We start from the raw sequence: 72,089 nt of genomic DNA on the forward strand, positions 1-72,089 counted from the left end.
CATTCAGAGCACTGAGGCAGATTTCACCCCATAGTGCAGAAGTGGAAGCTAACGATTGGTTTGAGGATTCATAGCAAGTCCAAGGCTGGACATGGGGCTGTGGCCATTCATAGAAGGTGCCTGGCCATGGAGGCTCTCAAAAGCTATTTCATGAGCAAGATCTGAACTGTGAAAAAGTCCCAAAATACCTGAGGGATTTCCACAAGGCACAGCTGTAGTTTTACCCATTCATACCTGGTTGTTTCCTGGAACTGTCTGTTTTGTCTTTTCCATGATGGTTATAGAGCAAATGGAAGGAGATCAGGCTGTGTCCCGGCCAGCGGGACGAGCAACAGGAGCTCTAGACCCTATGAGGGAAGAATGGTATGGGAGAAGAGACACAAAGAATGACAGCAAGACAGTATTCTGATCAAGCTGCAAAATTTTATTGAGGGGACTGAGCATATATACTCTAGGGAGGAGGGGGTGGTGGGTAAGGATAGGTGGCGGTCTGGGATTGGCTGCTGCTGTTGCTAGGGCAGAAGGCAGATTTGAGGTAAGAACTTTTGGTGTGAACTGGTTCTGTAAAGGAGAGGGGAGGGTGACCTAAGCTGTTGTTGTATTGGCTCGGGTGGCCATGTTACCGGCATTGCTGACAGGTAGATTCTATGCATGCTGCCTTAATCGCCCACAACATCTCCTCCCTTTGTTTTTCAAAAGGATGGAGGAAGAATGCTCATCGAGCACTTTTTGGCATTAACCTGCTGGGGGAAGTAGAGGCCTCATTCCCCATGTTGTTTGTGGCTCTCTTTTTCTGGGGAGGGGAATTTGGGGTAGGATTCATGCAGAGCGAACCCCTATGCTAATGAGGCATGCTTCTCAAGGAGCTCGAAAATGGTCTTCAATTGTTTTGACCCTCCTTTGCAGTGCTTTGCCTCACACCCAGCGGTACCAATCAAAGCATAGTTTCGAGTTATATGCTGTTCCCGTAGGAAGGGGCTCTTCACCCGTGAGGGTGGGCAGCAGTTAGTTAGTCTAGAGATATACCTTGATCAGCAAGGTGAAGCCGGTGATAGTGCACTTGAATAGGCCTGCTAAGAGCGGAATCAATTTCGTCTTTTACTAGTTGTATAATTCTTTTTATGGCCCAAGGTGCAAAGGATATTACAATGAGTATGGTTATTAAGGGACCTAATATGGGGAGAATGTAAGGAAGGATTCCGTTGAATCCCCAGGAGGCACTTCCTTGGGCTTCTCGCTCACATTTGCGGTTTGCAATTCCTTCCCTAAGCTTGGACATGGAATCTTTGACTAAGCCAGAATGGTCAGCGTAAAAGCATCATTCCTCTCCTAGTGTGGCACAAAGCCCTCCTTGCTTAAGGAAAAGTAGATCTAAACCTCTCCTGTTCTGGAGAACAACTTCTGATAAGGATGTAAGGGATTTCTCGAGATGGGTGATGGAGTTTTCAATGCGTGCTAAATCTTCATCTATGGCAGCTCTCAAGTGGGAAAAGCCTTGTTTTTGGAGAACGACAGTGGTGGTTCCGGTACTTAGGCCAGCATTACCTAAAAGGGAGGCAATAGTGACAGCCATAACAAGTTCTCTTTTTTTCCTTGACATGGTTGGAGGTTGTGCATCCCAGTATTGATAAAGGTCTTCTCCTCTATGGAAGACAACACAGGGCAGCACAGCTACTAAGAGGCACACTTGGTTTGTTTCAGTGAGGACTTTTACCCATATGCAAGAAGTAAGTCCTGTGGAAGAGCATAGCCATTTTGCCCCTGTTGGGGGAATGTAGAATTTACCTGTTGATGGAGAGGATAACTGTGCACAGACTGTTAAAGGAGGAGGGAACACTACCAACACAATGTCCAGAGTGAATAACGGATTGCATGGTGAGGCCGATTTTTGTTGTATTCCAAGAGCATTGGGGAGGGTTATTCTCGTTTGAAGTATTGAATGAGGTATTAAGGGCCACAGTGTCATAAAAAAGGGGGGTTGGCAGAGAAACATAACCAAGAACTACGGATAAAGTTAGGCTGGGAGGAATTTAGGGAGAGAAAGGTGGCTTGGAGCACTGACCAAAGTGGGTTATAGATTGGTTTGAGTTTCATGGAAGGTTTTGAGGGTGACAATGTGGGGCTAGTAGCAGAGGAAAAATGAGCTGAAATGATTTGATTGATAGGTTTGTGAGGAGGGGTAGTCACGATTTGAGGGGATGGGGGTGGAGTTTGGTGAGGAGGGGGAGCGAGCACTACATTTGGCCCAATGGAGAGTGATGGCTGCTGTACCTTTTCCTTTTTTATCATGATAAAACTCCCTGGGTCAGTTCCTGATATATAGAGCCTGAAGCCCCAGGTATGACCGAGCAGCCAACCGGGGTCGTTAGGTTGCAGTACAGTGATGTTACTTGGTTGAGGCTGGGACTTTGTAGTTGTAGATATTTGTCTGGAGTGTTAGCTGCCCAGCCAAAGGCTAATGTTTCACACCCCCAATATGCACAGTAGTATTCTTTTGGGGAATTACAGTAGCTTTTTCCGGGATTTGAGGCTGGGCATATGTAAAAGCCGCCTACGTTACGTCCACGGCATATGTCAGTGTGGTTCTTTTTTCCCGGGAAATAAGTATGGGAAAAAACTGCTAGGACACAGGGGTGGGCAGTGAAGGAAGGGCTTCCTGCAGTAACACAGGAGCTTAAGACTTGTTCTTGTTGCCATAGTATTAGGGACCACTTCCAAGGCTGATGGGGGTTGGTTTCAAGGGAAGTGGTGCTTAGGTTATTGAGCACACTCTGTAGGAGAAAATGTAAGGTGACAGCCTTAAGCGGTAGTAGGTTTCATGAGGCCATGTTACCAGGGGCCATAGGTGTTTAAGGAAGGCAAGCTAGCAGAATGAAGCATCCTACAATGCACAGATACGTTACGGCAAGAAGGGTTTTTTCTAGCAGGTTCCAATCCTTTGGGGCAATGGTTGCTAATCCGGCTGCGAACAGTAATGCCAGAAAGCCAATTGGCAAGAGCCAATAGTTTATGTGGCAATAGATCATGTGGCTTTAGTGATGGGGCAAACCTGTAAGCTGAGCTTCTTTAAGTCGCAGGCCGTATGTAGATTCTTTGCGCGGGACTTGAAATCCAATGAGATTTTCCCGCACGGGTTACAGCAAGGCTGGTGGTTTTTCACTGGCGACGTGCTGGAAGAGAAAATGATTTCTTTTCTCAGGGAGGGGTTTGTTCCCTGGAAAGGTTGTTGTTAAAGGGGAGAGGGTTTTTTTCTGACAGTGGAGGATTAACATGTCTTATTAATCTTTCTGGAAGCCAGTGAGGGCCTTCTTTTTCTTGGTCGTATATGCAAGCAGAGCCTCACCCCCAGATGATAACGGGGTCGGGCCCATTCCATTTCGATGTTGAGGGGTTGCGCCACATAACGGTGGCTTGTTGCGTTTGTGTTTTGGGATGCCAGTGCCTATTGGCTGCAGAGTGCCCTTCTTGATCCAGAGTTAGGAAGTTGAGGACAAAGAGAGCATGATGTAAAAAATCTCAGGGGCGTTGTTTTGTGAGATCGAGAGTGCTATCAGCTAGACGGCACAGGGCATTTTTTAGGGTGCGATGTGCTCGTTCTACTATTCCATGGCCCTGGGGGTTGTATGGTATCCCTGTATTATGTATGATTTGTAATTTTTGACAGAAAGTTTGAAAATTTTTTCCCATGTATCCAGGCCCATTATCTGTTTTAATGAGCTTAGGCTGGCCTAGAATAGTGAAACAATGTAGTAAATGAGAAATAACATGTTTTGAAGCTTCTCCTGATTGTAGACTAGCTAGAATGAATCCACTGTATGTGTCAACACAAACATGAATATATTTGAGTTGCCCAAAATTGGCAAAGTGGGTAATATCCATCTGCCAGATTTCGTTTGGGATAAGTCCTCTTGGGTTGACTCCCAGGTGAGGGACTGGCAACTGGGTTACACAATTTTTGCAGGTTTTTACAATTTCCCTTGCTTGTTCTCTAGTAATATTGAATTTTAGTCAGAGAATGTTTGCATTTAGGTGATGTTGTGCATGGGCTTGGGAAGCTAAGGTAAAAGAGTTGCAAAGATTGGGACATATTAGCTGGGTGGCAGCGTCTGCTAATGCATTGCCTTCTGCAAGAGGGCCTGGTAGATTTTGGTGGGCATGGAGATGCCCTACAAAGAAGGGGTGTTGTCGTTTGAGAATTAGTTTTTGCAGCTGTGAGAATAAGGGGACTGCATTGGAGGAGGGCTTGATAAATGGAGTTGTTTCTAATAGTGGTATAGACTGGGCTATATATACACTACCAGTGTATAAATTAAAAGGTTGGTTTTGAATGTGGGAAAAACTTGCAGGACTGCATAGAGCTTGACAAGTTGGGCTGAAATATAGGGAGAACGCATGGAAAAGACTCGACCCTGTATGACGTATGCTGCAGTCCCATTAGCTGATCCATCAGTAAAGACTAAGGTGGCAGAGTCTATGGGTTTTGTTTTAGTGACTTTAGGGAAGGTGAATTGATGGATTTTGGCGAACTGAAGTAGTAGATCACCAGGGTAGTGGTTATCAATATTGCCTGGAAACGAAAAGCATGCGATAGCCCATTCGTCGTCGGTTTGGGAGAGCCAATGGATTTGATCCTGAGTGTATGGAACGATAAGGGAATCGGGGTCTTTTCCAAACAATTGGCGACTAGTTTGTCAGCCTTTTATTATGAGGGCAGCTATAAGAGAAATGTATGACGAGAGCACCTTTGATGGGGTAGCGGAGAGGTGAACCCAGAGCAATGGGTGACCTTGTCCATTTTGCTGTTTTATGTTTGATTGCCAGAAAACTCCTGTAGGTGTATGAACTGTAGCTAGAATTATAAAGATTAAGGGTTGGTGGTAATTTATTTGATAACAGGTTTGACTTTGGATAGCTTGATTTATTAAGATAAGCGCTTGCATTGCCTCTGGAGTTACGCTTCGGGGAGAGGAGGGTTTGCCTCACCTTTTAAGATATTATAGAGTGGCAGAAGGGTTTCAGTGGGTAGTTTTATGTAGGGGCGGAGCCATTGAATGTCTCCTAGAAGTTTTTGGAAATCATTTAGGGTTAATAGATGGGAGGTTCGCAGTTGAACGCGGGATGTTAAGACTTGTTGGTGCCAAAGCTCGAAACCCAAATAGGAAAAGGGGTTTGAGGTTTGCACCTTATCAGGGGCTATTTGAAGACCTCTTGCAGTTAAGATTTTTAGAAGGTCTTGAAAACAAAGGTGTAGGTTGGACAAGTTTAGACCTGCTAACAGGATATCATCCATATAATGAAGGATGTAGATTTGTGGCCATAGTTGCTGGATGGGGTTAATAGCGTCGGCAACAAATTTTTGACATAAGGTTGGTCTATTTGCCATACCTTGTGGTAAGACTTTCCATTGAAATCGGGGCATAGGGCCTTGAAAGTTAATTTGAGGAACACTAAAGGCAAAATGTTGCCTGTCTTTTGGGTGAAGCACTATGGAAAAAAAACAATCCTTTAGGTCTATAACTATTTTGTGAAAGCCAATAGGAATAGCGACTGGTGAAGGGAGACCGGGCTGCAGTGCCCCCATGGGCACCATTGCTTTGTTTACAGCTCGTAAGTCTTGTAATAGTCTCCACTTGCCTGTCTTCTTCCTTATGACAAAAATGGGAGTGTTCCAGGGGGACTGAGTGGGTTCAATATGTCTGGCGTTAAGTTGTTCCTGTACTAACTCTATAGCCGCTAGGGTTTTTCCTGAGTTAGGGGCCATTGATCAACCCATACTGGTTCCATGGATTTCCAGGAGATTTTTTCAGCATGGGATACAGGGATGTCAATGGCCATCAGGTTAAATTTTGGGAGAGCTCGAGTCCTGTTTTAGCTGTATTAGGTGTTATAGAGATGGGCTGTTTTATTCCTTGATTAGTTTTGCCTAGGCCTTTGCCAGGGAGAAAGTTCATTTTGAGCATTTGGGCAGTAACTACATCGCTGGGGCTGCACATAAAATTTTCATTTGAGTTAGAATATCTCTGCCCCAGAGGTTAACGGGGAGATGGGGAATAATATACGGTATAACTGTACCAGTGTTTCCTTCCTCATCTTCCCATTTTAGGGTTTGTGAACTTTGTAGAGGATTTGTGGCTTCACCTATTCCTTTTAAGTGGGTGGCAGCGGCTGTAAGGGGCCAGGATTTTGGCCAGTGGTTTGAGGATATAACTGTGGAATCGGCTCCCGTGTCTAAGATCCCTTCAAATAGCTTGCCATTAAGTTTTAGTTTTAATGTGGGTCGATTGTGGGATATTGGTTGTGCCCAAAAAATGTCGGAGGATCCATGGCCCTCTGTGGGGCACTGGAGTTTTTTGAAGTTTGGGTTGACATGTTGAATGGGGAGTATTATAAGTTGTGCTATTCGAGTGCCAGAGGGAATAGGGATAATATTGTTTGAGGTGGTTGCAATTACTTGTACTTCACCTCTAAAGTCATTATCTAGCACACCTGGGATAATTTGGACTCCATGCAGGGTGACACTAGCTCTTCCTAAAATGAGACCAAAGGTATTTGGGGGCAGAGGCCCATAGACTCCTGTAGGTATGAGGAGAGGGCTGGTTTCTGGGGTTAATATTGACTCAGAGGCGGTATAGAGGTCCATTCCTGTGCTCCCTGCTGTGTCTCTCCATAGGTTTGAGATGCGGCAGCATGGTTTATGGTTGGGAGTGCAGGGACTGCGACTGGGGAAGGTTGAACAAACCGTACTGCCCCTGGGTTTGTGGTTGGGGCCTGGGGCCGGCCCCATTGCAAGTTTCCCTGGGGCTTAGGCTTAAGGGGTTGGCCATTAATATCTGTGCAGGAGTGACACTCAGATGCCCAATGAAACCCTTTTTTGCAACGGGGGCAAATAGAGGGTGGCAATGAGGATTTCTTGGAGATGGATGAGGCGGAATTGACTCTTGGTACGGGACAATTTTTTGAAAAATGGCCAGGTTCTTTACAGTTATAGCATGTTGGAGGCTTAGTTTGTGCTGCAAAATTTTGGAGGGCGGCGCCAATGGCTATTCCCAGAGTTTGAGTGGGCCTGATGCCAGAACAAAGTTTTATGTAGTTATTAAGATTGGTATTGTGAAAAGGGCAGATTGCGGCTTGGCAGGCAGCGTTGGCATTTTCAAAAGCCAGATGTTTGATGAAATCACTATCACTTTCACTGGCCCCAAATAAATGCTCAGCCATATTTTGTAGGCAGCTGAGGAAATCGGTATATGGCCCATCGGGTCCTTGCCTTAATTTAGCGAGAGAGGCAGTGGCAGCACCCTTTTGTGGAAGTTTTTTCCATGCTCTAAGCGTGGCTGTTTGTATTTGTGCTATAAGGCTGGGGGGAAATTGAGCTTGTTTGTCATTTTGATGGTAGGGGCTTTGACCTAAAAATTTGTTTAATGTTCATTTTTTAGAGGCGGCTTTATGGGCATTACGGGTGGCATACTTTTTGCAGTGTTCTTCATAATCGGATTTCCACAACAGGAAATCGCCGCCAGACAAAGCAGCCCTGGCTAATTGAGACCAGTCATTGGGAGTGAGTTCCTTCTCACTGAGACTTTCTAATAAGGTGAGCGTAAAGGGGGCGGTGGTGCCATAATCATTCACTGCCTTTTTTAATTTTTCTAAATATTTTAAACTAAGTTTCTTATATTTAGCTGTTGTTGTAGTGCTAACTTCCTCTTGCTCTCTCCGTGTAGTACTAACTTCCTCTTGTTCTCCCTCATCAGAGCTGGGGGGGTCTTCCTCACTTTCGCTACTCGAAGCGCCATTTTGGGAGCTGGTGGCGCCATCTTGGGAGCTGGCGGCGCCATCTTGGGAGCCAGCGGTAAGGTTTTTGTTCTGACTACCCGTGACTGGGAAAGCATAGGTATGGTGAACACAATGCGGACGGGGTAAGTGAACATTTTCCAGGAGTGCTAGGGCAGCAATGGTCTGAGTTGCTGACTGGAGTTCGGCAAGTAAATTGGCAGCCAGCTGCCGCTCTTGATTAAAGGTTTCTTTAAAATTATCAGCGTGCAGCTGGAGATTTTTTGTCATCTCTTCTAAAGCATGGAATTGAGGCAGAGACGTGGCTGGATAAAAATGAGAATATGGATTGGGGAATTCAGGGTTATAAGGGGGTGGCCAAAATGGGGGAAGGGAATTGGTTTTGAACATGGAAGGGATTTTAGCCTTTGGTTTAGTTTCTGGATTTTCAAAAGGGGGAAAGATTTTAGCCTTTGGTTCGATTTTGGTTTGATCGGGCAATATACTAGCTTGACTGGTTGGGGTATTTGGCTTACTTTCATTGGGGTTTTTGTTAGGGGGGCTTTCAGGCATATTAATTATTACTGAGCTGCATGCTGAAGTGGGACAAGAGTGCTCTTTTAAAGCTTCCTCTCCCTTTTTGCAAAGTTCTTGAATGTCTGGAGTGGAAGAATGGACTTCTAGGGTTTCAGAAATGAGATTCCAATAAGAAGAGGCAGTAACTGGGACCTTTTCTGGTCCAAAAGTTTTGTAGTAGTCTTGTAGACAGTTTCTGACTCTTATCCAACACTTATGATCTATGGTACCTTCTCAAGGGAACCAGGGGCAAGTTTTTAACAAAAATTCAAAAAAGCATGTGAGATCTTTTTCTTAACTCTAGTTCCTCGTGCCTTGAGTGCCTCTTTCAATTGTTTCATATATAAACTATGTTGGGAAGCTCCTTGTCCCATGGTGGGGAAGGGGGGAGCCTACCTTTTTGCTTTTCATTTCTCTTTCTTTCTTCTTTTCGCCAACACTGGGTGATTGCTCAACACCTGTCTCACGAGCGAGTTCCCTCATGGTGATCCCGGGTGCGGTGGGTGAGAGCGCGCTCTTCTTTAGTGCGGCATTCTATCCCTCAGAGGTCTCAAGCCCCACGTTGGGCGCCAGGTGTCCCAGCCAGTGGGATGATCAACGGGAGCTCTAGATCCTATGAGGGAAGAATGGTATGGGACAAGAGACACAAAGAACGACAGCAAGACAGTATTCTGATCAAGCTGCAAAATTTTATTGAGGGGACTGAGCATATATATTCTAGGGAGGAGGGGGGTGGTGGGTAAGGATAGGTGGTGGTCTGGGATTGGCAGCTACTGTTGCTAGGGCAGAAGGCAGATTTGAGGTAAGAACTTTTGGTGCAAACTGGTTCTGTAAAGAAGGGAGAGGGTGACCTAAGCTATTGTTGTATGAGCCTGGGTGGCCATGTTACCGGCATTGCTGACAGGTAGAATCTATGCATGCTGCCTTAATCGCCCACAACAAGGCTACAACCTGTGATTCTCACAACAGTCTTCTGTGCATGACCTAATCCTATCTTTGTCCATTTTGGGGATCTCTGCCCTTTTTAGATTTGCAGTTTCCAACTTTTATGAAGAAATTTGGGGTTGAATACTTTCTGATATATAAACAACAGATTTCCTTTCTTCTGCTTTATTTTCAATCTTAATTTGTCTGCATGGGTGTGCATATGGATTTTACTTTAAAGTTATGTTATCCAAGTTGACTATACACAAAGGGATCTCCAGGGATCCACCACCCCAGGAAAAGGGGGAGACGGATACAGCCTAAGGCTGTCTCAGCTTCTGACCCACAGATTCAGTGTGCTGTGTCCCAGGAGCCTTCCAGACCAGGTGGTGCCATGCCATTGTTTGCATAAGATATACAAACTTCCCAATCTCCTTTTCTACTAACAGGGATTGACTGTTGAGGACTCAGAGGGGAGGGGAAATATTTCCATCCCAGGAAAAGGGAGGGGGCTCTGAGAGAAGGCTGGAGAACTGTCACTGAGAAAGTTTGATTCACAAGGCTCTTAGCCTCCAGGCAGGAAGCTCTATCACATTGATCCCATCTGTGTTGCAACAAAAACTCTCAGACCAGGCATTGAACTAAGAGCTGTCAAAGGGGACTGCCTACTGGCAGACAAAGAAGCACATGTCAGAAAACTAAACATAAGTAAGAGAGGCCTTTTCTGGCATCTGTAGCTCCCCTCCCAAGGCCCTAGGAAGCAGGTCTGCAACCAATTACTGGTTCATGAGCCCATTATTGACAATTAGCAGGGACAATTCCGACAATCCAGGTTGAGCCAAGAATCAAAGAGCAGTGGTAACACACAGGAAAAAACACATTTGAGACATACAACAGCAGGCTCAAAAAGATAGAAGAAAGAATAAATGATACCAAAGACTGAACAGCTAAAATTGAAGAAAGAAAAAACAGAGAGAGAAATGAATGGAAAAAAATTGAGTAGGGGCTCAGAGAGTGGAATGACAACATGAAACACAAAACATACATATCAATTAAGTTCCAGAGGAGAAGAGAAGGGAAAAGGGCAGAAAGTGTATCTGAGGAAATAAGAGCTGAATCTTTCCCAACTCTCATGAAAAAAAATGAACTTAAATGTCCAAGAAGTGCAGCATACCCCAATCAATATAAATCCAAATAGATCTACTAAGAATGTCAACTGTCAAAGAGAAAATTCTCAGAGCAACAAGGGAGAAGCAAACCATCATGTACAAGGGACATCTAGTGAGACTTAGCACAGATTTCTTTTCACAAACCATGGAGATGAGAACACAGCAGTATGATACAATTGAGATACTGAAAGAGAAAAACTGCCAGCCGAGAATTCTTTATGCAGCAAAAATTGCCCTTCAGGTATGAAGGTGAATATAATATATTCACAAACAAACAGAAGCTAAGAGAGTTTGCAAAAAAAGAACTTCCTTTTCCAAGAAATATTAAAGGAAGCCTTAGAACCTGAAATGTATATACAAGCGAGAGAGACCTGGAGGAGAGGATAGAAGAAAGAATAGAGAAAGGATAACCAAAAGAGTAAAATCACAAACAAAAATATGATACAGTATAAGAAAACCAAAGAATAAAATGGTGGAAGGAAATAAGGCACTTATAGTAATTTCATTGAATGTCAATGGATTAACTCCTCAATCAAAAGATACAGACTTACAGAAAGATTTTTAAAAAATTAACTATTCATATACTGCCTACAAGAAACTCACCTTAGACCCAGGAATACAAAAAAGGTCAAAAAGAGATACTCCACATGAATAGCAATCAGAAATGAGCTGGGGTAGTTATATTAATATTTGACAAAACAGACTTTAAATGAAAAAAAAGTTAAAAGAGGTACAGAAGGCCATTATATTTTAATAAAAGAGACAATCCACCAGGAAGATATAACAGTCATAAATATCTATGCACCCAACTAAGGTGTCCCAAAGTATATGAGACAAACTCTGCCAAAACTGAAGGGAGAAATCGACATTTCTACAGAACTCATTGGAGACTTCAACACCCCATTCACACCATTAGATAGAACAACTAGACAGAAGATCAACAAGGAAACAGAGACCTTGAGCAATATGATAAATGACTTAGACCTAACAGACATGTACAGAACACTGCATACAATCTTAGTGGATTATACATTTTTCTCAAGTGCCCATGGATCTTTCTCCAGGGTAGACCCCATGTTAGGGCACAAGGGAGCTCTCAATGAATATAAAAAGCATGAATTTAACAAAGCACCTTCTCAGATCATAGTGGAATGAAACTGGAAATTAATAGATGGGAAAAAAGTAAATTCACAAATGTGTGGAGGCTGAACAACACACTCTTAAATAATCAGTGGGCCAAAGAAGAAATTGCAAGTAAAATCAGCAAATATATTAACACAAATGAAAATGAGAACACAACTTATCAAAACTTATAGGATACAGAGAAGACAGTCTTGAGAGGGAAGTTTATAGTCCTAAATAACCATTTTTTAAAAAGAATGAATTAAAATCAAAGATTTAACTGAACAACTAGAGAAACAAGGAAAAGAACAGCAAGCCCATCCCAAAGCAAGCAGAATGAAAGAAATAATAAAGATTAGAGCAGAACTAAATGAAATTGAGAACAACAACAAGGAAAAAATAGAGAAATTCAGTAAAACCAAAAATTGTTTTTTAAGATGATTAATAAAATTCACAAACCTCTAGCTAGACCAACAAAGTGAAGAGATAAGATGCAAATAAATAAAAACAAAAATGAAAGCGGGGTAGTTATAGCTGCCCCACAAAAATAGAAAGGAACATCAGAGGATATTATGAGAAACCATATGTTGTGGGAAGCTGCCTCTGGCACAGGTGTTGTATTGGCCATCTTCTTGCTAAGCGCTATTTTTAGATACTAACCCGGTTAAGTTTCCTTTCCCCACCCTTGCTGAAGCAATTAAGTTTCTATTCTTACGCCACTCCCTGGGGCTCCAATTGGGCATTCCCTAAAGAGCACAAAAGTCTTTCCGTGGACATTGCCAAATAACCATCTGCACGTGTGTGTGGCACGAGAATCAAAATCTAGTTAACCAATCATTTACTGACACATCTGTTGTCAGTATGTACCACCTCATTCATCCCTGGCTATAAAAACCCCTGATTGACCCTCAATAAATGAGACTTGATCAGAATCCTGTCTTGCCTCCATTCTTTGTGTCTCTTGTCGCTTTTTCATTCCCACTCCCTCCCTCAGGTCTCGGTTCGACTGATCCACGGGTCGGGACAATATGTGAACAAACAAGACCACCTAGATGAAATGGACAAATTCCTAGAAATATACAAACAACCTACACTGACACTACAAGGAATACAAAAACTTAACATCATCAAAAATCTCCCAACAAAGGAAAGTCCAGGGCCAGATGGCTTCACAGGTGCCTTCTACCAAGCATTTCAAAAAGAATTAACACCAATACTGTTTAAAGTCTTCCAAAAAATTCTGAATGAAGGAAAATTACACAACACATTTTATGAGGACATAATCACCTTAATTCCAAATCTATATAAAGAGGGTACAAGAAAAGAAAATTAGAGACAAATCTCTCTAATGAACATAGATGCAAAATTCTCAACAAAATATTTAAAGATAGAATCCAACAGCATATCAAAAGACTTACACATCACGATGAAGTGGAGTTATTCCTGGCATGCAAGGCTGGTTCAACATGAGAAAATCTATCAGTATAATATACCACATTAACAAATGAAGGGGAAAGAAACACACGATCATCTCAATTGACACAGAAAAGGTATTTGACAAAATCCAGCATGCTTTCTTGATAAAAACACTTCAAAAGATAGGAATAGAAGGAAAGTTCCTCAATATGATAAAAGCATAAAACCCACAGCCAATATCACACTCAATGAGGAAGGGTTGAAAGCTTTCCCTCTAAGATCAGGAACAAGACAAGCATGCCCACTATCACCATTTTTATTCAGTATTGTACTAAAAGTTCTAGATAGGGCAATTAGACAAGAAAAAATAATAATAAAGTCATCCAAATAGGAAAAGAGGAAGTAAACCTCACTGTTTGCAGATGACATGATTCCATATTTAGAAATTTCTGATGTATCCATGTCAAAGCCTCTTGAGCTAATACATGAGTTCAGCAAATTGGCAGAATAGAAGATCAACATGCAAAAATCAGTAATGGTTTTCTGCACTACTACAGAACAATCTGAGGAAGAAATAAGGGGGGAAATTCCATTTACGATAGCAACAAAAAGACTCAAATACCTTGGAATTAATTTAACCAAAGAAGTACAGGACCTATATGCAGAAAACTACAAGACAATGCTGAAATAAATGAAAAAAGACCTAAACAAATGGAAAGACATTCTATGTTCATGAATTGGAAGAAAAAATATCCTGAAGTTATCAATCCTACCCAAACTGATTTATAGATTCAATGAAATACCAATCAAAATTTCAAAAGCCTACATTACAGAATTAGAAAAGGTAATTACCAAATTCATTTGAGAGAGAAAGTGCACCTGAATAGCCAAGAAACATTCTAAAAAAAGAAGAGGAATACGGGAGGAATTTCACTGCCTGACCTTGAAATATATTCCGAAACTACCATGGTCAAAACAGCATGGTACTGGCATAAAGATAGACATATCGCTCAGTGGAATAGAATTGAGAATCCAGAAATAAACCCTCACCTATACAGTCTATTTGTTTTTGACAAACCTACCAAGTCAATGTTAATGGGACAAAAGAGTCTTTTCAACAAACAGTGCTGGGAGAACTGGATATCTATAACCTAAGGAATGAAAGACCCATATCTCACTCCCTATACAAGAATCAGTTCAAAATGGATCAAAGACCTATATATAAAAGCCAGGACCATAAAACTATCGGAATAGAATGTAAAGAAACATCATAAAGACCTTGTGGTATGTGGTGGTTTCTTGGACCTTACACCCAAAGCACATGCAACAAAAGACAAAAATAGATAAATGGGACCTCCTCAAAATTAAACTCTTTTGCACCTCCAGGACTTTGTCAAAAGGGTGAGAAGACAACTGACTCAATGGGAGAAAATATTTGGAAATCACATGTCCGATAAGGGTTTAATATCCAGGATGTATAAAGAGATGTTACAACTCAATAATAAAGAGACAAACCACCCGATTAAAAAATGGGCAAAAGATTTCTATAGACATTTGTCCAAAGAAGAAATACAAATGGCAGAAGAAAAAAAGCACACTTGAAAAAGGCTCAGCATCACTAATGATAATGGAAATACAAATCAAAACTACAATGAGATATCACTTCAAGCCTAATAGAATGGACACTATTTAAAAGATGGAGAACTACAAGTGTTGGAGAGGCCACGGAGAGATAGGAGCACTTATTCACTGTTGGTGGGAATGCAGGATGGTACAGCCACTGTGGAGGACGGTTTGGCAGTTCCTAAAGAAGTTGAATATAGACTTGCCATGTGACCCTGAAATACTACTTCTGGGTATATACCCAGAAGAACTGAGAACAGTGACACAAAGAGGCATCTGCATACCAGTATTCATAGCAATATTATTCATGATTGCCGAAAGTTGGAAATGACCCAGGTGTCCATCAAAAGATGAATGGATAAACAAACTGTGGTACATTCACACAATGGAATATTATGAAGCTATAAGAAGAAATGAAGTCATAAAACATATGGCAACATGGATGAATCCTGAGGACATTAGTTGAGTGAAGCAAGCCAGAAACATATGTATACACAAATATATTGTGTAACATATTGCATGATTCAAAAAAAAATTTGTGTGTATCCAGGATACATTTAATTGAGAAATGCATACTTTTATTCAAGAGCTTTTTAAAAAATAATTGTTTATATTTTCAACTATTACATGTACCAAATAAAACTGAAAAAAAAGAATATATTGTGATATAAAAAGTCAGTAAGGGGTACACTTTTTCTCTCTCAACAAGTGTTTATCCCGTTCACTTATTACAACTTGAAAATTTCCTCATTATTTTAAAATCCTGCATTCTCACATACTTGATTCTATTTCTTTTCATTTTAATTAATATATCTACTTCTGTGCCAGTATTCTCTACTTAATTTCTGTACTATAATGATTCTTTTAAAATCTGTACAGCAAATCTCTTCATTACCTTTCTTTTTTATTATTTTCCTTGCTAGTTTCACAGTTTATACTTCCCAATGAACTAAAATGTCCTCCCACAACAGAGCAAATTGAGCACCTGGTATAGACATGTAAGTATTTTTTATTGTTATGAGGATCTTTTTATTCTTCCATCTAAGTAATGCAAATATATTTTATGATTTTTCTAGTTATTTTATGGTTTTTGCTATGGTTAAATGTGATGTGAGAATTTGAGTTAGGTTTTTAGTCGCTATTGTGGCTTTGATCTTTTGTTGCGTATGGAAAGAGATTATATATACATACACACATGCAATTTCAATATTCAATCTATGAAAAAAAAATTCAACATTTTTAGGTTTAGATTGGTTGAGTTTTAAAAGATTGATGAGACCTAAGTTTGATGAGACTTGCTGAAATACAAATCTAAATGTCCTCCTGATGTGACTACAAGTGCAAATTTTCCTACTGAGCAATTTGACTATACGTATATATAATACACATAACTTTTTAAAAAAGATTTATTTATGTATTTATTTCTCTCCCCTTCCCCCCCACCACTGTCTGTTCTCTGTGTCTATTTGCTGTGTCTTCTTTGTCCACTTCTGTTGTCAGTGTCACGGGAATCTGTGTTTCTTTCTGTTGTGTCATCTTGTTGTGTCAGCTCTCCATGTGTGCAGCACCATTCCTGGGCAGGCTGCAATTTCTTTCACACTGGGTAGCTCTCCTTACAGGGCACACTCCTTGCATGTGGGGCTTCCCTACACGGGGGACACCCCTGCATGGCAGGGCACTCCTTGCGTGCATCAGCACTGCACATGGGCCAGCTCCACACGGGTCAAGAAGGACCGGGTTTGAACCATGGACCTCCCGTGTGGTAGATGGATGCCCTAACCACTGGACCAAGTCTGCCACCCAATACACATAATTTTTGAGTGAGTAATTCGTATTCTAAGAATTTACTCTAAGAAGTTAAGGGGACAAATTTTCAAAAAATATGTATGAAGATAGTCATCATGTTAATGTTCCTAATAGTGAAAATTTGGAAACAATGTAGATTGTACATCAACAGGAGATTTGTTAAATAAATCAAGGTATACTCTTAGAATGGAACTCCATGCAGCTAGAAAAATAATGATGTATGTAAGACATGCACCTTTATTTACATCTTGATATGGAGAGTTGTCCTTAACAGATTGTTGAGTGAATAAAGCAGATTACTGAACAGCTATTATGGCATGATCCCACTTTTAAATTGCTTTATTATAGAGCCAATGCATGCACAAGTACATTCAGTATCTGAAAAGATATTAAATGCTGTTATCCTTACTAAGTATTGGGATTACAGGCCATTTATACTCGTTTTCACATACTCTCCTAATTTTTAAAAAATTGAATTACACTGCTTTGTTATCTTTTATTCTCTTTATATTTTTAATGTTACATTAAAAAAAAATGAGGTCCCTAGGAACCCCCCACCCCCCTCACCTCACTCCTCCCCCCATAACAACAACCTCCTCCATCATCATGAGACATTCATTGCATTTGGTGAATACATCTCTGAGCACCACTGCAACTCATGGTCAATGGTCCACACCATAGCCCGCACTCTCTCCCACATTCCACCCAGTGGGCCATGGGAAGACATACAATGTCCAATAACTGTCCCTGCAGCACCACCCAGGACAAATCCAACCCCTGAAAATGCCCCCACATCACATCTCTTCCTCCCACTCCCTAACCACAGCAGCCACCATGGCCATTTTCTGCACACCAATGCCACATTTTCTTCAATTACTGCTTTGTTTTCATTGTATGCATTCTGCTTATCAAGCGATAGTGATTTTCCATTTATGGTACTTTGAAGTTTACCTTCAAAAATAATTAAAGTGAAAAATGTGAGTCAACTTGAAGGAAAATATTATATAACCAGAGGAACCATGGTGTTTCCTCAGCCCCTGAAATTTTTATTTTAAAAATGGTCCTGAATCATTTTAAAAGCCCTTCCTGCCACACACTGAATTAAGCTCTGTCACTGTAAAATATAATGAAGAAGTATAAAGGATGATAATGTGTCCTAAAGCAAAGTGCAGGAAATGCCAATTTGGTTCAAAGAACATTTAGGTCTTAATGAATATTCCTAGAGAACAAGTTTTTCTGATATTTGTCTAACATAAACAGCTTTTGCTTAAAACTATTATGTGCTAGGCAATATGCCAAAGACTTTGGATGCATTATCTCAAGTGACCCTCATCAACTTATGCATTAGGCATTATAATGTCCCCATTTTATGGGGACTTAAAGAGGTTAAACAATTTGTCAAGGACCACCTAGCAAGTACGTGGCACAGCCAGCCTGAACACAGACATTTACTCCAAATGCCATCATACATGCTCTTTCTCTACATTTTTGCTTCCATTTTAACTTCATTTTCAGTCAATTATTTCTGCTCTGTTTATTTGAAAATGATGTTAATATCTAGCAACATGACATTTATAAAATACATAAATTTATAAATTATATGTGCAGTTTACTAAAAAGTCATATGAATTGGTTATTTGATACTTTAATTTGTTAACCAATTTCCAAAATTGAAATATTTGTAAAAATGTTATCAGAGTAGGCACAGCTGACCAAATGCGGGTTTGAAAAATATTAACAAAACCTAATATGTCCCAGATCCTTTTTTTTATTTTTAATTTTTCTCTGCTTTATACCTTCATTTTTTCTTTTTATAATAATAATTCATGCTTAATATAGAAAAAAACAAAATATAGATTGAAAGAGGAGCCAGTTAACCAAATTGAACTCAGTCTTCCCATGAAAACAAGCATTTCATGTATATTCTTTTCAGTTCTGTTATGTTTGTCATTATATTTAGTCAAACTGGTGCAACAGTATGTGTGCTCTTTTATTACCAATGAAAATTTACTCATTATATTTTCTGTTACTGTATACTTGGATACTTGGTTTGTTTCCTGCTTTTCTATCTTTGTTTTAATTTTTTGGCTGTGAATACAGCTAGCACAAGAAAAACTGTCTGCTGATTCGATGAACTAGAAATAAAAGAGAAAACAGGACAAAAACAGAAAAATGCATCAAAATTTTGAAAAAATAGAAAAAATGATTAAAGGTCCATATACAATTGTAAAATCAGTCAGGATTCAGACAAAATTACCAAGTCTGGAAATACTAGTGGCTGAGGATTATAACTTGCTGGCCAATTTGTCACTGAAGCCAAATTGAATTTGGTCACAGCATTTCTTTTTTTTTTAATAATAAATAGAGAACATTTATTTATGCAAAATAAATAGGTGGTTCCATTTCCAGGGAAGGCCCTCCAACTTCAAAAATCAGAACCACCCTCTGTCTGCAACATCAGGGGCCTGTCTTAGAGACTGAGGGCAAGTCTCCGTTATCCTACTTCTCATTTATTTCTCCAATATTGCCTTCAGCTCACAGCCAACACTGCTGATGTTGGTTTTTTAATGATAGTTTTCCTTTGCTTTTTTAAAGGATAGATCCATGTTCTAGGAAAGTTTGGCCTTCTTCATGACATAAACATTGAGTCCACTCTAACTTTTGGAGCCCTGGCAGAGCTAGAAATGCCCTCTATCATATCATGACTGGGAAGAGACCCTCTCCCTGCAGACCTGGCCTCAGAGGAAGTGGAGATGGGAGTCCCTCCCAGTTCCTGTAAAGGTGTGCGGCAAGGGTGCCCAGGAAGGCCTGGGAGAGAGGCCATCCAGCACCAGGCTAGAGCAGCACAGGAGCACAGAGGACGGGGATCCGTCTCCACTCATGCAGCGTTCCACAGGATTGAAGTCTTGAAGGAGAGAACACACTTACATGGATACTTTTAGATAGTAATATCAAGTGATATTTGTGGTTTCCAACTCAAAATATTTTTTATCTATTTCAAATGCATTTTTATGGAGACCCACTCTCTAGTGTGCACTGTCCTAGGCCCTGAAGAAAGCAAAGCTCTTCACCTCTTCTCAGCAGAATCTACTGCATCCCTCTTCACTGCTCTCCTACTCACCTGCCCATTCAATAGATCACGGCATAGATCCAGGTATATTTTACTACTTTGACTCATCTGTCTTAAGGAGACAAGTGCCTTATTTATTTTTGTTTCTTGACTATTACATTCTTTCCTTTTGATTTACACCCTCTGTATAGAGATCTTACATTTTTCACTTGTTTAAATATTAGTCCTAAGTTTTACACTTCCTCAGAGATTTCCCTTCCCATTTGCTGGGGATTAACCATGTCCTACTCAGAGAGCCCCATGTTCAGGTCCCAACCCCTGATCCTGTGGGTGTGAGTCCTTTTGTAAATAGCAGCTTTGAAGATGTGAAGAGGTGCCCAAACTGAATAAGGGTGGCCCTTAATTGAATGTGGCTGAAGTCCTTTAAGAATATTGGACACAGAGAGAAGCTGCAGACAGCAACCAGAAGTTGGGAGTCAACAGAACAAGAAAAAGAGGAGAAGATACAATGATGTGCACTGTCATGTGACGGAAAAGCCAAGGACCAAGGGTCACCAGCAGCCAGCCCCAGAGTGCCACAATCTTTGAGAAGAAAGTCCAGGCTTGCTGTGGCCTTGATTTTAGACTTCTCCTAGCCCCCAAACTGTGAGCCAATAATTGCCATTTTTAAGCTAGCCTGTTGGATGGTATTTGTTTTAGCAGTGTGAAAAAAAATAAAACAAAACAGATTTGCTATGGCTAGACATTTAAAATGGAGCTGGGAGACCATTTAGGAAGTTATCTTATGCAAGTCTTAGATATCATGAACTGCCAGAATATGCAAAATCAAAATCACTATTACTGAGGACATCTGGACACCATGACCCCACCACAAGGTCAAGAAAGCAGCAAACTACCTAACTTAAAGCACATCTGGAAAGCCCCAAAAAAGTCACCAGTCATCTTCACAAATTATATATTCTTTTTCTTGAAAGTAGAAATTGTAATCAATAAACTGGGATATTTAGCAGAGGACAATTTCAAGCTAAGTGTGGAAGGTGCAGCCTGGCTTCTCCTTGCAACTTTTAATAAAATGTGAGAGGAAAGGGGTAAGCTGAGTATTAAACTTTAAACACAAAGAAAGGAGAAAATTAAGGAATTTGAGAATTCTCAGTATATCCAGATAGCTTACTCTGAGAGTAGGCCTAGAAGCAGCTCTATTAGGGGACTGCCCTGAGCTTTTGGGGTGTGACTCCCCAGAGAGCAGGTTTCTATGTGAGGGCTGAACTCAACAACCCTTTGTAAAGAAGGTGTCACTGAACGTGGATCCAGTCAGCCATTTCAGGGGAAGTCAAGATTGGAAATGCAGTTAACAGGAAGGATCTGTGGGGAGTTCTGATGTCTATAATTAGGACCCCCTGGAACTGCAAGCAAAACCAATAGATTTTAACAAAATTTGTATGAATGGAAATAACTCCATAAAAGAAGAGAGAAGGGGTGAGTAGAAGAAAGAATGGCTTCACGGGCAGAACAATGGAGACTGAGGACTAAACTGAAGGGATCTCCTTGAGCCAAGAGAGTGGGCTCACCCCAGAGTGTGGACAGCACAGGCCCACCCCTGTGCTTGCAGGGACCAGGCCATCTGCCCTGGTGCTCAGAACAGGTGGCTTTGCACATGATGTTCAAGGAGAGGGCAGCTACCCAATGCTTGGAAATGGTGCAGCATACACCCCAGTGTATGGGGAGAGCATGGCTGTAGTGCAGGACTTGGAAAGGGTGGGGCTGCTTCTCCCACAGGCCTGGAGGACAAAACATCTCTCCACAGAGGAGTCCCAGATTTGAGATCGAATGGAGTTTGCCCTGCTAGGTTTGTGGCCTGGAACTCCTGTTTTCCTTCCAATCTCTCCCTTCTGGAATGGGAATATTTATCCTATCATTGTCTCTCCATTGTTTGTTGGAAGCAGATAACTTGAGGTAATGATCTTTGATTCTCTAGTACCCTTCACTGCCCTTATCCATTGGTATGCCTACTTAGCTTCTTGTGGTGAAAGAGTAGCTTTCCCATTACCTTCTGGAGAAGCAGGGACTGTGCTAAGTACTCAGCATTTTAGTACCTCTGGTACCCTAAAACCTTCCATTATTTGGCAAACATGACCCAGGGAAACACATTTACCATTGCAAATAGAGGTGCAGACTGAATGCTTGGGTAACTAGGAGAGGGCTGATTGGTTGGAAATTGCCAGCTCAGTGGTTTCTCTTGCTCACTCGTACCAGCATGATCATAACATGGTCAGGTCATTAATGGCACATCCAGAGAAGACTCCCCAAGAATGAGAAAGAGACTGAGCAAGGTTCCCTGATGCCCACAGGAACTCATTTGGTGAGTGAGTACTCTAGAGTTTGCAGAGTTGTGGAGAACTTGGGACAGGGTTGTATTGTTCCAGACAAGCAGTTTTTATTTTTTCTTCCTAGAAAGAAGATTCAATAAACTGAGGTGACCATTTCATTCTCACTCAGATTTCACTCACCCTTTCCATTGGCACACCCACAACTGCCAGAGCGTATAGAACCACACATCTCAGAACTGAAGAGGAGGCTTCAGAAGATCATGAAGCCTAATTCCATCTTTATGTCCATGATGGATCCAAGGTCCAGATAAGGAATTTACCTGCAAATCAGTGGCAAAGCTAGAACAGGAAACTGAGTGTACAAAATATTAAGGTATTATTTATTTCTTCTGTATAATATTCTATATGGACCTCAAGCTATTACTGTGGAAGGGTCTGGGATACATGAAGCAATATGTATGGAGGATACAAGCAGAGGTTTGGATGAAGCTTGAGTTGAATTCTTCTTTGTCCCCTGAGTGACCTCATTGCCTCATCTATAGATGAGCATTTTTAATAGAACCTGTCTCCAAGGGTTGCTGTGAGAATTTAGAGAAATGGTTCTGTACAGCACTTAGCACAAGGCTTTGCATGTGGTGAGGACTACATTAGGCACATTTGATGCCTATTTCCTGGTTTCCAAAAGACTGAACCCTCCATATCTACATTGTTAAGACAATATAGTTCATTTAAATTGACTGAAAGTTTGAAAAGGCAACTTCTTGTGTTCTCATTTTAAGAAGGATGTGGGTAAACTGGAGTTTGTACCCAGAAGTGGCAACCAGGCTGGTGAAAGATTCAAAACCCATGTCTAAGGAGCAGTTACAAGATCTGAAGGGCTTCAGTGCAAAGCAGGGAAGGCTCAGGGAGAACATGATAAATGTCTTCAGACAGTTCAAGGGTTGTCACACAGAAGAGAGATGAATTTCCAGTTTCTGTTTTGTGAACAGTGCTTCATATTTCTAGGTTAAAGTTATTCTGTCTGGTTCACACTGAGGAGGTCAATGCTGAGGAAACAAAAGATAAACAAACTCAGTCATATCACAGACTGATAGGTGAAATATGGATTAACTAATAATAGAGGGTCAAATTAATTTATGTTTGGTAAGGGTAGTGATTCAGTGAGATATGTTTTGCCAGAGATGCTTTTGGTAAGCGCAGCCTTACCTGGTCCAAGAGCGTGGGCAAGTGGGTTTGGGTAAAGTAGAGAGTAGAGAACAGCCATCATTTTTTTTCTCATTGGAGAGACAGGATCAGCAGGCATGTGGGCGGAGGGTCTTCAGAAAGTGACTCACCCTCCTAAAGCTCCCTCCCTCCTCCTCACCCCCATTGTCTACTCTCTGTGTCCATTCACTATGTGTTCCTCTGTATCTCCTTGCATTCTCATCAAGCAGCACCGGGAATCTGTGTCTCTTTTCACTGTGTCATCTTACTACATCTGCTCTCCATGTGTGTGGTGCCACTCCTTGGTGGACTGTACTTTTTTCACATGGGGTGGCTCTCCTTACAGGGCACACTCGTTGCACGTGGAGCACCTTTAAACAAAAAGTAAAGGTACATGGCTAATCTTTTTTTATAAATTCCTAGAAATATACTGTCATGGTTATGGATATTTCAAATTTTAATAGATATTGCCAAATTTCCTACTCCAAAAACTGTTGCAGCACTTTATCTTCTTACTAACAATGCATGAAGGACTCTTTTGACTATCAATGTTCTTTCCAATACAATACTGGTTATTATCAATTGTTGTAATCTTTGCAAATCATATGGGTAAATAATAGTATTTCCTAGTTGCTTTCATATATCCTTTAAAAATTACTTCTGAGAGCGATTATTTTTGTGTACACAGGGGCATCCCCGCATGACATGACACTCCTTGCACACAGTAGCATTGCAAAAATTGCGTTTCTTCTCCCCCAGACATTTCTACTTTTCCCAATTTCTTCTTTCTTCATTGTTTCTTTTTTCTGCTCTTCTCATGCAGAGGATCAGCTCCCTTAGTATTAAAAAAAACAATGAAAAGCACATACATGAGATAATTAGGTTTTAAAATACAGATGCAGTGGTAGTTTTTTGTTACATGGTATTTCCTCCATGAAAGTCTTTGATTTTTCTTCTGGGACATGATTAAGACTCTCAACTTGTGCATTAAGCACAGATTGTACTTTTCACCCACATACTTTTGGGCAACAGAAATAAGACTGCTTCTGGTAAAGGAATTGAGAGCAATTTAAGACAACACAAAAACCCAGTGTCTTTGTGACTCTTGTGTTTAGCCTACCACCCTTTTAAATCAATCAAATTGATTTAGTTCAAGTCTAGAGTCTCTTTTGGGGGGAGTTTGCCTCAATAAACCCAAAGAAGGTTTCATTTTTTGGAGGCAGAAGCCAGAGGACACCAGCAGTAAGTGTTCAGGAAGGACAGAATAATCAATTAGACCTAATATAGCTGAGAAGTTGAGAAACATGAATGTTGAGGATTGTTATTTGAATTCAGTGTTATGCAGGTGTTGCTATGACCAGAGCTCTCTCAGGGTTTGGAGCAGACAGAAGCCTGAAAGCAGTAGGCAGAGGAGAGAAGGAGCAGTGGGGAAGGGGGTGAAGACAGGATGAAGGTTTTTTTTTTTAATTTGGGAAGTTGTGCTGTCATTGTGGTTGTATGTAAGAGAGGAAGTTGCATGTAAGAAGCCACTTAGTAAGCATATTTTGATGCTGGCAAGAAAGTAAGTGGAGAAGAAATTGATGGTGATGAAAGAGAGAATGATTGCAGAAACAAACTCCCCAGCAGATGAACATAGGAGAAAACCACAACATCAATGGAAGGGGGTAGAATTTCAATGACTTCAAGCCACTTTTGGGTTCAACTATACAGTGGACACTTTCCTTGGGATAAGGGTCATTGATCATGTGTTCACAAATCAAACTTTCACATATCACTATGCTACTTCAGGCCATGTGTGTTCTCTCAGATTTGATAGAATTCATGATTCTTGTACCTACATGCTCTCATTTTTAAAATCTAAACTGGAGGCTAATTTACCATTCTGCTTATGATGTTATTTGGAACTGTAATATTTGTTAGTATTTCCATCAGAAATTTAATTCTTTATGAAATACTTATGCATTCATATTCTATTTTTGGTCACTGGGGATATATCATAAAGGAGAAGTAACCAAGAAACTAATTCAACAAATATATTCAATGTTTGAGAATACACTAGAAATAATGTGAACCACACAGTGCCTCAATGTATGTGCAGACTTTCTGAATGCAGTGCTTGTGAAGAATTAGCCAGATTTCTAAGGTGGTCTAATTGGTCTGATATTTCAAATATAACTGAGATCAAAGGTATTGCAACACACTTTCTTCTGAGCCTGCAAAAAGGCTCAGCCCACTGGATCTCCACACTCTGGACCACCCACATGCTGAGAAAACCTGGCATCATCTAAGAGCATGTAATTTAGAGACAGAGAGCCCTGGCAGGAAGCCCTGGGTTTGTCAACCTTAGCTGCCAGCTTCCTTATTGCAGATGATCCAGGATTGGAACTCCAAAGAAACACATGGATAGGAAATAGAGATCTGCTGTTCAGGATATGACACATGGAAATTTATCCCCAGGAGCAGATGCTCTGATGAGAGGCCTTTGAACTTTTTCAGATTTTTTAGATGGCTGTGTCACACAAGCATCACATTGTCCCACAACCACAAGCTCATATTTTATGTGGGCTTGTCTGCATTTCTATCATAGATGAAAGTCTTCTCCAAGTCACCCACTACCAGACTTCTCTGCTCCACTTACCTAGAAGTGGATCACAGACAAATGCTCTTGTTATAAAGTAGGCCAGGAAAATAGGGGTACAGCCCTCAGAACCTCTAGGTAAGGCATGGAGCAGCTATTGGCCAGAAAACAAGTGTCTACAACAGGAACTTTGGCAAGAGCTGTTTCATGGGAGAACTTGAGGCAGATGCCACATTGCAGAGGGTTGGGGAGAAAATGGGACTTAAAATGAAATATTGGATATAGGTAACTCTTCCAAGAAGTTTCCTTTACCTATGAAGAGGAGGCAAGACAGGATGATAGCTACAGGTGGTGAGAGACTAAGAAAACATATATTGAAAAAAAGATTTATGCATTTAATTATAGTTATGAGAAGGAGATGAAGGATTTGAAAATACAGGAGATAAAAGGAATATTAGTTGATTCCAGAGGTTCCTGGAGCTCTGGTAAGGGAAGAGGCCCAAAGTCTAGATGCGGGAGGTATCAGCCTTGGAGGAGAGGAATATCTCTTTCCAGGAAGGAATAAGGAGGCAAATAGAGATGCATTTAGTTGGTTTTGCAACCTGAATTCTGTGAAATTCCCATCTGATGACCTTTATTTTCTTTGTGCCTTATATCACAAGATCATCAGTTGAAAGTGAGGTGCAAGTAAAGAAGTAGAATGTGCAGGAGTAGCTCAGTAGGTTGAGCATCTGCTTCCCTGTACAAGATCATGGGTTCAGATCTCAGTACCTCCTAAAAAAAATGTGCAAAAATAGGGAAGATTTGACATGGTTTGGAGGTGGTGGTGGGTAGATTCTGAGACCACTGGCTGTGGAGGCAGATGGACCTAAGGATAAAAGCCCAACTTTTGCCCCATCTCCATCTCCTCACCTCCCAAACCAAGATCACCATTCTTCCTACCATACAGCATGGCATGATAGGCAGCTATAAGACTGTGCGATGACTAAGAAAACATAGGTGATTAATGGATATTCACTGAATCATTGCATTCCCTTGATCCTAAAGTGGTATGTATTGAGCAATTATAGAAGTTGAATTAAATAAAATGCAGCATAAGCACTATCGCATTGCATTTACATGTAGATAGAAATGCATATAGAATTTCAGAAACATTAAAGGTGGTGAAAGTTGGTATAGAATGGAGGAATTGGAATATGATGGTAGCCTCTCTGAAGAACAGAAAAAGGTCACTTAGGGATACTGGGACACTTAGAACATTGGAACGTAAAGGCAGAGAACCAGGCCTCTGGCGTGGAAGGGAGCTCTGCTCAAGGGGCTTCTGGTGGGAGTAGAAGGACCAGGCTGGAGTTCATTGTGGATCGTTTCACATCTTGGAAGGACATCAGTGCACAGCCAAGAACACTAGCCACTAATTTGCACTGCTTAATGCTGAATCAATACTTTTGAAAACCAAAAGTATTTATTTTGAGGATTAAATATTGATACAAATTTGGTACTTATAATTCTCTCAAGAAGCTTATATTAGATAATAAATTTTGTATGCCTGATTTGTTTTGAAAATTTGTAACACATTAAATGGCAGATAAATATAGTCAAGAAGAATAACAAACTTATTAACACCATAATATTAAAACTGTATGAAAGTGAATTTAACTTTTTTGCATTTGTCCTTAATTGCCTCCTTTCTAGGGTTTTGTAATCTTACCACAACCAAGAGGAAACTAGGTGATTTTGCAGTTTTTGGAGTCAAATAGCTGACTCCTGGACAAGGTTGTGTCCCTAAGATGATTAAAACTCCAAGGACAGATTATTATTTTCAATAACAAAAATGGTTTCTTGTGACATGTCATGGCACTCTTAAAACACTGCCTTTTATTGAAATTTTAATAATGAAAATGTGCCTTTTCACATATAATGTGTTCTTTAGGTTTTGATTGGCAGTCAGTTTATAAGTAAGTGTCTTGTCATAATGATATGCTGACTTAATTGCTTGGCCTTATAAACACATATGTATTTCCTGCCTGCATTTTATTAAACTTATTAGGGATTATTTTAATCAATAGAATTTAAATCTTCAAAAGGGTGGAGGGTTGCAACCAGATCCTTTCTAGGACATTGGCTCACTCGTTTATCTTTTTGTGTCTTGGGGTCCCTGTGTTCACTGGTTATTGGTATCACCACATTGAGCAGCTTCTGGGCTCTCCTCTCTGGTTAATAATTGAATCCATTAGGCTGGTCAGTCATTCCTACTTAGAACGCTTCTCATTCTGTTCTTTGCCTGTGATTTAATAAGCTGAAGTTTACTCTATGCCATCTATAGAGACTGAAAAAATTGTATGTATTGAACATGATTTTTTAAAGTAAGAAAAGCAGAGATTTTTACTTTTGATAAAATTCATGACTGTTTTACTTTTAATATTTGTGTGTGTGTGTTCCTCCAAAGAAATATTTGCCTTTCCCAGGTTGTGAAGATTTTTCTCCTGTGTTATCATCTAGGCAGTTTATTTGAAACCATCTCTGTACCTTAAATAAAAACTATGACAATTTTGCTGGTTAAAAGCTTTTACAGTTAGGACTATACACCACCTTGGGTATAATTTTTATGTATGTTGTGTGGTAGGAGTTGATATCCATTAACTGTATTTTTTTAGACAGATACCCTGTTGACCCTGCAGTATGTGTGTAAAGGTTTTCTCATCCTCTCTGGGAAGGGTGGGTAGGGAAGAATTGTTATGCTAAACAAATTATTTCACCTGGGGGTTCTCCAGACTCAGGTCAATCCCATATGACAGCACAATTAGGACAGCCTTGCTGCTTCCCTTGACAGGTTGAGTTTCTCACATTTCAGCCACCTCCTCTTCTGTCCATCTGCACTCAAAAGCCTTGGAAATCACGGCAATGTGCTGCTCACTGGGAAGGGCACCGTTCTCAGGAAACCACTTCACCAAGGCCCCATAGTGTCCACTACTATTCAGTAATTCATTAGAAATGTGTGATTTTATCTTATCTGAATTGTTCATTTAGATTTTTCTTGGTGTGACCTGAGGAAATTTCTTCCACATCCTCACATCCTAAATTGGAAGTGAAATGATCTCATATGTATTTTGAATGAAAATCAGGTCAAATTTGCTAGTTCAGAGGATCATCATTAACTACTGTATGTACCATCCCAAAGTAGATTAGGAGAGGTCTGGGACATAATTTCCCCTGAAGAAGAACTGAGGAAGAATTTGAGGTTAGTAAGATGACCACTGGAGAAGAGGGAATGGTTGTAACTTTGGGCCTAGACTGGTCATGAGCAGAGAGCAATATCCCAGGCTGGAAATGCTGATGGAGATTTATGAAATGATAGGATCGAACAGACTTGTATTTTGTTGTCTATTTTGTGATGCTCTGTAATTCACACCTATTATATAAAAGCTTCAGTTTATAAATCTATTACACATAACTGCTCTGAGTCACTTGGTTTCTTCAGATGGGGTAGGGAGAGAATCACTACTGCAATGTGCTGAGTGAGTCAGAGAAGGTTGGAAAAGAGCAGCTGTGGTGGAGGGCAAGGTGAAGAGCAACTCAATAGAAACAGAAACTTACAGAAAGATTAAATAGGAGAAATGTGCTCTGCAAAGGACTCCTTGGAGGTATCAGGGAAACTAGTGCTTCTCCCATTGGATATGGAGGGGGGAGTCATTCAATTTTGATTATTAAAAAAAGATCAATCCCTTGAAAAAGATGGTCACAATTTTACCTGGTCCTATATCTCTTTCTTTTGGAAAATATCTATTTTCCTCATTGTGGGAGGGAGGAGTGAAGCATACGGAAATTCCCCCATATTTTTTGAGTAACCTTAATATAATCTGAGTTTCTTTTTAAGAAATTAAAATTAAAAGTATATTTTAAAAACAGAATAAACACCACCTGCATGTGACCTTGATGTCTTTCAAACACCTAATGTCCCTGGGCCTCCATTTCCAATTTCAGAAAATAAGGATCATGCTAATAGTTGTGATATACTAATAGTACCTTCTTCACAGGACCTGTTTGGGGACTAAGAGATAATGACAGTGAAAGTCTTAGCACAGCTCCTGGCACAGGGTGGCAGTCATGAAGTGCTAGTTACCATTTTAAAGCAGCTTTCCAAGCCTTCTGTGGCACTGCTGTGTGTAGCACCCTGCTCACTGTCCCCTAGGCAGAAGGGCTGATCTAGCTCCAAATACCCAAAAGCAGGGCTCTCTGGAGGTGTGCAGTGCTGTGTCCTGTCTATAGGCCACACCACTGGCTGGGCTGAGGCTGCTATTCTGTGTTAGGTCAACGACCCATTACTTGCTGCTTTGCTCCACATCATGTGCAAAAGCAGGGGGAGGAAGACTTGAATTCAAGGTATGGATTTGAGCTTAAGGGTTTTCAGTAAAATTCCTACAACTTCAACAAATACTTATTGTAATACCAGGGTTCTGAGTTGCAATAAGAAAGATACAATAGAAAAGAATGTATTGTCTCTGCTTCTGATTTCCAAAACCTTAGGAACTAAACCTTTCAGCATGTCAGTGCTTTTTGGATAGATGAGCCTTTCTACAAGCATGAAAGTTTAAAAACATATTTGAAACATTTTTGCATACAAAGTGCTTTCCTGGTTAGATTACAAATTTCACTTCGATTTCTTCCTATACAGAAACCAGTGCATCTATTTTAATTAGTTGTGCAGCGAAGGGATAAGACAGGAGTATTGGGATACTATTGGGTGGAGCTTTGCAGGCTTGAGGGGCCTAGAGTTGGGAGGATGTGTCAGATGGTCCAAGGAATTGGGGGAATGACTGGGAGGGGGAAAGTGAGCATGGGAGTTTGTCAGGTATGTGGTGGAAATTACAATGTTGAAAAAAACCTTTAGAAAATATAGTAAGGAAGGTTTACTGGTTTAAGTTGTTTGACAGGGGACATCTGGCAGAGGGTGCAGCCAGGGCAGGCTTCTAGGGAGTGTGAGAGTGCTCATCATGTCATAGTGTGTTATATCAGCAGGTGGAGACCCATACAATGGGAGGGAAGGGGCTGTTGTAGCCCCATCCTGTGGAGGCCTGGTGATCTCAAAAGAGGGAAGGGTGTCTCTCAAGAGCATGGTTGGATCCCAATGGGGGAGGACAGGCCGGTGTGTCAAGCCCTCAGCCTCGTGGCAAGTATCTATGAATCTTGTCCTTCAAGCAATGGACTTCTTTGTCACTGTGAGCTCCAAGGGGAGGGGAAGAGAGGAGTAGAATTGTTAGACGTGGGCATCACTGAGAGGCAATAGAAGTGTTCTGCATGATCCTGCAGTGATTGATCCAGGCCATGTTAAATATCACCAAGAAGTTATAAAGGTATATAATCTAAAATGTAAACCATCAGTTAATCATAATGTAACTGATAATATTATAAAAGTGTACAAACTAAAATGTAAACCATAATGGAACCATGGTTGGTAGCTATGTTTCATTATTTGTACATCAGATGAAGGAATGTATCATTCACATATAAAAAGTTCATTACTAAGGAAGAGAAAAAAGGTTTGATGTTGAGTATATGGGAGTTTCCTATATTATATATGTGACAATATTGTGAACTAAGCCTTTTTGAAGACATAATGATAATAATAATAATAATAATAAAGGATGTAGATACTGAGAAATAAATGATTGCCTTACCACTGTACATATAGGGCAACACCTATTACAGTGATTAAAGGCAGCACATCAAAAAATTTTTCTTTTATGTTTTTCACTTTTTTAATACCCCAATTAATTTTTTCCATTATTTTAATTTTTCTAAATTATATATTCTATTTCTAATCTTTGAACCTATCATTACCATATCATTTCCCTGTTAATTGAATTTGGGAATATATTAGACTTCATTGTTGAAAAAGTTTTGGATCACAGAGGGCTTCAACTATGGAGAGCAGGAGCATTGATGTGTGGTGTCACTGATGAGGGGTGCATGGATGGAAGGGAGTTCTCCAGGGCATACATATAGGATATAGAGTTATGTTCAAATATTCCTTGGCTGTTGATATAGGGGAATAGAGTTTCACATGACAACTGATGGAGTGCTGAATTCCCATTCTGGGAAATTCTGTCACACTCCCCAATGGAGCAGCAATAATCCTCCAAGTACAAGGTCAAATACCCGTAAATAAGGAAGGTCCAATTATGAGCCCTTGATACTGATGACTATGTTTATGAGCCTGTGTGCTTGAAATTTCAGCTAGGCCTAGAGCTGCAGGATACCTAAAAGTTATCTCCTGTGAATCTCCATGCTGCTCAAATGTGACCACGCTCTAAGCTAAACACAGCATTTCGCCCAGCATGGGACATGACTCCCAGTGATTAGCCTCCCTGGTACAGAGGGAATATTATCAAGCACCAGCTGGTGATGCAACAAGAAAAAGACCTGAATAAAAGGGGGAAATGGTAAACTCAAATGAGTTTATATGGTTAAGAGACTTCAAAATGAGCCAGGTGGTCATCAGAGTAGGTCACAGTTATGAACATCTCAGCAGGGTCTCAGAGGCAGTCAAGGTAGATACAACCCCAGGTACTGGTGCTCCTTAGGTTACAATGACACCCAGGCCCTACAGTAATGACAGATGGTATATTGCCAGTGGGCCTTACTTTGGAATTTGTGATCCTGAGTGTGATGGAGTGGAACTCAGATGTGACCTCTCTATGCATACCTCTTCTGTCACTTTTACTGAACCTGTGGTAGGTGCTGGAGTTGTTGTATGCTCAGGAGAGTTGAATCTTTGGATTGTCTATGTTCCAGCTGGGCCCTTAGCCTCAGCAGAGTTGCAGAACCTACTCTCTGGTTTGTTGGACTTACCCAGGTCAGCTAAAAGGGAGGTTATAGTGGTCAACCACCACACCAGGGAACTGAGAGCATCTACAACAGCAAACAGGAGAATTCAATCCATTAGCCATATGCAATCTAGGCCTCCTCTCAACTTAGAAGTGGAGTGGACATGGCCATCCCAGTGTACTCAAGAAGGAGGAATAAAATATGGATTAGAGTGGACTTATTGTGTTCTACTATAGAAACATTGTGAATCTAGCAATAGAGGACATCATGTCATTGATGTGGAGACAGTGGCTACAGGAGTTGCTGAAGGCAGGGAGAGGGAAAAAGAGGTGTGATATTGGGGCATTATCAGGACTTGAAGTTGTCCTCAATGTTATTACAGGGACAGATGCAGGATACTATATATCCTTCAGAAGCCACTGATTGGGCTGTGAGAGAGTGTAAACTACAATGTAAACTATAATCCATGCTATGTAGCAATGCTCCAAAATGTACTCTTCAAATGCAATGAATGTACTACCCTGATGAAAGAAGGTGTTAATGTGGGAGAAGTGAGGTGTGTGGGGAGTGGGGTATATGGACTCTTTTATATTTTTTAATGTAACATTTTATGCAATCCATGAATCTTCAAAAATAAAAGCTAATAATAAATTTTGAAAATAAAAGATTTATTTCTCCCCATGTCCATCCCCATTCTTTGGGGCCCACTCTCTTCTTTCTGTGTCCATATGCTGTGTGTGCTTCAGTGTCTACTTTTCTTCTCATTAGGTGGCTCCATGAACCAATTCTGGGACCTTCAGGAGTAGGAGAGAGGTGCTCAATCCCTTGCACCACCTCAACATCCTGATCTGCTGTTTCTCTTATTGTCTCTTCTCTGTGTCTCTTTCTGTTGACTCAACTTGCTATGCCAGCTCTCCACATTGACCAACTCTCTATGTGGGCCTCTTGACTTCACCAGGAGGCCCCAGGAATCGAAATGCAGACCTCCTATATGGTAGATGGGAGTTCAATTGCATAAGGCACATCCACTTCTCCCTTTGCTTTTTAATTCACCTTTTTCCTATACAATTAAAATACTCTTTTTAATTATATATTATTGTTCTGCTGATACATAGGTCATTTATCTCTTAAAAAATTGTCTCACAATATTGGCCATTCTGAGTTCTTATGTTTGTTCTGCATTTTTTTTTTCTATCTCCTTCATCATGACCAGGTTTCTAGACTTCACTTGTCTCAGGTAGAATGGCTTAATTTCTGCTTAATTCTGTTATTTAAAATCTAATGAGAGAATATTAATGTGCAACCTGGAAAAATTATAAAGGACTTTTATCAGGCCTGGGTAGACCACATGGGCCCTAAGGAATTCCCAGGAGGTCCTCAGTTCCATGCTCAGGCATTTGTGCCACTCCTAGCCATCTGCACCAAATTTCCCATGTAATACCCAGAGGCTCTGCACAGCACGATCACACCTCTCTCTTCACTTAGTCATTCAGAGCACCGAGGCAGAAGTCACCTATTGTGAAGAGGTGGAGGCTAAAGTCAAGAGCTACACGTTGGCTTGAGGTCTCACAGCAAATAGAAGGCTGGACACTGGGCTGTGGTCATGTGAAGGGCCCTGTCCAAGGAGGCTTTCAAAGGCAATTTCATGAGCACAATCTGAATTGTGATCACTAGTTACTGGGTATCACCACATTGAGCAGCTTCTGGGATCTCCTCTCTGCTTAGGAATTGAATCCATTACGCTGGTCAGGGGTTCCTACTTAGAAACGTTCTCATTTCTCTTTGCCTATGATTCACTTAAGCTTTAGTTTACTCTATGCCATTTATACAGACTGAAAAAAATACTTATTGAACATTTTTGTTTAAAATATGATAAATATCCATATGTATCAATGACTTTCCACTAATTAAAATTAATGAAAATTAGCAGTCTATCGTATCTACCTTTCCTTTGAATCAACAACCACATTTTGTAAATTTTATAGTGATGTCCTCTTTAGAATAGCATTATGAACATGTAGAATTCTTTAGATTCAAACTGACTGATGAACCCATTAATTTCTTTTTGTTCTTTTTTAAATTTAATTGATGTCTGATGCTCAAATTGTGGATCACTGGGGTGCAAAGGCAGATTCCTCTTAATGTGAACCATTCAGGACAGAATTCACAATAAAATTGGACAGGACAGATAAGCCATACCAACTCAAACAAAAATAAATAAATAAAGGCCAAACACTGAGGCTAATACTTTAACTTTATTTGGATAGAGAAGTAAGGAAAAGCACAAAGTATACAGAGTAGAATCGCTCTTTTCAAGATCTTCAGATTGGATTTTGCACTGTTTTGCATCTCAGTTGACATTGCTCAGGGACAGCAAAACCTGTATCAGTTGCCATTGGGTTTATAGGTCCCCACATGTCACTTCCAGATCATGCAGAGCCCAGTTCTGCAATAGCAGGTGAGTCTCTGCTGAGGGCCTGGGAAGGGATGGGATGTGCCAGGCACAGTGGGAAATGAGGGAAAGAGGAGAGGCAGAGCAGACCAGGGAAGATGCTCTAAGAAGTGACATGTGTGCTACTACTCAAAAAACATACACCATCCATAAATGGACAGAGAATTTATATGTTTGTCATAAAGCAGAAGTAATCTTACTAGGAGTTGCTCATAAAGGATCTCATTCTTTAACCCTTCTTGTCTATGATTTACAGGCTTATGACAACCACTATGATACAGCTCCCAAAATCAGAATAACTCGTCTCTCATTCCAACCCATCCAAATACACCAGCTTTTGAGCCCAGCCTGCAGGTGCTAAGGAGCAACTTGAAGACGCTGCTTTAGCCTCAGACCCTGAAGCTGCTGAGGCTTCCACTCACACCTGCTGGAACCGAAACCTCTGGTGTTCCAAGAACCCAGAAGAGTCTCTATCTTGAAGCCCTCACTTCCTAATGTTATCATGGCTTCATGGTGGCACCTCTGGGCTCTCACCTGCAGCCTCTAGAGTGGCCCTTTCATCCCCCAGAAAGAAGATGGCCACATCATGGTCCTGGGCCTCAGGCTCCTCCTCAGTGCTTTCTCCAAAGGGCTCAGCATGGGTCAGAAAGGCCAACAGGAGAACAACAGAGAGGACAGCGAGGGTCCTCATGGCTGAGAGTCACCTGGGGGTCATCCCTGGACAGGAGAGCAGGAGGCTGAGTGTGGTGGAGAGGGAAGAGGTTCAGTCCTGCATTTATACAATTGTCAGTATGTAAATGTGTCAATACTTGAGGGATGGGTGGCCAGCCCAAGGTCCTCCTGTCACCTGCCTCATTGATGTCCCTCTGATCTGGCTTCTCCCTCTACTTACAATATACATCTATTTGCTTGGTGTCCATGTTTGTTTTTCAGAGGTGATGCTGTTTTAGGAACTTGATAAGTCTCCCTGCTACTCATCTGTTCAAATAATTACCAGTAAAATATTTGTGTGTATGCTATAAAACAGTCTAGAAACATGGGAGAGTGTGGGCTATGATGTGGACCATTGACTATGGGGTGCAGCGATGCCCAGAGATGTACTTACCAGGTGCAATGGATATGTCATGATGATGGGAGAGAGTGTTGCTGTGGGGGGAGTGGGGGGTGGGGGCAGTGGGGTTGAATGGGACCTCATATTTTTTGAATGTAATACTTTTTTAAAAAATGAATAAAAAATTTAAAAAAAAAACAGTCTAGAAAAAGAGAAAAATTACTCCAAAGAGGCAATGATCAAACTGGCATTGGACTTTGCCCTTGCAACATTGGTTACTAGGTGGCATTTGTAACATTTCTGAGGAAAAAAATAAACTTGAATGGAGAATTCTATGCTGAGACAATACATAATTCATATTTATGGGAGCAAATGGTCTTTTTCTTTTTAGATGTTCACAACACAGGAAATGTACAGTACATGAATATTTTTGAAAAGGAAATTGCTCAAGGATATACTGCAATAAAATAAAGAAGAATCCAAGTAAGAAGAAGACATAGGAATAGAAACAGAGTTGAAAAAACTCATTAAATTGTTAATATTTTGTTTAGATTAATTTTCCATTAATGGTTGAAAATAGGGTTGGACGTTTTAATACTGTTGTTAAAAAACACTATTAAACAAAGTAGGTGAAATAAAACAATATATGAATTGACATTTGGAATTAGAATTCCCCAAAAATCCAGCAAACCATGGGAATTTATCAAGAAAGAAGAGAAAGTGGGGATTATGGATAATGATGAGCTCAATATGAAGATACTCAAATATATGTTAAAAGGTGTAATGTTGACCGATGAAATCTGCATGACTAAGATATATAATAAATAAACAAATGCAGTGGAAGGAAGGATTGTTAAGTAGATAGGAAAAAGGAATCAATTCATTTTGCTTAACTAAGAAAGAAATAGGAATTATAATGGAAAAGGTAAACAAAATACCATTCACCCCACCTCCTCCTTGTGCATTTCCTTTTCTCCTCTTGGATTGAAAATTCCACTGAGTTAGTGGTTGGCACCAAGGAAGAGGTACAGCCATGCCTGGAATAAGAATTTGAAGTGATGAATGGACAGCAATGACGGCTGTCCAATGCCCATAATCTCAGCTTTTGCTGTCCAGTTGTGCAGTCCTCACTGTACCCTGCTGGGCCTGGACACCTACTTGGCACTATCTCAATCCACCATGCCTTCCCCTTCCTTTTATAATGTTCCCGAGCTGTGCATACACAGCTCCTATTGCTTCATGGGCTGCATCTTTTGGATGTTTTCTGAGTCTTCATGAGCTGAGCTGAGGCTGGGTGGGGAGAAGACATGCATAAGGGGAGTTTATTCCAGTTATGATCATACTCCGTGGTTTCTGCCATGTGTGTCATCATCTCCCAGATTCCTCTTGTGAAATTTCACCTCAGCCTTTCTTCATGCTTCCCTGACCCCAATTTAATGAGGTGAGTCTAAAATGGCTTAAAAATATTAACTTCCATGCTTTTAACAGGTAGAATCTAGCATTCTCACAAACTCAAAGTGCCTGTGAACCCATGTGTTTGGGATCAGGTCGCTCTCAGCTCACCTTTCAGCCTTAAACACAGCCCTGCCTCAGAACCTCCCTCTCCTCAGCTTCTTCCTGGGAAAAGTATTTCTAGGGCTCTCTAGTGACATTTTGGAAAAGTGGTTAGTGTCTAAATGTGTTTATGAATAATAATTAAGAATAAAATACCTTTTTTTTTTTTGTAGCAGGGCAACCATGGCCTACCATCTTCGACCTCAAACCTACGGTCATTTTAAAAAAATCTGAAGACTCATGCTTCTCCTCCACCACTTTGACCCACTCTTGCCTCTCCTAATCCAAGACCAGGAGAGAAGCAGCACACCCACCCCCATCTGGAAACCTACCTAAAGATGGTATGAATTCCCAGGACCTGTGATTTAGGAATTCAGAAAGAAAATGAACGTGGCTGTGGTGAGAAGTACAGTGAAAGGGACATGGTGTGAAAGGAGAAATTAGACATTTACAGAAGGTACATTTGGAGAAGTTTGTATTCCAGGCTAGTTCAGGAAATAAAAGGTGCTCAGCTGTGCCCCTTGAGATGCTAATGGTCAAGCTCATGGGGAAGGAGAGTTTATGAGCCTTTAGCAAACAGGAACAGCAGGTGTGTACATGGAGCTGCTATTCCTAGACCAGAGGAGCACTGGAGGTTTGAGCCATCCAACCCCACAGGCTCCTTCACTCTCAGCAAAGTGCACATCAAACATCCTAGGGCAGACCCTTCTCAGGAGTTTATTCCTCTCTGATCCTGTTCTGCTCTGACCTGTATCAAGGCAGAGCTCGTATCTGCTTGACTCCTGCTCCGCATCAAGGATGCTGATGTCCAGGTGGCCCACAGCCATGAGGACTCTCCCTCTCTCCACCATTCTCCCATGGCCCTGAGGCCAGCTGAGCCTCCAGGAAGAAAGTTGAGGTTCCTGCAAGGAAAGGCCCAGGACAGAGGGCACAGTGTGGCAGCTCCTCAGCTCTGGAGGCTTCCAGGGATGGACGAGATCCCATTTGGGGGGTTCCAGGCCCAGGTGTGCCCTTAAAAAGCCATGGCATCATGAGCAAGTGACAGGCCCCTCCAGCCTCTGCTCTTTTCTGTAAGCTGAGGCCCTTGGAAAAGAGGCTCCCAGCAGCTCTTGGGGCACTAAAGGTGCTGGCTCCAGGGTGTGCATATGAGGTTCAGCAGCTGCAGTGCTGAGACTAAGGCAGGTCTAGGTGAGGAGCTCATGGGCACTGGGGTTGGCATTTCAGGGCATCTGTGTGTGTGTGTGCTGGGTGGTGTGTGCACGCTCATCTGTGTGTGTTTGTAAGTGTATGGAGGGAAGATTACTTGGCCCAGTGGTTAGGGCATCTGTCTACCACATGGGAGGTCCACAGTTCAAACCCTGGGCCTCTGTGACCCCTGTGGAGCTGGCCATGCACAGGGCTGATGCACGCAAGGAGTGCCATGCTACATAGGGGTGCCCCTTACATAGGGGAGCCCCATGCACAAGGAGTGCACCCTGTAAGGAGAGCCACCCAGTGGGAAAGAAAGTGCGACCTGCCCAGGAATGGCGCCACCCACACAGAGAGCTGATGCAGCAAGATGATGCAACAAAAAGAAACACAGATTCCCATGCTGCTGACAACAACAGAAGCAGACAAAGAAGATGCAGCAAATGGACACAGAGAACAGACAACTAGTGAGGGGTCGAAGGGGAGAGAAGTAAATAAATAAATAAATAAATATTTAAAAAATAAAAAAATAGTGTATAGAGGGGCAGGGGTTGGTAAGGTGGAAACCTTGGCCTGTTGTGAGTCCAAGTATGTGTATCTCTGAGTGAGTGTGTATAGGTGTTAACAGGAAACCAGCGAGAGCCCAAACGTGAGAAAGACCCACATCCTGAGTGACTGGCCCATGACCAGTTAAGTGTCCTTTTCCTGCTCTAATAGGACCTGTTTCCCAGGTGACCTGTAGGCAGTGATTCCTTCCCTGGGCTGCTCCATGTCATGACCCTCCTGCTCACCCATGTCCCCAAGCCTCGCAGTGGGCCAAACACACCCCTTCTTTCCCAGGCTTTTGGAAGAGACCCTCCTGCCACAGCAGACACTGAAGGAGCAATGGCCTGAGCCCCTGACTCAGGGAGCAGCCCCTGCAGGCTCTGCTGCTCTGAGCTCTGCCAACTAGAACCAAAGCAGTGCAAGGTTCCACCTGAAGGTGTGGAAATAGCAGTTGTACTTCATGTCTTTCTCTCTCCAAATTGAGTTTTACCCATAAGCCCAGTGTGTGTGGATCTTTTTAAAATTATTTTTTACATGACATGGTAAGTTTATATTCTTCCAGCCATTGATAGATGAGGTCAATGCTGTATCATCCATGATTTTGCTTGACCCCTGATGATGCTCACCTACAGCCCAGTGTTTTTCCAGGGGGGCAGTGTCCTCAATTATTCGAAGTGCAGCTACAAGAAAGAGGGAGTAGGGTGAAAACTCCCTGGGAGAGCTTGATGACTTATCTGAGCAAAAAGTAGTAGGAAATGCAAAGATGTGCCTTTGAGGTGGTAGGAGATGTCAGCATGAATTGAGGGACAGAGTGGTGGTGACATTGGGGACACATGAACACAGTGAAAGGTAAGTCTTTCCACTGCCCAGCCTCCTTCCCACACACTTACATCACCCCAGGCTGGTGTCCCTATCACCACCACCATCATCATATGACTAATGCTTTTTAAGCACCTCCTCTTTCCAGCACTTATTCCTGAGCATCACAGTTAATCTCACAACCATCTGTTGAAGTAGGTTCTGTCACTTATGTTACAAATGAAGGAAATGGAGCACAGGATGGTCAAGTATTTTAGTTACATCTACCTGCTTAGATGCAGCCTTGGGGTTTTCTCTGAGGTCCTGTGATTCCAAAACCTGTGCTGCAGAGCCTTTGTGAGAGTGCCTTTGCCCCCTGGTGGAGCTGCAAGGAACACTTTGCACATGTATTTCCGTGGATATATGTTGTAATTATTTTGGAGAAATCCCCAGATTTGGAATTACAGGATATAAGGTAGGTATCCATTTAGATTTATTCAAATCATTCATATGTCCAAAGGGGTTGATAAATGTGAATCTGTAGGACAGGCTGCAAATGGGAAGTTTGATGAAGATGCCATTGAATTCCCCAGGAGAATCTGTCTGTGTGAAGTAGAGTTTATAAAGTCTCCTTTCTGACTGCTGAAATCCTTTAAGGTCTCTACCTCCTTTGTCCATAGTGGATGTAGTCAGCCACAGATGCAATCAACTGATCAATGATTGAAGTCCATCTGCTACATAAATAACTATCAAGTGAAGGCTGCTTGACCAAACAACTGGCCAACATAAGACAGCCAAGTTGACTCATGAAATTAACTCACTGCTGTTCACATCTGATGCAGTAGTTGCACCACTCCCTCCAGTGGAGCCAGAGCTCCAGGTCTCTGGGTCTGTCCTCCCCCATACTTGATATTGTTACTCTTTCAAGTTCAGCTGTTTTAGTGGCATCTCACTTTGGTTTTAATATTTGCTGTTCCCTAATAACAGAGTGAAACATCTTCTTGATCATTATACCATATATCAGGATATATTGTATATTAATATATACTTATATTAATATATCCTCTTTTGTGAATGTCTAAATCTTTTGCCCATTTTTGCTAAATTAGAAGTCTAAGTAATTTTTGTTTTGATTAGTTCATCATATAATGTATATTCTAGGAACAAATCCTTTGATATCTGTACTAAAAGTATTTTCTCTCATTTCATGGCTTGCCTTTTATTTTGAGGAGCAGAGGTTTTTAGTTTTGATGAAGTACAGGAATTTTTTTTCTTTTAATACTTTTTATTGTGTTCCTCCTAAGAAATATTTGACTTTCCAGGTTGTCAAGATTTTTCTCCTGTGTTATCATCTAGGCAATTTATTTGAAACCATATCATTATCTTGAATAAAAACCATGACAATTTCACTAGTTAAACTTTTACACTTAGGAGTATACTCCACATCGGGTGTAATTTTTATGTATGGTTGTGGTAGGAGTAGAGGTTCACTATCTGTATTTTTTTATAGATAGATACCCTGTTGACCCAGCAGTGTTTGTTGCAAAAGTTGTCTCATCCTCACTGGGGAAGGGTGGGTGGGGAAAAATTCTTAGGCTAAACAAATTATTTCAGCTGGGGTTCTCTAGACTCTGGTCAATCCCATATGTCAGCACCCTAAGGACAGTCTTGCTGGCTTCCCTTGACCAAGTCAAGTTTCTCACATTTTAGCCACTTCCTCTTCTGTCTGCCTGCACTCAGAGGACTTTGGGAATCACTGCAATGTGCTGCTCACTGGGAAGGGCACCATTCTCAGGAAACCCCTTCACCGAGGACCTGCAGTGTCCACTACTGTTCAGTAATTCAGCAGATATGTGTGATTTTATGTTATATAAATTGTTCATTTAGATTTTTCTTGGTGCCACCTGAGGAAAAGGACTTTCATGTCCTCAATCCTAAATTGGAATTGGCATGATCTTGTACATATTTTCAATGACAACCAGGGCAATTTTGGTAGTTCAGAGGCTCATCATTAACTCCTGGAAGTACCATCCCAAACTAGCTTAGGAGAGGACACGGATGCTGTGACCTGTGTGGGTGAACAGAGAACCTAAGGGGAGGTGACAGGAACTTAAGAAAGACAGAGAGACAAAGACAAATTTAGAGGGGACAAGTTGGGCCAGGGCTAGCTGAGTGCAAATCCAAGGTCCTGAGCTGGCACCACAAGCTTTATTTAAAGCAGGTAACTAGGTCACTGTTCTCAGAGCAGGGGCCTTCAGGCTTGAAGTTCTTTGAGGAGGGTTTTTTGAGTTCTTTCTTATCAGGACACCAGCTCCTTTCTCCTTACTTGCAGGTACAGACATGGTTGACCACACCCTCACCTCTCTGCTCACACTGATCCTCCTTAGCAAGAAGCTTGAGAACCGCACATTACTTCGGGGACTCATACACTTCCCTTTGCTCTCTAACCCTCATGGAGAAGACAAAGCAGACAGTTCCAGGAAATAACCAGGTATGAAGGGACAAAACTACAGCTGTGCCTTGTGGAAATCCATCAGTTACTTTGGGACTTTTTCAGAGTACAGATCTTGCTCATGAAATAGCCTTTGAGAGCCTCCTTGGACAGGCACCTCTAGGCATGGCCACAGCTCAGTGTCCAGCCTTGAACTTCCTGGGAGGCCTCAAGCCAGTTGCATCAGCTCTCAAATTTTGCCTCGAACTCTGCACATTCGGTGCTCTGAATGATTAAGTGAATTAAGAGACATGACTGTGTTTTGCAGAACCTCCGGGTACTGCATGAGGAATTTGATGCAGATGGCTTGGAGCAGCATAACTGCCTGAGCCTGGAGCTGAGGAGTTCCTGGGAATTCCTTAGGGCCCACGAGATCTGCCCAGGCCTGATAAAAGCCTTTGTAATTTTTCCAAGTTGTACTCTTAATCTTCTCAAATCAGGGTTTTTTTTTTTAAAGATTTCTTTCTTTCTCTCCCCCCGCCACTCCCCCCCCCCCCGGTTGTCTGTTCTTGGTGTCTATTTGCTGCATATTCTTTGTCCACTTCTGTTGTTGTCAGCAGCATGGGAATCTGTGTTTCTTTTTGTTGCATCATCTTGCTGTGTCAGCTCTCCGTGTGTACGGCACCATTCCTGGGCTGAACTTTCTTTTGCACTGGGCAGCTCTCCTTACAGGATACACTCCTTGCGTGTGGGCTCCCCTATGTGGGGGACACCTCTGTGTGGCACAGCACTCCTTGTGTGCATCAGCACTGTATGTGGGCCAGCCCCACATGGGTCAAGAGGCCTGGGGTTTGAACTGTGTACCTCCCATGTGGTAGACGGATGCCCTAACCACCGGGAAAGTCCACCACCCACATCAGGTTTTAATAGCAGATTTAAGCAGATTTTAAGCCTACAGGGCAAATGGGAGAATGGCAGTGGAGAGAGTGAGGGTCCTTGTGGCAGTGGGCCACCTGGACCTCAGCATCCTGGATGGGACAGCAGGATGCTGAGCAGATACCAGCTCTACCTTTATACAGGTCAGAGCAGAGCAGGATCAGAGAGAAATAAACTCCTGAGAAGAATCTGCCCAAGGACGTTTGATGTGCACATTGCTGAGGTGAAGGAGCATGTGGGGTTGGAGGGCTCAAACCTCCAGTGCTCCTGTGGTCTAAGAATAGCAGCTCCATGTACACACCTGCTGTTCATGTTTGCTAAAGGCCCATAAACTCTCCTTCCTCATGAGCTTGACCATTAGCACTGCAAGGGACACAGCTGAGAATCCATTGTTTCCCAGACTTACCTGGAATACTAACTTCTTCAAAGCACCTTCTGTAGATGTCTAATATGTCCTTTCAGATGATTTCTTTTCACTGTGCTTCTCAGCACAGCCACATTCATTTTCATCTTAAATTCCTAAATCACAGGTCATGGGAATTCATGGCATCTATAAGTAGGTTTCCAGATGCGGGTGGCTGTGCTGCTTCTGCCCTGTCCCTGGATTAGGAGAGGCAAGAGTAGGTCAAAGTGCAGGAGAGAAGTGTGAGTCTCAGGCTTTCTTTTGACATAGAGGGTGGTTTGACATAGAGGGTGGTAGGCCATGGATGCTCTGCTGAAAAAGAAAGGTATTTTATTCTTAATTATTACTCATAAGCACAATGAAACACTAAACACTTTTCCAAAATGTCACTAGAGAGCCCTAGAAATACTTCTCCCAGAAAGAAGCTGAGGAGAGGGAGGTTCCGATGCAGGGCTGTGTTTAAGGCTGAAAGGTGAGCTGAGAGTGACCTGATTCCAAACGCACAGGTTCACAGACACCTTCTGGTTTCTGGGGAATGCTGGATTCTACCTTTTAAAGACCTGGGTGTTACAATTTTTCAGCCTCCATTTTTCTTTCCAGATTTTAGACTCACCACATTAGATTGGGGACCAGGGAAGGAGGAAGAAAGGCTGAGGTAAAATTTCACCTATAAAAGAAGAATCTGGGTGATGAAGACACACATGGCGGAAGGCATGGAGTATGGTCATAACTGGAATAAACTCCTTTTATGTGCTATCTTCTCCCACCCAGGCTCAACTCATCTTGTGAAGACTCAGGAAATGGCAGAAATGCAGTTTGGGAAGCAATAGGAGCTGTGTACACAGAGATCAGGAATGGCATAAAAGGAAGGGGAAGGCATGGTGGACTGAGACAGTACCAAGTAGATGTCCACAGCCAACACGGTAGAGCGAGGACCACACAACTGGACAACAAGAGCTGCAATTATGGGCACTGGACAACAATTGTTGCTGTCTATTTGCCAGTTCAAATGCATATTCCAGGCATGTCTGTACCTCTTCCTTGGTGCCAACCACTCCCTTAGTGTTTACATTTCAGCAGGTGATGCTGATGATGACAAAAACTGTAAGTACAAGAAGAATATGTTTTGAGTTTTCAGGTACTTCTATAAACACTTCACACATTTTTTATTATTTTATCCTAGTAACCACAAAATGAAGATAAAGATAAGAATAAAAAGAAACCTGAGGGGCAGAGCAGTATACCTTCCCAGACTCACACAGACAAGCACAAAGATCTCAGCAGACCAGGTCCCTGCCCTCATGGCACTTACAATCAAGTGAGGAGAATGGGAATCGCACAGGCAGGTGGTGGGTTGAAAGGCCCTCCTGGCATTTTGTTTGCATTTTTTATTATAATTCCTGACTTTTTCTTTCTTAGTTAAGGAGAATGAATTTATTTCCTTTTTCCTTCATTCTTATCTTTTCTATCTTCCACTGCATCTGTTTGTTTATTATATATCCTAGTTATACTAATTCAATTGATAAACATTACAACTTTTGACAGATATTAAATTGAGTATCTTTATATTGAGTTCACCAATATTCATAATCCACACTTTCTCTTCTTTCTTGATAAATTCCCATGCTTTGTTGAATTTTTGGTGAATTTTAATTCCAAATGCCAATTCATGTATTGCTTCATTTCACTCTACATTGTTTAATGTTTTTATAACAACAGTATTAAATTGTTCAACCTTATTATCAACCATTAAAGGAAAAACAATCTAAACCAAATATAGTTTTAATGAGTCTTTTTTCAACTCTGTTTTCAACTCTTGTGTTTCTATTCATATGTTTTCTTCTTACTTGGATCCTTCTTTATTTTATTGCAATATATCCTCAGCCATTTCCTTTTCAAAACTATCCATGTGCTGTACATTTCTTGTGTAGTGAACATCCAAAAAAAAAAAAAAGACCATTTGCTCCCATAAATATGAATCATATATTGTCTCAAAATAGAATTCTCCATTCAAGTTGTTTTTCCTCAGAAATGTAAAAATGCCACCTGGTCACCAGTGCTGCAAGGGAAATGTCCAATGCCACTTTGAGCATTGCCCCTTTGTAGCCAATAACTCTTTTTCCAGACCATTTTACAGCATCCACCTTCAAATAATTTTACTCATAAATATTCAAACAGACAAGTACAGGGAGGCTTATCAAGTTCCTAACAAGCATCATCACCTCTGAAAAAGAAACATGAACACCAGGCAAATAGATGCATATTATAAGTGGAGGGAGAAGCCAGATCAGAGGAACATCAAAGTAACTCAGGTGACAGGACGACCTTGCGCTGGCCACCCCACCCACAGGTATTGACGCATTTAGGTATTGACACATTTAGGTACTGAAACAACTATAAATGCAGGTCTGAACCTCCTCCCTCTCCACCACACTCAGCCTCCTGCTCTCCTGTCCAGGGCTGACCCCCAGATGATTTTCAGCCATAAGGACCCTCGCTGTCCTCTCTGCTGTTCTCCTGTTGGACTTCCTGACCCATGCTGAGCCCCTCGGAGAAAGCACCAAGGAGTTCCCAGCCCAGGAGCCCTGAGGCCCAGGACAACCCTGAGGCCCAGGACCAAGATATGGCCATCTCCTTAGGAAGGGATGAAATGGCCTCTTGAGAGGCTTCTGGTGAGAGCCCAGTGGTGTCACCATGAAGCCACGACAGCATTAGGAAAGGAGGGCCTTCAAGCTAGAGACTCTTCTAGGGTTCTTGGAACACCAGAGGATTGGATTCCAGGAGATGTGAGTGGGAGACTCAGCAGCTTCAGGATCAGAGGCTAGACCAGTCTCTTTGAGTTGCTCCTGAACCTACAGGCAGCTGTCAAAATCTGATGTGTGTGGATGAGTTAGAATGAGAGGTGAGTAATCGTGAATTTGGGAGCTGTATTGCAGGGGGTATGATAAGCCTGTAAATGATAGAATAGAATGGTCAAAGAATGAGACCCTTCATGAGCAATTCAGAGTAAGATTACTTCTGCTTTATGACAAATGTGAATATTCTCCATCCTTTTAAGATTGATGTATATTGGTTGTTCAGTGGCAGACACGTCACTTCTTAGAGCATCTCCCCTGCTCTGGCTCTGCCTCTGCTCCTTCCCTCCTTTCCCACTGTTCCTGACATGCCCCTTCTTTTCCCAGGCCCTCAGCAGAGAGCCATCTGCTCTCGCAGTTGTGGTATCTGCAGGACTGGCAAGAGTCAGGTGGGAACCTGTACTCTCAATGGCTTCTGTCACAGGTTTTGCTGTCACTGAGCCATGACAGCTGAGATGCAAAAAAGTGCAAAATCCAATCTGAAGATGTTGAAAAGAGTGATTTTACTCTGTATTCTTTATGCATTTTCTTACTTCCTCTATCCAAAATAAAGTTAAAGCATTGACCTCCGTGTTTGGCTTTTGCTTATTTTTTTGTGTGAGTTGGCATATGACTTATTTGTGCTGTCCAATTTTATTGTGAATTCTGTCCTGAATGCTTTATGTTAAGAGGAACCTGCCTTTGCTTCCCAATGATCCATAATTTGTGCATTAGATATCAATTAAAAAAGAGTAAAAAGAAAATAATGGAAAAGAAATAAAAAAGAAAATAATGGGTTCACTGGTCAGTTTGAATCAAAAGTCTTCCCCATGTTCATAACACTATTCAGAAGAGGTACGTCACTATAAAATTTGTGAAAAGGTGGTTGATTCAAAGGAAAGATGATACAATAGACTGCTTGTTTTCATGAATTTTTTAATTAGTGGGAAGCCATTGATTCATATGGATATTTTTCTTATTCTAAGCAAATATGTCTGATATATGTAATTTTTTCAGCTTGTATAAATGGTATAGAGTAAACTAAAGTTTAAGTGAATCACAGGCAAAGGAAAAATGAGAAGAGTTCTAAGTAGGAAAGATTGACCAGCCTAATGGTTTCACTTAATAAGCAGAGAGGAGAGCATAGAAGCTGTCATTGTGGTGATAACAATAACTAGTGAAACAGAGGGTACCCACTGGGCTCAAAAAGGCAAATGAGTGAGTCTTTGTCCTATATAGGATCTAGTCTCAACACTCAACCCTTTAGAAGATATTAATTCTATTAGTTATAATAACCCATACTGATTTTAATAAAATTCTAGCAAGAATTATGTATGTATTTATAATACTAATGAAATAAGCATATCATAATGATGGGACAATTATCTGTAAACTGACTGCCAAGGAAACTTAAAGAACATCTTATTTGTGGGAAAGGTACATTTTCAATATTAAAATTTAAATAAAAGGCAGTAATTTAAAGAGTGCCATGACATGAGAATAATTTTTTTAATTGAAAATAATAATCTATCCTTGGGGTTTGAATCATCTGAGAGACACAACCAAGTCCAAGAGTCAGCTTTTTGACATCAAATATGGCAACCTCATCTCACCTCCTCTTGGGTCTGGTAAGATTACAAAACCTAGAAAGGATTAAAACCAGGACAAATGAGAAAAAAGTTAAGTTCACTTTTGCTCAGTTTTGATATAATGGTATTAATAAGTTTGTTATTATTCTTGAGTATGTTTATCTGCCATTTAACTTTTTAGGCATACTTAATTTATTACCTAATATAAGTCCCTTAAGAGAATTTAACTATCAAATTTGTATCAATATGAAATTCCCAAAGTAAATACTTTTGGTCTTCCAAAATATTGATTCAGCATTCAACAGTGCTAATAGTGGTGGGTTTTCTTCACTGTGCACTGTAGTAAATCCAAGATGTTGAAGAATCTACAATGGACTCCAGCCTGGTCCTTCTGCTCCCAATGGAAGCCCCTTGATCAGAGCCCCCTTCCATGCCAGGAGCCTGGTTCCCTGACTTTACATTCCAGTATTCTAAGTGTCCCAGTGTCCCTAAGTGACCTTTCCCCCCATTCTTCAGAGAGGCTACAATCATGTCCCAGTTCCTCCATTCTATACCACATTTGGCCGCATTCAATTGTTTCTAAAATTCTACATGTGTCTTTTATCCTCATGCAAATACAATGCGATAGTGGTTTTGCTTTATTTTCTTCAATATCCATTAATATACATTAATGGTGAATATCCATTAATCACCTACATCGTGTAAGGCATGGCACTGTCTTATAGCTACTTATCATGCCACTCCATGTGGTAGAAAGAATGGTTATCTGGATTTGGGAGATGAGGAGATGGAGATGGGGTAATAGCTGGGCTTTCATCCTTATTTCCATCTGCCTCCACAGCCAGTGGTCTCATGATCTACCCAAACCTCCTCCAAACCATGTCAAAACTTCTCCATTCTTCTCGCACATTTTTTTTTTTTAGGAGGAACTAGGGATTCAACCCAGGACTTTATACATGGGAAGCAGGTGCTCAACCACTTGAGCTACATCTACTCCCAGTGTTCTACTTCTTCACCTTCCATCTCACTTTCAATTGATGATCTTGCCACCTGAGGCACAAAGAAAAGTCATCAGAAGGGAATTTCACAGAATTCAGGCTGCAAAACCAGCAAAATGTATCCCTGTTTGCCACCTTGTTCCTTCCTGGAAAGTAATATTCCTCTTCTCCAAGACTGATACCACCCTCCCCTATCTGGGCTTTGGGCCTCATCCCTTACCACAGATCCAAGAACCTCTGGAATCAACTGATTATCCTTTATCTCCTATATTTTCAAACCCTATATCTCCTTCTCATAACTATTTTTAAATGCATAAATCTTTTTTTTGATATATGTTTTCTTTGACCTCTCACCACCTGCAGCTATCACCCTGTCTATCCTTCTCTTCATAGATAAAGGAAACTTCTTGAAGACTTGCCCATACCCACTATTTCATTTTAAATCCCATTGTCCCCCTGACCCTATTCAATGTGGCTTCTACCTTAAGCTCTCCCTCAAAACTGCTCTCACCAAAGTGATTGTGGAGACACTTGTTTGCTGGCCAATAGATGCTCCCTTACATAGATGAGCAGAGGGCCATACCCCTGCTTTCCTGGCCTTCTACACAATGAGGGCATGTGTCTGTGATCCTCTTCTAGGCAACTGGAGCAGACAAGTCTGCTGGTAGGTGATTTGGAGAAGACTTTCATCTATGATAGAAATGCAGACAAGCCCAAGTAAAATACGTGCTTGTGCATGTTGGACAATGTGATGCTTGGAACGACATGCCCATCTCAGAAACCTGGAAAAGGTCAAAGGCCTCTCATCAGGGCATGTGCTCCTGGGTCTAAATTACCATGTGTCCAATCCTGAACAGTAGATCTTTATTTCCTACCAATATGTTTCTTTGGAGCTATGGTCCTGGATCATCTACAATAAGGAAACTGACAGCTAAGGATTGCCAAACCCAGGGCTTCCTGCCAGGACCCTCTGTCTCCAAAATACATACCCTCAGACAACACCAGGGTTTCTCAGCATGTGGGGGTCCAGAGTGAGGAGATCAAGTGGGCTTAGGATTTTGTCAGGTTCAGAGGAAAGTGTGTTGAAATAACTTTGATCAATTATATTTTAATATCAGACCAATTAGATCACCATAGAATCCTGGCTACTTTCTTCACTAGCACTGCAATCAGAAAGTCTGCACATACATTGAAGCACTGTGTGGTTCACATTATTTCTAACGTATTGTCAAATCACCTTGATGATATTGAATATATTTGTTGAATTAGTTTGTTTCTTGGTTACATATCCTTTGTGATATATCGTCAGTGTCCAGAAACTGGAATATAAACACATAAGTATTACATGAAGTGTTAAAGTAAGGATGAAAATATTAATGAATACTACAGTTCCAAATAACATCACAAGTAAAACGATAAATAACCCTCCAGTTTGGATTTTAAAAATAGGAGCATGTAGGTACAGAACCCATAAATATTACAAAATCTGAGAGAACATGCATGGCATGTAGTCGCATAGTGATATGTGAAAGTTTCATTTGTGAACACACAATCAATGACCCTTAACCCAAGGAAATTGTTCACTGTATACTTGTACACAAAAGTGGCTTGAAGCTGCTGAAAGGCCACGATGTGGCCTTTTCCATTTATGCTGTGGATTTCTCCCACTCTCAAATGCCCAGGAGTTTCTTCCTGCAGTAATTCTCTCTCTTTCATCACCATCAATTTCCTCTCCACGTGCTTCCTCTCACTAGCATCAAAATATGCTCTAGTAAATGGTTTCTTACATGCAACTACCTCTCTTACATGCAACCACAATAACAGCACAAATTTCAAAACAAAGAAAAAACAAGTTGTCCTGTCTTCACCCACTACCTCACTGCTCCTTCTCTCCTCTACCTACTGCTTTCAGGATTCAGTCTGCTCCAAGCCCCGAGAGAGCTCTGCTCATATCAACACCCTCCATACTGCTTAATTCTAACATCAGTCCTCGACATTCATGTTTCTCAACTTCTCAGCTATATTGGGCCTAATTGGTCATTCTGTCCTTCCTGAACACTTACTGCTGTCATCCTTGGGCTTCTTTTCCAAAAGAAATGGCAACCTTCTCTGGGCTAATTGAGGCAAAAGCACCTGAAATGTGCCATTTTTTCTCAATCAGTGCTACCTGTTATAATTGCTACTGTCCGACAATATTATGTGTTTCGTCAGCTTATATATAACCAACCACCCAACCAACAGTCTGCCCTTAGGAAAAGGCTGCCTCTATTGCAGGCAATGTACCAAGGGAGGTAGGGCCACAACACTCTGAGGTAAACAGTGATAAAGACTCTGCTCAGAGAAGCAAAGGCTCCAGAGGATTCCCAAAACTAGGAAGAACAGATATCAAATAGCTTGCTTAGTGGGTCTTGGGAAGTTCAATTAAATACATCATAATAAAATATTTACTCCCTGGTCTTTGCTCAACCTCAGCCTGATTTTACCTTCACTTAATTACTCTCTAACTCCAGACTATGCTTCATTTCATTTGAGGCATGTAAATGATATTGTTCTGAGCCTTACGCTCAAGAATAGGCATGCCCTCCCCATCACCTTGTAAAACATGGGGATCACCCTTTTCTATGACCCTAAAAATATGTTAGAGTGTCATAAATTTAGGGAAGGTGGTGTAGCCCAAGGCCTCAGATATTCAAATAATTGCAGTGGATGAAGGGCTATCATCACTTATTGTTATCATCATTAACTCAACAATAAATTCAGGTATCAGGCAGTTAGAGATGTGTGATAAACGGAGCTCTTAGACCTGAGAGGCATCAGAGTGACACTGAAGGCAACAAATGAATCATTCTTCCCACCACACACTATACCTGTGTTCTGTCTTCACAGATTGGCTAATTCTCCTAATAGACCAATATAAACACATAAAATAAGTCCATTTTTCAGAGACTGTGCTAGGCATCCACTACTTCCCAGCATGGGCTTTGCCATTTTGCAAACTCAGCACTTCCACATTTGTCCTTCAGATACTGGAGACCCTAATCTTCTCAATACTTCTTTCTCTATATTTTAGATTCTCACTGTAGTGATACTATAGCCTATGCAAAAATTCAAACTCATTCTATATCTAAGTATGCCTAGAAAACCAATTGAGATGTCTGAACTCTATAGACTTTGGATATTCATGAAGGATGCAAACCAAATGTGTTAAACTTGCCTGGAATGTGGGGGGTTCATGTTTAAAGCTTAACTGGAATGTGGGGGATGTATGTTAATTCAACCTGATGTGGAGGAAATAATCTACATAATACTCAGACAAAACACCTGGGGAAACTTAGAAAAAGTCCTTTTGCCTATAAGCACCATTTGACTCCCAACTCTTACATCCTCTGTATAAAAGGTACCCAAAAATTCTATTCGGGGATTGGTTTTTATCAGGACAAGAGTCCACTGAGTCAGCCAATCAAAATAAATCTTCCTTCTCAGAATTCTCATGTCCTGGCCTTCAATACTGCATACACTCAACTTCTCTCTGCTATAACATCTCTAGGGTCTCATCGGGATATGCTGAGAAGGTCAGAGGTGGCAACAGTTGATTGCTCCTCACAGATGTCTCCAAGGAGGTTGGGAGGGCCCAGGAAAAACCTAGCCCTGGGTGCCCCTGGACTTCCCTTTATTCCAGAAAGAGGTTGTGGATTCTGCCAGAGCACTCCCAGAGAAACTAGAGGCACCAGAAGATTCAAGACACTCTAAGAATGAAGCCAGGTATTCTGCACCAGAAAGGTTAGACTCTCCAGGGCACAGGGTAGGAAACCCTAATTCTGAAAAAATTTAGAGGGGAGCCTGATCAGCTCTTGAAAAGATCAAGACCCCATTACTTCTGAGAAAAACGGAGGAAGCCTTCTTCTCTAGATCCTAGAAAGGAAAAGGGAGTGGTTGTGTGTGTGTGATTACAGAGACTGAGTGAGATGCAGAAATACACTTCTGTGTGGTAAATGCTGAGTCCTGATCCCTGGTTCCATTGCAACCTCTTCTGGTCAAGGGTGGTCTGGGGTGCTTCCCTGCAAAGGGACACTCCTCCACATTGGGGATTTGTGCTGACCCACTATGGCTAAGAGGCACCCTAAGTTCCCATGAGGGATGTGACCAGAAATGGATGAAGTGTAAAGCTGAGTATGTGTTGTGCAGTGTCAGCACAAGGTGGAAACATGGGAAACACACAAAGTAGGACCCCATTAGGTTTTATGCTGAAAAACTTTTCCCATGCATTCCATGGAGACAAATATGGCATAAAGCTCCAGTCATGAAAGCTTAGAATGTTTTGTGAGTTGGAATGGCCAACTTTCAGCATGAGCTGGACCCAGAAGGACTCTTTAGACCCCTGGACCATCAATAAAGTCCAGGACATAGTAACCATAAAACCAGGGCACCCAGGCCAGTTCCTCTACATCAATGCCTGGCAAGATGCCATGAGTCAAAGTGTGCCCTGGTTATGGAAGTGTACAACTAAAGAAGCCAGGATGTGCCTAATATAAAACACGAAGGAATGCTGTCCAAGGAACCAGGCCAAACAAGCACCATGCAAAGGGTCCTAAGAAAGTGAGCCCCAAATCCAGTGCCAACCTACCCATTCTAAAAGGGCCAAATGAAAATGACCTCCCACCACCTTAGGCGATTGCTCCTACTGCAGCAGTGCTGAGGGATGAGGATGAGCCTATTTCCCCAAACAGCGCAACCCTGTTGTCATCCATGCAGGGAGGTGCAATGCCCACACCATCCCTGCAGCTGCCTTTAGCACCATCTGCACCAGAGAATGCACCTACACTGTCTCTGCAGCTGACTTTGTCATCATCCACACTAAGAAATGTATCCCAGCTGCTTCCACACTCATTTTCCTCTGGCAATGCAGATGACAACCATCAGTCAGGAAAGAGTCCCTGAAAAATGGCAATTCAGATCATGGGGAACCCCAGAGTCAGGGGTAGCAGGGAGAAGGGCAATCTTACAGTTACCTCTCTGTGAAGCTTGGGCCCCAATTTATTATGATGCAGATTGCCAGATTCAGGGGGAAACTGGACATTTGTCTATTAGACTTTTACTATAACTGACCTCTTTAACTGGAAAAGCCATACCCACCATACTTGGAGAAGCCTCAGGCCATGACAGCCTTTTCCAATCCATAACACAAACTCACAAGCCCACCTGGGCTGATTGTAAACAACTCATTATGACTTTACTAAACTTTGAAGAAAGAATGCACATCACACAGGGAGCTCTAACCTGTCCCAAGGAGCACTCACCCAAGGGAACCTTGGAGAGTGACCAAAATACCCACTCACAGTTCCCAGATGAAGACCCCCAGTGGGATCCCCAAAACACAACCAGGCTCAACTGACTAGAAATGTTCCATAGGGCTTTAGTTGAAGGACTCAAAGCTGGGAATCCAAAAAGCAGTAAAATGGCAAAACCACCCAAAGCCTACAGGCTCTCAATGAATGTCCAGCTCAGTTCTATGAGAAACTGTGCAAGGTGTTCTGTGTATACATGCCTTTTAACCCAGAAGCTCCCAAGAGCCAAACAATGATCAATGCAGCATTCATTGGCCAATCACAGGCTGACATCTGAAGAAGGCCACAAAAAGTTCAATGGCTTCACTGGTATGACTATTTCTCAGCTCATGGAAATAACCACAAAGGTTTACATCAACCACGATGTAGAGACCAGGATGAAAGAAAACCAGAAGATGAAGAAAAAAGCAGACCTTCTGGCAGCAGCAAGAGTCAAAAGAAGCAATCCTGTCAAGGAGAGTAAACTGGGAAACCTCTTCCCCAAGGAGGGGAAAGGCACACCCCTAGGGTGAAATCAGTGCACATACTGCAAGGAGGAGGGACTTTGGAAATGGGAATGTCCCAGCCAGCCACCCAACCCAGTCACTGCAATACAAGCAGCCAAAACATTAACTAGGAAAGCTAGCGGAGTGTCACAAACCAAACCCTGGGTTTATAAAAATTCAGAAAAAAAAACACCTGCAAATCAGCTCATTGGACTTGCAGGAATAGTGGACTCTGATAAATATTATTAGGGCAGACTGGGCTCCTATTCTCTTGGCCCTGTGGAGCCTATGGTTGGAGTCTAAATTGGGGGCCACATCATACACATGATGGTTGACACTGGGGCCCAATGTCTGTGATGACCAAGCCAGTCAGGACATTATCAAAAAGACAAGCCACTATGTAGGAAGCTGCCTCTGGCACAGGTGTTGTATTGGCCGTCTTGTTGCTAAGTGCTATTTTTAGATACTAACCCGGTTAAATTTACTTTCCCCACCCTCACTGAAGCAATTAAGTTTCTATTCTTACGCCACTCCCAGGGGCTCCAATTGGGCATTCCCTAAAGAGCACAAAAGTCTTTCAGTGGACATTGCCAAATAACCATCTGCACGTGCGTGTGGCACAAGAATCAAAATCTAGTTAACCAATCATTTACGGACACATGTGTTGTCAGTATTTACCACCTCATTCATCCCTGGCTATAAGAACCCCTGACTGACCCTCAATAAACGGGGCTTGATCAGAATCCTGTCTTGCCTCCATTCTTTGTGTCTCTTGCCCCTTTTTCATTCCCACTCCCTCCCTCAGGTCTCAGTTCGACTGATCCACGGGTCGGGTCAAGTGGCGCCTGAACAGGGACATGAGTACGAGGGATCAAGTGAGGAATGCCGATCGAGGAACTGGCCAGTTCGCAAGAAAAGAGAACGCAAGAAGAGAGAATCAGGAGGACGCGGTGAGGGAACCTGCCTCTTGGTTGAAGCCTCAGTAAGTGATCGGTGATCATGGGGCAAGAAATGAGCCAGCATGAGACATTTGTAGAGGGTCTCCAAGAGGCATTAAAGACACAAGGAGTAAAGGTGGAAATTGATGATGAATCTTCTAATATAGAATCGGGTGAATCTGAGAAGGAGACGGTAAAGTCTTGACCTCCGCCATACGTTCCCTATCCCTCAGCCCCACCTATAGTTATGCTGGTAGTTGACCCAAGGAAGGAGTTATTAGAAAAAATAGAGAAACTGAAAGAACAAATCCAGTTAGAGGAAGAGCACCAAGAACTTATATCCCAATTAGAAAAGCTGAAAACAGGAAAAGCAAAAAGTGAAACTGAAAATAGAGAACCCCGCGCTAAGCCACCCACGCAAGGAGCGGCATTAAGGAACCCCCAGACTTCTAATCCTTTAACTACCTTAAGTGAACCCGAGGTTTTTCCTGTAACTGAAACCACAGATGACCAGAATCAGGCCTGAAGACACCATAGCGGCTTTGACTTTAAAGTCATTAAGGAAATTAAAACCGTGGTCGCCCAATATGGAGCTACCGCTCCCTACACCCTAGCTATTGTAGAATCCATTGCTGAAAATTGGCTCACCCCCATTGCTTGGCACACTATTGCCCATGCTACTTTGTCTGGAGGGGATTATTTGTTATGGAAATCAGAGTATGTTGAGCTTTGCAAAGATACTGCCAGGCGCAATGCGCAAGCAGGCAACAGGTGGATCCTCTATATGCTAATAGGAGAAGGAAATTATGCTTCCAATGAAACCCAAGTGCAATATGATGCAGGCTTATTTGTGCAAATGGAAGCTGCAGGCACTAGAGCCTGGAGAAAATTACCTACCAAAGGAGATCTTAGTTCCTCCCTCACAAGAAGCTTAAACCAAAAGGGACAATCTGCAGCCGAGCGCTTCTGGCACTCTAACCCCGGCACTAACCATGCCACAGTTCTGTGGAAAGACCCAATGGATAATACTTGGCATGGACCCGATCCCATCCTAATATGGGGCAGAGGATAATTTTGCGTCTATTCAAAAGAATTAGATGCAGCCAGGTGGCTGCCAGAAGGATTCATTAAACAAATGGATAATAACAATCTATCCAGGGTAGAGGACTCTCCCTGAGATGAATACTGTTTTCTTGAAGGAGGGTAACCAATGCTAAAATCAATGCAGCTGTGTGGCCTGCCTGGAATCCTTCTATGCAGCTTCATCACCATCGTTGGAGCCCTTCTGTTATAAGCCGGCCAGACATGTGTGGCCCCCGACTACATGCTGTGCAGCCACGAAAAGCAGGAGCGGCTGCTGCCCGCCCTGCAGAGTGCCATCACGCGCTTCTATGGCAACAGCCCCTTGTGGAATGGGTTGAATGGACTGTTACCCTACATACTCCCCCTCTTGGGACCTCTGCTTGGCTTACTAATACTTCTATCACTAGGACCTATTCTCTTTAACAAGATTATGGCCTTTTTAAAGCAACAACTGGATGCCATAAAAATGCAGCCCATCCATGTCCATTATCATTGACTGGACATGGCCGACTACGACGAGGGGTCTAACCACTACTTGCAAAAGAATCCAGCCGGTAGGCCTGATCCCAGACCATGAATATCTCATCAGTATCTTCTGAGGTGCTGGACTGGTTAGTCAATGACGGGCAACTGGGCAAGGCATTCTCACGATAGCAACCGCCTAAGACAGGGACGTGGCCTTTCGCTGCCACGATTCTCAATGATGGGTAAGGTTTAATGCGGTCGTCTGTTTGCCAGCCCTGACCTAAGACAGGCACAGTCCCCCCAGAAAGGGCCGTCTTGTCAGTCTTCCTTTTCTGCTAAAAATATTAAAGAAAAGGGGGACCTGTGGGAAGCTGCCTCTGGCACAGGTGTTATATTGGCCATCTTGTTGCTAAGTGCTATTTTTAGATACTAACCTGGTTAAGTTTCCTTTCCCCACCCTCGCTGAAGCAATTAAGTTTCTATTCTTACGCCACTCCCAGGGGCTCCAATTGGGCATTCCCTAAAGAGCACAAAAGTCTTTCAGTGGGGAAACAGACTTTGGCCCAGTGGTTGGGGCATCTGTCTGCCATATGGGAGGTCTGCGGTTCAAACCCCGGGCCTCCTTGACCTGTGTGGAGCTGGACATGCACAGCGCTGATGCGCGCAGGGAGTGCCGTGCCATGCGGGGGTGTCCCCCGCATGGGGGTGTCCCACGCGCAGGGAGTGCGCCCCGTAGGGAGAACTGCCCAGTGTGAAGAGAGGGGGCAGCCTGCCCAGGAATGGCACCACCCACACTTCCCGTGCCACTGACGACAACGGAGGCGGACAAAGAAACAAGACGCAGCGAATGGACACCAAGAACAGACAACCAGCGGAGGGGGGGGAATTAAATAAATAAACAAATCTTTAAAAAAAAAAAAAAAGTCTTTCAGTGGACATTGCCAAATAACCATCCGCATGTGCGTGTGGCACAAGAATCAAAATCTAGTTAACCAATCATTTACAGACACATGTGTTGTCAGTATTTACCACCTCATTCATCCCTGGCTATAAGAACCCCTGATTGACCCTCAATAAATGAGGCTAGATCAGAATCCTGTCTTGCCTCCATTCTTTGTGTCTCTTGTCGCTTTTTCATTCCCACTCCCTCCCTCAGGTCTCAGTTTGACTGATCCGCAGGTCCGGTCACCACTATCCTAGGAGTAACTGGCAAAATAACCAGTGGCCCTTCCTCCAAGCCAGGACCTGTAACATTGGGGTAAGCATGTCACTCATGAATTCCTTTATCTCCCAGAGTGCCCAGTCCCCATCCTGGGTTGAGACCTGCTGTCTAAACTGTAGTCTCAAATTACCTTTAATGCCATGGGGCAATCCACATTAACACTGGGACCACCAAACCCTCTGAAAATAGTGCTAACCCTTCCTCTGCAGGAGGCCAATCTACAGCTACACAGCTCCCCTTCAATGATGTGCATGAAGTATGAGCAGAGGGCAACCCAATGGGAATGGCACAACACATTCCTCCAATTATTATTGAAATAAAGCCCACAACAAGTCCAATAAGCATGACAATATCCAGCTCAACGTGAAGCACAAGAAAACATCCAGCTACATAATCAGAGATTGCTATATGAAGGCATATTAAAGCCATACTAGTCTCCATGGAATACCCCACTCTTCCCAGGTAAAAAAGCTGGTGGGGATTACCACCTAGTTCAGGACTTGCGAGCAGTCAACTTGGCAGTAATAACTCCATTCTGCAGTTTCTAATCCATGCACTCTTCTCAGCTTGATACCCTCATCTGCAATCTACTTTTCATGCCTGAATCTTAAAGATGCCTTCTTCTGCATTTGGGTAGTGCCTCAGAGCCAACTGATTTTTGCTTTCAATGGGACAATCTGATCTTTGGCAAAAAGCAACAATTAACATGGACACAACTTCCTCAGGGATTTAAACACTCACCCATTATTTTTGGACAAGCCCTGGCCAGTGATCTGCAATCCTTTAACCAGAAGCCATAACTGTTTTCTCCTCCAATATGTAGATGAACTCATCCTTCAACATGCCATCTACCAAGATTGTGCTAATGGAACCCATGCCCTTTTAAAACATCTACAGCAAAAGGGCTATTGAGTGTCCAAGAAAAAAGCCCAAATCTGCCTACCTCAGGTCAAATATTGAGGTTATAAAATAGCACAGAGGTGCTGTGAATTGGGACTTGAAAGAAAGAATTCCATCTGTAGCCTCCTTGAGCCCAACACCTGCCAGAAGTTGCAAGAATTTCTCAGTGCAGCTGGATTTTGCTGCAATTGGATGCCCAATTTTGGGGTCCTCTTGAGCCCTTTATATAAAGTCACACAGTGGGGAGATCATGAACCCCTGCTCTGGGAAAACCCACAAAAAAAAATGCTTTCACCACTCTCAAACATGCTCTAATGGAAGCACTGAGCCTCAGGTTTCCATAGCTGAGGAAACCTTTCTACCCCTATGTTCATAATCACCAAAGTATCACAATAGAAGTACTCACTCAATACCTCAGTTCCTGGCAAAGACCCCTAGCTTCATTCTCCAAACAATTAGACACTTAGCCCAGGGATGGCCCTCATGCCTGCAAGCTGTAGTAGCTGCAGCAATGCTAACACTAGAAGCCATAAAATTAACTTTTGGGCAGCCTATAATTATTTGGGTTACACGTGCAGTAATCACAATCTTAGAAGACAAAGGAACACACTGGCTTACTAATAGACATCTGGTTAAATACCAAACGTTATTACGTGAAAATCCATCTGTCCAACTGGATCTTGTAAAAACCCCCTAAATCCTGCCACCCTGCTGGAGCTGGGAATTCCAACCCATAACTTCCTGAAAACATTGCAAGAAGTATATTCCAGCCAGCCAGAACTCCAAGACTAGCCACTGACAAATCCTGACATGGAATTCTTCATGGATGGGAGTAGCTTTATACGGGGCAGCAATCAGTGCCTGGGATATGCTGAAGTAACATCCAAGACCACAGTAGAGGCCCAGCGCCTCGTGCATAACACATCAGCACAAAAAGCCAAACACATTGCCCTGACCTGAGCCCTACAAGTTGTGGCTGGGGCCAAGGTTAACATCTACTCCAAATATGCCTTCCTTACCCTGCACACACATGGAGCCTTATACAAACAAAAAGACTCATTAACTCAGGAGGAAAGAGCATTAAGTATGGCACACAGACTTTGGAACTACTAGAAGCAGTTTGGAAGCCTATCAAACTAGTCATAATACACTGCAAGGGACACCAGACAAGCCACAGCCCCATTGCCCAAGGAAATAAGAGGGCAGACACTGAAGCAAAAAGAGTGGCAAGGGAAAGATCCCTATCTGGAAACCTGGCTCCTGCTCTCATTCCTCAACATTTTAATGATCAGAACCCCAGTATACACTGCCTGCTCTCATCCCACAGGTTCTGAATCACCAGGAACCACAATATACTCAAACTGAGAGAGAGTGGATATTCTCACAGAGCATGACACAAGGAGCAAACAGGCGGTGGACATTGCCTGATCACAGAATAGTTGTCCTACAAATATTAGCTGCAAGTGTAGTTCAAGACTACCATAAGAACACAGACTTGGTCCTGGCCGTCCTGTCGTTCTGAGGCGTGGTTGTGTTTCGCCACCTCTTGTCCACAGCCATCCCCCAGCCAAATCACTCTCCCTCTGCCTGCGCCAAGCCCCCTGGAGCACCCTCCGCCTCCCTCTGTGCAGCGCCCCTCTTGCTCCTTTCTCAGTTTGCACCCGCACACATTACCTGTGCTCCAGTCACCCTCCTCTTCTGCTTGGGACGCCCCACCCAGTGATCTCAGGGATGTGAGAAGCAAGGTAGGCAGATGGGAGACCAAGGGAGCAGAGCTGCTGCCACGTGACAGCCTCTCGGTGAACAGGAAAATGCCGAAGAAACACCCCGGGATGAGCAAGTGGCCGTAAAGTGGGATGGGGTAACGTGGGGAGTTGGGGCCAGGGACATGGGTGGGGATGCGGGTGGGGACTCTTGTGGGGTGAACTCTGCATTGCTTGCAGGGACTCACTGGCCCGTCGGCCTTGGGGCGCCAAACTCTCCCTCTTGCTGAAGTGCGGAGGGGACAAGAACGGCAGCAGGCCAGAGGGCGCGCCTAGGGTCGGCGGACGGGGGGCGGCTGCCGGGACCAGGGCTCAAGGGTGACCTCAAGACAGTTCCCCTTTACCCACCCCCTTTTTCTTTCTTTCTTCTCTTTTATTTTTCTCTCTTGTCCCTCATTTTCTTCTTATTTTATCTTAATTATACAATAGGTGCTGCAGGGAACACCTCACTTTTGCTGGATTTCCTCATCCTCCACTGCCTCATTTCTGTGTGAATTGATTTTGGCTACCTACACTATCCCCTTTCCCCCACATCTTGATATCCTCCATTATCTACTATCTATCCAATATTCCACCTCCCTTTCTTTGATACCCAAATTGTCTAACCCTTAATTTCTAATACCTTTGTTTTGTTTTCTGTCTTTTATCCACTCTTGAAACTATTGCCTTTCTTTTCTCTTTCCCTCTCTCACAAAAACACTAGCTTTTTAATTCATACCATATTCCTCCCATATTTAGGCGACTACCTCATTATAGGTACACTACCTACTGCTATAACTCTACACAACTTACATGAATCGAATATCCATCCTCCCAGAGATCATATTGTTGCTTTGTTAACATTTAGTACCAATACTACTTTACACATTTTCCTTTCTTACACAATTGCCTTTCCCTGGCCCTAATATTTTCCTTCAAAGTGAACTCAGCCAGCAATAAGAAATTAGAAAAAGAACAACAAAGTGACAAAAAGAAGATATAACACTTACACAAAAACAACAGCTAATTAATCCCCAAGATTAGACAAAGAAGCTAAGGAACTGATTAAGCCCATCAAGGTAAAATGATGACAAGACAGCAACAAAAATCTACAAACCAAACCAGTAATCAGGAAAACATGGCTGAATCCAATGAACAAACTAAAAACCAGGAAGGAGAGCAGAACTTCACACAAGTAATTAAAGATCTCTGAACATATATCACAGACAAATTTAATGAAGTAAAGGAACAGGTTAACAATATGAAGACAACACTTGGAGGGGAAATTGCAGACATATGCAAAAAGATAACAGATATGATGGGAATGAACACCACAGTTCAAGGAATCAAAAGTACACTCGCAGCAAATAGCAGCAGATTAGAAAAGGCAGAGCAGAGAATTAGTGATGTGGAAGACAGTACATCTGAAATCAAACAGATAGTAGAAATGATCGATAAAAAGATAGAAAAAATCCAGCTAGGACTTAGGGACCTGAATAACAATGCAAAATGCACAAACATAAATATTATACGCATCCCATAAGGAGGAGAGAAGGGAAAGGGGTCAGAAGGAGTGTTACAGGAAATAATGGCTGAAAAATTCCCAAATCTACTGAAAGAGACAGATGTACATATCCAAGAAGCACAATGCACCCCAAACATCATAAACCCCAACAGGCCCACCCCAAGACATATACTTGTCAAATTATCCAATGCTCAAGACATAGAGAAAATTCTAAAAGCAGCAAGAGAAAAGAAAACCATCACATACAATGGAAGCTCCATAAGATTAAGTGCTGATTTCTCATCTGAAACTATGGAGGCAAGAAGGCAGTGGCATGATATAGTCAAGGCACTAAAAGAAAAAAATTTCCAACCAAAAATACTCTATCCAGATAAACTGGCATTCAAAAATGATGTAGAGTTCAAAATATTCACAGATTAACAGAAATTGAAAGAGTATGCCAACAAGAAACCTCCCCTTCAAGAAATTCTAAAAGGAGTTCTGCAGGAAGAAAGGAAAAAACAAAACAGGCAGAATTGGAGGAGAGTGTAAGAGCAACAAAAAAGACTAAAACAGAAGAAAAAACAAACAAAATATGACAAACACAAGTCCAATCAAAGTATGGCTAACATAAATAATTCCTCGAAAGTAATAACACTGAATGTCAACGGATTAAACTCACCTATCAAAAGATTCAGACTGGGACATTGGAAAAGGAAATATGACCCATCTATATGCTGTCTACAAGAGACACATGTTAGACCCAGAGTTTCATGGAGGCTGAAAGTGAATGGTTGGAAAACAATCTTACAAGCAAACAATAACCAATAAAAGGAAGGAGTAGCTATATTAATATCAGACAAAATAGACTTTAAATGCAAAACAACTGTGCGAGACAAAGAAGGATATACATATTACTGAAAGGGACAATCTCTCAAGAAGAAGGAACAATCATAAATATTTATGCTCCTAACAAGGGTGCCTCTAAATATGTGAGGCAAACACTGGAAAAACTAAGTGAAAGAATAGATGCACCTACAATTATAGTGGGGGATTTTAATACACCACTATCAACTCTGGACAGAACATCTCAAAAGAGAATCACTAAAAAAATAAAATATTTGAACAGTTTATTAGAGGAGCAGGACCTAATAGACATATACAGATCATTACACCCAAACACAGCAGGATATACATTATTCTCAAATGCCCATGGATCATTCTCCAAGATAGACCATATGCTAGGCCACAAAGAAAGGCTTAATGAATTCAGAAAGATTGAAATCATACAAAATAATATCTCTGACCACAGTGGAGTGAAGATGGAAATCTGCAAGGGCCAGAGGCCCAGATTTCACACTAAGATATGGAAATTAAACAGCGCACTCTTAGAAAAACTTTGGGTCAAAGAGGAAATCGCAAAAGAAATCAATGACTACCTTGAAACAAATGACAATGATAACACAACATATCAAAATTTATGTGATGCAGCAAAAGCAGTACTGAGATGGAAATTTATAGCCATAAATTCATACATCAAAAAAGAAGAAAGAGCAAAAATTGAAGAACTAACTGCACATTTGGAGGAATTAGAAAAAAAACAACAAAGTAATCCAACAGGAAGAAGAAGGAATGAAATAACAAAGATAAGAGCAGAACTAAAAGAAATAGAAAATAAGAAAGCACTTGAAAAGATAAACAAGACCAAGAGCTGGTGTTTTGAGAAGATCAATAAAATTGACAAGCCTTTAGTGACACTAACAAAGGAAAAAGAGAGAAGATGCAAATACACAAAATAAGAGATGAGAAAGGTGATATCACCACTGACCCCATAGAAATAAAGACTATCATAAGAGGATACTTTGAAAAACTATATTCCAACAAAAATGACAATTCAGAGGAAATGGACAAATTCCTAGAAACACTTAAGCAGCCTATATTGATGAAAGAAGAAATTGATGATCTCAACAAACCAATCACAAGTAAAGAGATAGAATCAGTCATTAAAAACCTCCCAAATATGAAGAGCCCAGGGCCAGGCAGCTTCACAGATGAATTCTACAAAACATTCTGGAAAGAACTAACACCAATCCTGCTGAAACTCTTCCAAAAAATTGAAACAGAAGGAACATTGCTGAACTCCTTCTATGATGCCAACATTACCCTAGTGCCAAAGCCAAAGAAAGACACCACAAGAAAGGAAAATTACAGACCAATTTCTCTAATGAACCTAGATGCAAAAATACTTAACAAAATACTTGCTAATCGTATTCAACAACACATTAAATGAATTATTCACCACGACCAAGTGGGATTCATTCCAGGTATGCAAGGATGGTTCAACATAAGAAAACCAATCAATGTAATACACCCTATAAACAGATTGAAGGAAAAAAAATCACATGATTATATCTATAGATGCAGAAAAAGCATTTGACAAAATACAGCACACTTTCTTGATAAAAATACTCCAAATGATCGGAATATAAGGACATTTTTTGAACATGATAAAGAGTATATATGAAAAACCCACAGCCAACATCATTTACAATGGAGAAATCCTAAAATCCTTCCCTCTAAAGTCAGGAACAAGACAAGGATGCCCACTCTCTCCCCTTCTATTTAACACTGTCTTAGAAGTACTTGCTCGAGCACTGAGGCAAGAACCAGATATAAAAGGCTTTCAAATTGGAAAGGAAGAAGTCAAAATGTCATTATTTGCAGATGACATGATCCTATACATAGAAAACCCTGAGAGGTCTACAACAAAGCTTCTAGAACTCATAAATGAGTTTAGTAAAGTCCCAGGTTATAAGATCAATGTGCAAATATCAGTAGCATTTCTGTACACCAATAATGAGCAAGATCAGGAGGAAATCAAGAAACAAATACCATTCACAATAGTAAATAAAAAAATCAAATACCTTGGAATAAATTTAACTAAAGATGTAAAAATCTTATACACCAAGAACTATACAAGACTATTCAAGGAAATCAAAGAAGACCTAGATAAATGGAAGAATATTCCCTGTTCATGGATAGGAAGACTAAATATTATTAAGATGTCTATCCTACCAAAGCTGATCTACACATTCCATGCAATCCCAATAAAAATCAACACAGCCTTCTTTAAGGAACTAGAAAAACTAACTATGAAATTTATTTGGAAAGGAAAGAGGCCCCGAATAGCCAAAGACATATTGAAAAAGAAAAACGAAATTGGAGGAATCACACTACCTGACTTCGAAACATACTACAAAGCTACAGTAGTGAAAACAGCATGGAATTGGTAAAAGGAGAGACACACAGACCAATGGAATCAAATTGAAAGTTCTGATATAGAACCTCATATATATGGCAATATAATATTCGATAAAGCCACCAAACCCTCTCAACTGGGAGAGAATGGCCTATTCAACAAATGGTGCCTGGAGAACTGGATAGCCATATGTAGAAGAATGAAAGAGGATTACCATCTCACACCTTATACAAAGATCAACTCAAGATGGATCAAAGACCTAAATATAAGAGGCAAGACCATAAAGACCTTGGAAAGCAGTGTAGGGAAACATCTACAAGACCTTGTAATAGGAAATGGCTTCATGAACATCACACCAAAAGCATGAGCAGCAAAAGAACAAATAGATAAATGGGACTTCCTCAAAATGAAAGCCTTCTGCACCTCAAAGGAGTTTGTCAAGAAAGTAAAAAGGGAATCTACACAATGGGAGAAAATATTTCACAATCATATATCCAATAAGAGACTTATAACTTGCATATATGAAGAACTCCTATATCTTGAAAATAAAAAGATAAACAACCCATTTAAAAAATGGGAAAAAGATTTAAGCAGACACTTCTCCAAAGAAGAAACACAAATGGCTAAAAAGCACATGAAAAAATGCTCCAAATTTCTAGCTATCAGGGAAATGCAAATCAAAACTACAATGAGATACCATCTTACACCCATAAGATTGGCAGCTTTGAAAAAAAATAGAAGAATACAAATGCTGGAGAGGATGTGAAGAAATGGGAACAATCATCCACTGCTTTTGGGAATGCAGAAGGATCCAACCATTCTGGAGGACAGTTTGGCGGTTTCTCAAAAAACTAACCATAGATTTGCCATATGACCCAGCAATACCAATGCTGGGTATCTACCCAGCAGAACTGAAAACAAGGACACAAACCGATATATGCACACCAATGTTCATAGCAGCATTGTTCCCTATCGCCAAAAGTTGGAATCAACACAAATGCCCATCAACAGATGAGTGGATCAATAAAATGTGCTATATACATGCAATGGAATACTACTCCCCTTAAGAACAAATATACTACAAACACACGAGATAACATGGATGAATCTTGAGAACCTTATGTTGAGTGAAGCAACCCAGGCATTGACGGACAAATACTACATGACCTCAATAATATGAAATAAGCAAGCTTCCTCAGAGAGCTAGAGACTGGAAGATAGGCTCACAGGAAATTGGGGAGTAGAGAAAGGATGTAAGCTGACATCTACATGGGTGAAATCTATGATAAGCTGGAGGTAAGTATGTGTACAAGGAAGAGATAAAATGGGGGCATAGTGTTACCTTTGGGTGGGGTTTGCAGGTTTGAGGGGGGCTAGAGATGGGCGGATGGGTAATATTGCCCAAGAAATTGGGGGGAGGGTGTGGCAACATACAAACTTAGGAGATTGTCAGGTGTTGGTTGAGAGTATAATGCTGAGAAAACCTTTGCAAAATATAATTAGGAAAGTTACCTGTTTAAGATACTCAAAGGGGATAGTCTGATGCAGAACAGACTCCTAGGGAATATCTGAATGCTCATTATGCCAGAGTGGGTTATTCCATTGGGAAGAGACCCATATAATGAGAGTGAAGGTAGACCCACATCCTGGGGAGGACTAATGCCACCAAATAGAGGGAACTGTATCTCTCAAGAGAAAGGGCGGCTCCCAGGGCATTAGGGCAGTTGAGCACGTCAAGCCTTCAACACTGTTGCAAGTATCTCTGAGCATGTCTTCTCAAGAAATGAAGATTGACTGTCACTGTGTGCCCCAAGGAGAGGGGGAAATAGATATTGAATAGATGGAACCAAAGTAAATGTGAGGGCAAAAGAAGTGTTTCACAAGAGTAGACAAGGATGGATATAATACATGTAAAGCTACACCAAAAACATACAGGGAATGACAGACTAATAATGTAAGCCATAATGTAAAACATAGGATAACTAAAAAATTTAGAAAAATGTATAGCCTAAAGTATAAACCACAATGTAAACACAACTGTTACCTTGTTTGAAAGCTATTGTCTCAATATCTGTAGATCAGTTTCAGTAAATATGATATGAATAAGTTAAAAGATTATCACTGTGGAAGGGAAAAGGTTTTATAATGGATATGTGGGAGTACTGTATATTGTATATATGAATTACTGTGATCTAGGGCTCTTGTGAAGAGAAGCTCAATAATTAGGAAAAAAGAAAAGAAAAAGATAGGATGTTGAATTTTTCCATATCAATATGTATTCTATATCCAACCTTTAAACTCATCACTATATTCCATTTTACTAGTAAGGGAACCTGACATTATATTGGGCTTCACTTTTCAGGAAGTTTTGGATCACAGAGTGGCTCGACAATGGCAGTGGAGGAATACTGGTATGGGATGTTATTGACAGGGGACATATGGTTGACAGGGAGTTATACAGGGCAAGTGTCCAGGGTGCATGGAAATGTTTGGATATACTCATAGTGGAAACAACTAAAAACAACAGCTGGGGGGGGTACTTGGTTCCTGGCTGGTGGGGCTCTATCATGGTCCCTAGGGGAGCAGCGGCAGTCCCCCAGGTGCAACAGCAAGGGCCAGGAAGGAATGAGGGTCCAAAAGTGAACCCTGATACTGATGACTATGCTTGTGAGCCTATACACCTGAAATAAGAACAGGCCTAGAGCAGCACTGTGCCTACGAGTTCCCTCCTGACAGCCTCCATGTTACTCAAATGTGGCTAGTCTCGAAGCCAAACTCAGCATGTAAATGCAATGCCTTCCCCACAGCATGGGACATGACACCTGGGAATGAGCCCCCTGGCACCGAGGGATCACTACCAAGTATCAGCTGATGATGTAACTAGAAAATGACCTTGAATTAAAGGTTCGACGTGGACCAGCAGAATATCCCTGTCTACATATAATAACAGGAGTTAAAAATGCTGTTTGACCTAAAGTAAGGGGGAAATGGAAAGAACAAATGAGTTTATATGGCTATGAGTCTCTAAAAAAGAGTCTGGAGGTTGTCAGAAGGATTGCCCTTATGCATACCTGAGCAGGGTCTCAGAGACAGATAAAGTAGATACAACCCCAGGTATTGGTTCTTTTGAGGGCTAAAGAGACCCACAGGTTCTATGGTCATGGCAGATGGAGTTCACTGCCATGTCAGTTGGCCCTTCTTTGGAGCTGGTGCTTCTGCGTGATGGAGCTGGACTCAGATATGATCTCTTTTCACAAGCCTTTCATGCTACTTTACTGGAATTGTAGTTGGTGCTGGGGTTTAAGATATATCTAGGGGATTTGAATCTCTGGACTGACAATATGATAGCCAGGCCCTGAGCCTCAAAAGACTTCAACTCCTATACTCTGATTTATTGGACTTACCCCACTCAGCTAACATGGAGTTGAAGAATGTGGATCACCACACCATGGAGCCTAGAGTGCCTACAACTGAAAGCAGGAGGATTGCATCCAGTATCCATGTGGAATCTAAACCCCCTCTTGACATAGATGCGGAATGGACATAACCAAGCCAAGGTCCACAGGAAGGAGGAATACAGTAAGGATTAGAGTGAACTTAATGATATGCTATTCATGAACTATTGTGGTTAATAATCGAGAAAATGTGGCATTGGTGTGGAAAAAGTGGCCATGGTGGCTGCTGGGGGTGGGGAATGGGAGGAAGAGATGAGATGTGGAGGCATTTTTGGGACTTGGAGTTGTCCTGAGTGGTGCTTCAGGAACAATTGCTGGATATTGTATGTCCTCCCATGGCCCACTGGATGGAAAGTGGGAGAGTGTGGGCTATGGTGTGGACCACAGGCCATGGGGTGCAGCGATGCCCAGAGATGTACTCACCAGATACAATGGATGTGTCATGATGATGGGGGAGAGTGTTACTGTGGGGGGAGTTGTGGGAGGGTGGATGGGTGAATGGGGACCTCATATTTTTTTAATGTAATATATTTTTTAAAAATGAATAAATTGAGTAGAATTTTTTTAAAAAAAAACAAACACACACTTGGGAAAAACCCAACTTAAAAAGTGTTAGAAAGGTTCTTCTACATCCCAAGTCTACCCACTCTCACCCATGCTGCATGCCAGTGGTGCAAGACATGTGAAAAAAATAACCCTTGCCAGGGACCCACGGGAGTTCCAGGAGCCCAAAGAATCAGCAGTATGCCTCTCAAAGATCTAGAAGTTTATTTTACTGAAATGTCACAATTTGGAAGCTATAAATATCCCCTAGTCCTCATTTGCACCTTTTCTGGCTGGGTGGAAGCCTTCCCCACCTGAACAAAATAAGCTGAAGAAGCAGTCAAAGTTCTCCTCAGGGAAATCATTCCTCAGTATGGGCTACCCCTCTCAATTGGCTCTGGCAATGTACCCACCTTCATCTCCAAAATCACTCAAAAGAGTGCCAAAGCACTGTGCATCTCATGGAAAGTGCACACTGCTGACTGTCCTCTAAACTCAGGGAAAGTGGAGCAAATGAACCATCCAATAAAAACTTATATTGCCAAGATTTGCCAAGAAACAGCTAACATGGGTGCAAGTACTCCTGAGTGCTCTTCTCCAACTTCGGTCCAGCCCAAGCTGAAACCTAAGCCTAATCCCTTATGAAATTCTTTTTGGGAGGCCCCCCCACGCCTTAGTCTGAAATATAGAGAGAGATCTCAGAGAAAGAGGAAACTTATCAATAGCTCAGCAAATGATCAGCTTAGGAAAACCCTACAAAACTTGCATCACTGAGTCCAAGAAAGGGCCCCCATTAGCTTAGGCAGCTCCATAAACCCATACAAGCTGGGAGATGCAGTCTGGGTCAAAGACTGGAAATCAGCACCACTAACCCCTCAATGGCCAGGACCCTATCTTGTCAGTGCAGTTAAAGTAGCTTAAATCACACCGTGGATACACCATAGCTGGGTCAAGCAGGCTGACCCAGAGTCTGCACCTGAATTCCAGATACCCACAACTCAACCAAATTCATCTTGCAAAAGAACAAAACACCAAACCCTGCCCCAGTCACACTCTGGAAGCTGACTCATCCATGCACAGCTGTAGGTTGAGGACAGAACACTAAGCTCTGCTCCACTCACACCCTGGAAGCTGATTGGTCTACACACAGCTGAAGAATAGGAACTTGATTTAATCCCAGTTACAATGCCCATTCAGGTATTTTCCCTACTCCCAGCCCTGACCCTCTCCTGGTCCCAGGTCTGCACCACAGCATGTCAACAAGGTATCCAAGAAGTGCAAATGGGGCCCTGTCAATATCACATTAATATATTGTAGCCATTACACCTGTAAGGGCCATATAACCACCTGCCAGTTGAATCTCCTCTATTATCTGTAATGTGTCCAGCCAAATAACCAGCTATGAAATCAAACCCCCAACAGTCTCCTGTAAATGGCAAATATGAGTGTTTAATCAAAATGGGGAGCTACTTAACTCCACTCCAGTCACTAGCTGGAACCAACGAGTGTTCCTCCTATTGGACACATGTCAAGTTATAGACTCCAGGATATCATGGAACACCAAGTGCAGAGGGCTCAGCTGGGAGCAGAAATATACTCATAACAATAAGTACTAGTGCCCTCCAGAAATGAAAAGTGCAGCCCAAGGGTGGGAGGCTTCCGGTGCAAATATATAGGTGCATACTACTATCCCTACTGGTCCTGTGTCAACTGGGCCAAATGTACACAGACACAACTAAACAAACTTCCACCATCACCAAAGGTATGGCCCTGGCTAACTGTCCCTGTAACCCCTTAAACCTCAACACCCATAAACCTGAATCCTGGCAGACTCAGGGAGTCCAAATGGGCCTCTACATTGATGGTAGAAAAATAAACCCAGGAGCCTACATCTGGGTTGGGTATCAGGAACACCCACTCACAATAAAGCCCACTCTGTGTTCCACTCCTTCTATGAAGAAA

General features: G+C 41.8%; 1 long non-coding RNA gene across 1 annotated transcript; it reads left to right on the top strand.

The window, feature by feature from the left end:
• Window positions 1-42,358: 42,358 nt before the first annotated feature.
• On the top strand, window positions 42,359-45,491 carry LOC111762608 (uncharacterized). Its single transcript, XR_002795688.2, has 3 exons — window positions 42,359-42,486; window positions 44,537-44,869; window positions 44,949-45,491. It is a non-coding gene; the product is annotated as an uncharacterized lncRNA (long non-coding RNA).
• The last annotated feature ends 26,598 nt before the right edge of the window (window positions 45,492-72,089 follow it).

This window comes from Dasypus novemcinctus, chromosome 25, assembly GCF_030445035.2.
Source record: "Dasypus novemcinctus isolate mDasNov1 chromosome 25, mDasNov1.1.hap2, whole genome shotgun sequence".
NCBI lineage: Eukaryota > Metazoa > Chordata > Mammalia > Cingulata > Dasypodidae > Dasypus > Dasypus novemcinctus.